This window comes from Aythya marila (genome assembly GCF_965140915.1).
Source record: "Aythya marila genome assembly, chromosome: 27".
NCBI classification, from domain to species: Eukaryota; Metazoa; Chordata; class Aves; order Anseriformes; family Anatidae; genus Aythya; species Aythya marila.
In genome coordinates, this window is record NC_139068.1 from 2,050,710 (window position 1) to 2,111,657 (window position 60,948).

Sequence of the window (60,948 nt, forward strand, 5' to 3'; positions counted from 1 at the left end):
CTTCAGTACTGAAGCCATCAAAACTGCACTCAGAGCTCACAATGAAGTCAAATATTTTTCCTTCATTATTTCCTGTATGAAAAAACATGTTGTTCAGGGTCTCTACCCAGGACAGTAAGAACTATTTTGCATTTAGGAGTTTTTCAGCGGAATGTATTTTTAAAAGATACATGTACTTATTCTCTATTAAAATTGTGCCAACCCACTGTGTAATTTACAGCAGCTACTTCAATAGCATTGTTACACTGCTATTTAAGACAAGAAAGGAGCACAATATCCCCTTAAGTTGCAAAGGGCTCTAGAAGGACTGAAAACCTCACATGGAAATTTAACTAGAGTATGGTCAGTTCACATGCAGTGACAAGACAGTACCTGTCACCGTAATGAAATTAAATAGCATGGAATAAATTCAACAAGCAATGGTCATGTGTTGCTGAGAAAGCAATGTTGAAAATACATTAAAATAGTATGTCTGAAATTAAAAACCTCACATAGCAATTTACCTTGAGAGAAAAGATGTTAACATCTTCTACATGGTCTTGTAAAACAGGTTGTGAATCCAGCAGCTCTCCAGGTACATCTTCAGAAACAACTGTAGCTCTGCTTCTGGTTTCATCATCTTCTGTTCCTTGTTCCCTGTATTTCAGCAGTGCATGAAGAAAATGGATTAGTAGTCCACTTTGTTACTATTTAGGAAGACATTCTTAACAGCATTTAAGTTAAAAATTCATCATGCTATTGGCAGTTACTTGTCCCCAACATAACCTCCCCCAATTTGTCACTGTAGCAATTATTATAGTATCTGACTGTAGAGGATTAAATTTATCACTGAGCTTTACACTCCTAATGCAACACAAAACCAACATTTATGCTAAAAGATTTGCATCTTTACTTAAATACAGACAACTCTGAATGACCGACCACATGAGCCACTCATAAGTATGTAATCTTGTCTTTCACTAGGCCAGGTGAAAAACTTGAAAACACTCAGATATTTTCATAGTCATAGCTTAGATGAGACAAAGAACTAACACCGAAGATGGCTGAAAACTTGAAGGAGGTTTTTAGAGGTATTGGCTTGAACAGTCATAAACAAGTTTTGATTCTGCTGTGTTTAGTTGTTCTTGTGTGTGTGTGTTTTTGTTTTTAAGTGATAGAGTTATTTCCCTGTTAACTGTAAAATCACTTCAATATAAGTTTAGAGAAAAAATAAAATAAATGTTTCTGTATCATTTTATTTTATTTACAACAGTAAAGCTTTCTCTGTGTACTTTGCAGTTTTAGAGGAGGGATGTTTGGCAAAGCTGAGCAACACACATGCTCAGATCACATTTGGCTATCCCAAGAGTTCATTCAGTGCAGCAAACTGACTTAAAGCACATCTGTATCACAATTTCCCTTTCAGAAATATTTCTTAAAGATCTTTTACTTGCTATACGCATGCTCTGTTGCATTCTTAACATCAAAACCTATCTTGCCTTCTGAAGGTTCCCCGGATATGTGCTACACATGCACCTGCTCCTGTGCAAGGGACATCACAGAGCTCACATTGAAGCTGTTTTTGAACCCTGCAGGGGCTCCTGTTTCCTTGGTTTCCTGTCTTCTGAACAGCTTCTTTCTTTCTGTGCTTTTGTCATTCTAAGCGCTCCCGGTAAGTCTGCAATCAAACAGGGCAACGCTTTCATTTTGCTTTCAAAGGCAGTACTGTTTTTTCCTACAGATACACTAAATGTCTTCTGAAAACAAATGGAAAATTTCCAGAAAGTCAAATTTAAAAAAAGAATAAAAAAAAAAAACTCACTTCAGAGTCCCATCCAAACCCACAATATATAAAATGCTCACAAGTGCTAACAGCTTGATGAATCGCCCTTTACTGACTCACACTGCAATAGGAACTCACATGCAACCTAATCATCTCAGGCTCCTTAAACAATCAGTCTGCTTGGATGTAAGACTTAAATACAACTAAACATATCTGTCTAGTTCAATTAAAATGATTAGCTTTTTGTTGACTGTGGAGCACATCTAACACAGCTGATTTAGATTCAGGTTACTATACTGTAGGCATGTGCACTTGGTTTGATGCGTGTCACCTCACCGAATACAGAGAGCTAAGGTCCCTTTTGGAAGGCACTGACTAAGAATCATAACTGCTGTGGACAAAAGTTCAAAGAAGTCAGGCAGTTACAGGCATATCACATGCTTGCTTCTGAAAATCTGTAGGAGTTTTAAGTGTGGTAACTTCTTGGTTGGTATGTATACTCTTTGTAAGACATTACAGTACTCCGCAAGAATTTGTTTCACTTCACTAAACAGAAGTAAAGTGAGAGACCACAGCTGTGCTCAGAAGTCCAGTGGTGACATCACCTTAAATAACCTTGGACATTGTGCTTCTGACTAATAAGCTAATGAATTAATAAAAACATGATCCTGGCCACCAGATTAGATCTTTAAAAAAATCCACAAAACTACTCAGCAAATTTTCTCACTTATTCAAAATTCAACTCATCCGAATTTAGAAAAAAAAAATAAAATAAAAAAAAAAACAGTTGGGCTTAACTGGATAAACCTTAACCTTGGAAAAACATCAACATTCTTCACATTAGCAAACAGTGAGATGGGACGGACACTTCATCCTGGTAAGGGTGGAGTAGGGAGGGAGGTGGTTTCCCAGCTTTTATTAAGGTTAAAATTTAGTGCTAACCACTGATCCACCATAAGATCCACACATTCTTTAATGGGAACAGCTAGCTCTGATTTCAGACATTAAATTAACATATTGGTAACTATCTGCAGGACAAAAAGCACCCTAGATCTATTCACAAGCTTTCATATAAATTAGTCAGGAAAAGATGTTTAGCATATCAATAAAACACACTTTCTTCCTAAAACAGTAAAAGGTTGTCTAAGAAACATCTTAAGAATACAAGTTGTTAGTTAGATACATTAGACAGGACTATTGGAAGTTGACTGTGCCGAGGTTCTGGGCTACCAGATACCTGTCTCAGTAAATAACCATACAAGTTGTTTGATTTCACAGATAAATGCTTAAACAAAAACAAACAGAAAAAAAAACAACCAACCAAGAAAACCACAATGATCCCATAGATTTCACCTTGAACTTCATGCTGTACCTACTTTCCTGGAGGCTTTTTCATGTTATCAACGTGATAATCTCATGTTCTGAATAACGTAAACTGAGGTTTGTGAAAACCAGGGGCAGTGCTTTGTATTCAGCTTCTGAATTCAGACTTTAATTCTAAGCCTTATCTTCCCATCTCAGAGAAGGAAAAGACCAAACAAAATCCAAATAGGTATGACAAATCTGGACGAATTTTTAAGAGGCTCAAACTAACCTCTCTAGCTCTTCTGAGGATAAATGATGGCACACATCATGATTCTGATTGATAAAGGGTAAAAGGTGAAAGCTTCTGGAATACATCCTACATCCTTCTTTACCTTCATAAGCTCAAGATAATGTCTTTAGTTAATCATCTGCCAAATCACCAAAACATCAGATACATCGATGAGATTGTATTGCAATGAGAGCCACATAGACTTGTACTTGTTTAGTTTCATCAGGTGGTCTCAGACCTGCTCTTCACTTACAGCAGGTGGGACTTTGCTCCCCCAGCCTCCATCTGCAGGTTCAGGGAAACAAGAGACTTAGGAAGCCTGACTGGCAGTGAAGACTGAGGCAAAGAAGTTTTTGAGTATCTCAGCCTTCTCCACGTCTGTCATTACCAACACACCCTTCTCATCCAGCAGAGGGGGTACATTCTCCTTGGCCTTTCTTTCTGAAGAACGTATCTAACGAATCCCTTCCTCTTACTCTGCATCCCTTGCCAAGCTCAGTTTCATCCACGTCGTGACTTTCCTTATCCCACCCCTGCACATCCAGACTGCATCCCTGTATTCTTCCCAAACTATGTGTCCCTGCTTCCACTGCCTGTGCCTGATCACTGAGTCCAACTCCTGGCTCACACAGGACCACCTAAAAATCAGACCACGTGTCTGAGAGAGTAGTCCAAATGCTTCCAGCAGGCTCGGTGCTGTGACCACTGTCCTGGGGAGCCTGCTCAGTGCCTGACCACCCTCTCAGTGCAGAACCTTTCCCTAACCCCCAGCCGGACCCTGCCCTGTCCCAGCTCCATGCTGTTCCTTCAGGTCCTGTTGCCATCCCCAGAGAGCAGAGCTCAGCGCCTGCCCCTCTGCTCCCCTCGTGAGGGAGCTGCAGGCTGCCAGGAGGCCTCCCCTCAGCCTCCTGTTCTTTGGGCTGAACAAACCAAGGGACCTCAGCTGCTCCTCATACGTCTTGCCCTGCAGACCCTTCACGCTCTTTGTAGCCCTCCTTTGGGCACTCTCTAGTAGTTTTATGTCCTTATATTGTGGCACCCAAACCTGCCACAAAAGTACTCAAGATGAGTCTGCACCAGTGCAGAGCAGAGCTTTTTCCTCCTAAACTGATTTTTATCATTATCATTTTGCAAATTCTCCAGGTTATGATTTTGTTCAATTTCATAGTTAAGTGAACAGAATAAGGAAAAGTTGTTTTGCTTTTTCTGCTTCCACTTTCCTAGTACTAAGCAGACCAGGAACAGCCACTGCCAAGTACAGTACTGTGGCCACAGCTCCTTTGGTGCTGAACCAGCTTACCACAGGCAAGCACATCCACTGAGGCACCATTTCAACACAGCAGGTGTTTCTTCCATGGCATAAAAATCAGGCTGCAGATTAGAGTAAAAAGGCTTGAGAACTGAACAAAGTTAACCAGCACCAGGAACAAACCTGGACAAGCTGAGAAAAGCTTCAGAAAAAGGGGAGCTGAGTACAGGATCTGGATAGAGAGGCTGCTCTACTGCATTTTGTATTTGAACATCATCCTCTTATTAAAATTTAAGGTAGCTGCTTCTATAGATGAGAGGGACCTACTTAGCAGTAAGTCTGCTGAAGTCCAGAAGTGAGAAGTGCTTCTTCAAGCAGCATGTAGTTAACCCACAAAATTTGCTGCCAGAGGAGGTCAGAAAGCTAAGTGTTGAATCAGATAATTCAGCCAATAGTAAGTTTGTGTTTCAACAAATACAACTAAATGCAATTACTTTCAACTGACAAGTATCGCCGTTGAAGCCAAGAATAAACCCTCCCCTCACACCATGACCACCAAATGATTAAGCTAAAGTCTGTGTGACTTCAAGCTTGTCCTAAAGCTTCCAATATCATTGCTGGAAGCAAGGCACCTAATGTGATGCCTCATTAAGGCTGAATAACTTATATTTTAAAATGCTTGATGTAAGAATCCCTGCTGTATTCTTTCCTAGGGGCTAAATTTTAAACATTACTTCCTGTACAGTCACTGTAATTTATTTTATTATTTCATATTTCATCAATATTAAGGGAAAACGTTTGTTGGAAAAGAAAGTTTCAGAACACACTCTCTTCACCTCCAATTACCTGCAACATCTGTTTTCAAGTTTACAGATTTCTAGCAATCTTGACTTAAAAAATCTGAAAAGCTGAGTGAAACTTCATTAAAAATTAGTTATTTTTATCCATTTGTTCTCTGAAGAGTTCAGTAGATTTGTAAAACATAGGAAAATTGAGTCAAAGATAAGCAACTAAAAAAACAGATGCTCTTCTCTCAGATAAATTTGACACACACCATACTTTGAGAAAAGTATGATGCATTTATCATCAAAATATTTACATTTTATCTGGAGAAGAAAGCTTTTATCAGCACTTAAATATCAGAAGAAAAAAAATAAGGATTAGCAAAATATAAGCCAGTTTTTAGCACTCCTTGCTTCCTCAACAAGATAATGTTACCCAACAATTTCAGATATGAATACACAGCTCAATATTTTAAGTTTCTAAATACATAAATATGTCCAGGAGGTTGAGGAATATGTTTTACAGGCTCACAAACTGTTTACCTATTCCACCCCCACAAAACAAAAAAGAAATCGATGATGGAGTCACCCATTGAAAAGGTGAAATACTGATTCTGTGATAGTTTCATTTTGATTTCTCACATGCAATGCTGTAAAAATATCACTTTATCTAGCATAGTTTCAAGGAATTCATGAAGAATGTTTATGATGATATGAACTGTAGATAACACTTTCTCAACAGATAAATAAATATTACTTATGCATTCAAGCTACTTCAACAGCTACAAGTAGTGGCCTCAGTTGTTTTTTGTTTGTTTGTTTTAACTCTTGTATTTGAAAACAAATTCTAAATCTACCTATACTACAAGAACTTTAAAAATAAAACATACATACAGAAGACACGACTGCTGGATTCCAGAAGCACTCACTTGGTGGGAGTATGAATCTCTGGCAGGATGTTGCAGCTGAACAGGCAGGTGCTGGCTGGTAGTACTGCTTGCTCTCACAGTTGCTTGCAGATGTTTGTTGTTTGTAACTGTAATTATAATGCATATGGAATTCCAACAGAGCAAAAAGATTAAGAAAACACTGTGGTAAAAAATAATTTATAAATAACTGATTTGACAGACGGCAGACAATTCACATATTTGGTATCTTAATAGTAGATAATGAGGTTATTTATAGAAAAAAACATTTAAGGGCATTTTGGTGGTATTGGCAGGGAATGATGTGGGAGCAGGAAGCAGGCTAATTGTGCTTTCTCTAGGAGAGCTCAGCTGGAGGTGCAGGGGAAACAGCAGGAATCACTGACAGTAACTCACTACAAGAAGGCAGTTTTAATTCTCTCCTTTGAGAGGTTTCATTCCAATTACAACACAGTGCTCAGTTTGAGTCACACCAAGATTAGGGTATGCTGCAAATTTCTAAAGCAAGATACAAGACCTCATTAAAAAAAATACAAAATCCCATGCTCTTGCTAGTATGACAAATACACATTCAAGCTGTATATTCATGCAATGGGGAAGAAAAGAGCAAGATTTAATTATTTTGACACTCTATAAACATCTAGAAAACTGATAAATAAGAAACATCTCTTACCATTCAAAAGAAGCAGATGACATGCTAAAGTCTAGAAGCATTTATCTGAAAGTCACCAGAAAGTCAAAGCTGATTCATTAATAGCAATATCCAGAAATACTTGTTAAGGACTGGGACACATTGTATAGGGGAAAAAATCATGTCCCTCAAGAAATAAGTCTTAGGTCAGTACAACGTGCAATAACTTCTTTAGTCATCCATTTACCCTGACAGATGCCTGGGGTATGCAGGCTTCCCACCAGTGGCAGGTCAAAACAAAGTCCCTGGTACTGTGACTGTCTGTTGGCCACCATCCAGAGGACATGCAAGCTATCAAGTCTGTCTGCTCTCACTGGTCAGAGAGAAACAGGCACCTTCAAAAGATAACTCGTCACAGCTATTGCTTTCTGTTGCCTACAGAGGGAGTCCAGACCAGCTTACACAGAAGGCAGAGACAACTTCTGGAAAATGAATCCCATACAGAAAAGAAAATCACGCAACAGTGATAAAGCAACTGCATTAAATCTATCAGAAAGGTACTATCTGGCAATAAGACCATTCAGGATTATATAGTGCATTATCCTGTCTCCAGTGGTGCCCACAAGCAAATGCCAAGGGAGAGGTAGTACAGAATACTCCCTTGCAACTCTTTCTGCTTCAATTATCAGCTTTGTGAACATCCCAAGCCTGCCATAACTTGTCCTTTGGTTACTCTCAAAACACCTTTCAGATATTTGCCCAGTCTCCTTTTTTTCCCCCCCTTTATCTTTTTGCAGACACAACATCCTTGAGCAAGAACTTTCCCTGACCTAACATGCACTGCAAGAACCATCACCTCCTTTTGTTTGCTTTGAAGCTAACTCCTAACAGCTTCAATTGTAAACCTGAGCTTGCATAGCACTGGAAGAGACAGTGAACAGCCAGTTCCTATCCAGCTGCTTCTTGCCACTTCAGATCCAGTAAACATCTAGTATCCGCTTTAAACCATCTCTCCCAGGCTGAGGAGTCCCAGCCCACTCAGTCATTCTTGCTATGGAAGCTATGCCATGTTTTAGATCACCTCTGTCACTAGCCTCAGGCCCTTTCCAAGTCCTACCATATCCTTTCCAAGACAATAGGAACAGAGAATTGCATACAATCAGTATCCAAGCAAAGGGCAAAGCCACTGCCATTATTTGAAACAGGAGCATAAAGTTGTCTTCTGTTTGCTATTTTTGTTCTTACTCTTTAATATTTAATAAACTCCTGCTGAACACTATAAAACTCCAAATTTTTGCTCCTGAGTAGCCGTCACAGTCTATTACATTGTGGAAACTCAAGAACAATTTACAAAAGTAAAAACTGGGGGAAAACTAGCTATTCAGACACGTACTGGGGCTTCCTATAATTCCTCATTGTTCTGCCCTACCTAACTTAAATCCTTCCCAACTTTTTGGGGTGCCTGAGACCTGGCACTGCCAGCTGGGCGAAGGAAGGGATTGTCCTGCACCGCTCTGCCTGCTGCGGCCTCGCCTCAAGCGCCACACACAGGTTTGGGTGCCACAGTATAAGGACATAAAGCTATCAGAGAGCTTCTGAAGGAGGACTATGAAAATGGTGAAGGGTCTGGAGGGCACGATGTGTGAGGAATGGCTAAGTTCCTGTGGTTTGTTCAGCCCAGAGCAGGGCAGGCTGAGGGGAGGCCTCATGGCAGCCTGCAGCTCCCTCATGAGGGGAGCAGAGGGGCGGGCGCTGAGCTCTGCTCTGGGGACAGCGACAGGACCCGATAGGACAGCATGGAGCTGGGACAGGGCAGGGTCCGGCTGGGGGTTAGGGAAAGGGTCTGCACTGAGAGGGTGGTCAGGCACTGAGCAGGCTCCCCAGGACAGTGGTCACAGCACCGAGCCTGCTGGAGTTCAGGAAGCATTTGGACTATTCTCTCAGACACGTGGTCTGATTTTTAGGTGGTCCTGGGTGAAGCCAGTAGATGGTCTCAAGTATCCTTGTGGATTCCTTCCAACCCCGGATATTCAGTGCTTCTTTTTCAGTTCAGAAACTTAGTTTTCCTTTTATTCTACTTGTTATAACTCAGCTTTGCATTCCTCACAGCAAAAGCTGAACTAGATGATAAATAAGTATATCAAATGCTAACGATAGAATGGGTCAACATAGACCATGGTCTGTGTTGATGCTCAGCCTAGGAAGTTTGCTATACTCTCAAAGCTTCAGAAGTTGACCTTTCTTCTTCAAGATGCCCAGTCTACTACTCCATCAGAGCAACCAACCTGCATACCGTGCAGATAAGTCTTTTTCAGGAGGAAAATAGAACCACTGACATATCTACATAGATTAAAAGGTGTTGATGAATCTATTCTTCCTTGATGCCAAAGCACTATACCTATAAAAATAAATCACCAAAAAGCTCCTGTGAGCTCCATTGTCTGCTGAAGTGTGTTCAGTATATAGATTAAAAAAATAAATCAAAGCAACTCCCTGGTTAAGCAAACTCTCAACCAGCCTACTAGTTCAAAGCCACCAGTCTGAACAAAAGATGTTTTTTTTCTCAGAAAGCATTAGAGATATATGTCTATAATAAATCACATGAGATGTAAAGACAATGACTCACTTCATTATCTTTAAAGCATGAGAACGGAATACTCTAGTGAGACAAAAGTCCCTACAAAATGCTGATATCAGCTGCACTTTGCTCTCTCGTAGTAGTCTCAGCAAGGTAGGAACAATAAAGAGATTCTGACAAACTACTGCAGAAACAGTAATGCAGAGATTATATGATTTTAGACTGAATTTCTACATTATACATGCTCACTTTATAGTTATAAAAAAAGCTCCCTTTAAGAAGCAGGTCTGCAAATTCAGCCTATGTCTCAAAATTAAATGTGGTACAGAGTCAAGGAACAAATACTCCAGCAAAACAAATTCTGAGTGCCAAAAAGACAAAAGTAACCTATTGGGATGTAGTAATAATTTCTGCTGACAAATCATAGCGGTTAAAGTTAAATACATTCTAAAACTGACACTTTACTATGAGTAAGAAAAAAAGTTGTAAGATCTTAATATGTTGATACTGTGCCAAACAGAAAATTCTTATTTTAATTCACCTGGAGCACTCACTGCCTACAGGCCACCTCAAAAATAAGAGGCCACATCCCTTTTTTCCTGATGCAGCCTGAATCTTCATTGCGAACAGGTATGTTTTATCTGCTCTATCTGGCCGTCTAATAGCCACTGATGAATCACAGAATCACAGAATTTTCTAGGTTGGAAGAGACCTCAAGGTCATCGAGTCCAACCTCCAACCTAACGCTAACAGCCCTCCACTAAACCATATCCCTAAGCTCTACATCTAAGCGTCTTTTGAAGACTTCCAGGGATGGTGACTCCACCACTTCCCTGGGCAGCCTGTTCCAATGCCTCACAACCCTTTCAGTGAAGAAGTTCTTCCTAACATCTAACCTAAAACTCCCCTGGCTCAACTTAAGCCCATTCCCCCTCGTCCCGTCACCAGGCACGTGGGAGAACAGGCCAACCCCCACCTCGCTACAGCCTCCCTTGAGGTACCTAAAAAGAGCGATAAGGTCACCCCTGAGCCTCCTCTTCTCCAGGCTGAACAAGCCCAGCTCCCTCAGCCGCTCCTCGTAGGACTTGTTCTCCAGGCCCCTCACCAGCTTTGTCGCCCTTCTCTGCACCCGCTCAAGCACCTCGATGTCCTTCTTGTAGCGAGGGGCCCAAAACTGAACACAGTACTCGAGGTGCGGCCTCACCAGAGCTGAGTACAGGGGGACGATCACCTCCCTAGCCCTGCTGGTTACGCTGTTCCTGATACAAGCCAGGATGCCGTTGGCCTTCTTGGCCACCTGAGCACACTGCTGGCTCATATTCAGCCGACTATCCACCATCACTCCCAGGTCCTTCTCTGCCTGGCAGCTTTCCAACCATTCCTCTCCCAGCCTGTAGCTCTGCTTGGGGTTATTGCGCCCCAGGTGCAGGACCCGGCACTTGGCCTTGTTAAACTTCATGCAGCTGACCTCAGCCCATCGGTGCAGCCTATCCAGATCCTCCTGCAGAGCTTTCCTACCCTCAAGCAGATTGACACACGCACCTAACTTGGTGTCATCTGCGAACTTACTGAGGGTGCACTCGATGCCCTCGTCCAGATCATCGATGAAGATATTAAAGAGGACTACAACCAACTCCTCCTAAAAGGATCAAAAATCCTGGCTTGAATCCAGGAAATAAATGTAGGTGATGGAAGCTCAGAAACACATCCATAATCTGGTATGCACACACACCGTACAGTCACTGACTGAAATCCAGTGCTGTTGGCAAGACTTGAGAATTACTTGCATGAGCATAGACCCAAAGCTCAGCTTTATTAGTCCTGATGCACTGCCTAGTACTTCCAGTTACCTGAGGAGGAATATTCAGAGGTAAAATTAAAGTTCCATTAAACTGCTGCATGGCAGAGGATGCTCAAGAACTGGGTTTTCTTTTCATTACCCTGTTACCTGAAATCAATATTTAAGTGCTGAAATGAAGTGCACGGGCATGAAGAAAACTGAAGGTAGTGATGACCAAGACTCTTCAATTAGAGACTAGACACACGGAGAATAAAGAATCTTAAACATTACTGTCTCCACTGTGCATTTTCGATAAACAAATACTGTGAATACAGGTTGCCAACTAAAAACTCCCAGATACTAAATCATGGCCCCTTCCTGAAAGCTTGGTGTTTTGACAGTCTGGGGAATGATTTTCTATTAAGCACATCCTCAGCCATAGTCCTGCCCTGACTGTGCCTGATAGAGTCCAGGGGCAAAGGCTGCAAGCGGCCTGTCAGCCTGTGCTATGAGTATGAGAGATGCCAATGCAGGACTTTGCTGCGCACCATAGCTCACTCCACTGGTTGCATGTGATTAAAGTGTGGCTGGCTGAGCACTGTAAAACAACAACAAAACCCCCAAAGTTTTATTTAGCAGACCCAGCTTCCATGCACAGAATCTACTGATACCACATTTTAATACCGCCCTGCAGGTCAGTCTGCTTATGAAGACTGAGTAATGCTGCACTTCAGGTCTGTGTTATAAAATTAAGGCCATGACTGATTAGAAGCCAAGCGAAGATATAGTCATGTGAAAAATGTGAATATGCCAATCAGTAAACAAACAGCTGTTGACTTCATAGTAACTAAGGATTAATGTCACTCAAAACTGCCAAAGGGCTTCTGCCCGGCATGACAAGCCCAACATTATTTTATTAGTTAACAAATCAATGTGGAATTTCTGTAGGTATTTCAATCACAATAAAAGCTGCTCCTTTCCTTTGTCTGTGTGGTCAAAGCAGCAGTAGCTCAGGCCCCATGAGTTACCATAGCTGATGCTGTTCTCTCATGAAAAAAAAGAAAAAGCCGGACCTACATCATGGCCTTTATTTCAGTTTATTATCAGATTGAGCTCTTGAAACAAGCTACAGCACTGAAGTGGAGGCACCTTCTAGACTACAGGTGAACACTTAAAAGTTTAAAAAAATTTAGTAATGCATAGGTGAACATGTCATAACTTTTATCAAACATAAATTATTTAGTCACAGACTTTGCTATACATTGTTTTCGGTCATACCTGAGTGCTTGTACATGATGGCAGATATGCCTGAACCGAAACCGCATATGAATTTTCCTCAGTTCAGTTTTGACTCCAGTACTTTTCATCATCTTTAAGATGTTCCTGGGAAAATTCTTTGAAAGATAGGGCTTGGGTTGTTACTATGCCTACAATACATGTCATACTCGAAAACGAATAAACAACTGTCAGACACACAACTGGATAACCACACATCTGTCCGTCAGTTAACTGATCAAAGTGCCAGCAATCTCCACAGACAGATCTTGCACGTCACTCTATAACGTATTAAGTGAAAGGATTATCTAAAGCACTTATCTCCTTTTGCATTTTCAAGATATGTTCACGGATAAAAGCCGATCAAGACTACAGGTTGCTTTGCCAAGTATTTGTCGCAGACTGGTGCGCTTAGTTCAACAATTACCTTGTTCTTCTTAGCTAGGATTCTGATCTAATTTGTTGCTTAAGCTTCCTCCAAACTTGGTCCCTGTAGCAACTCATGTTACTACCACACCAAATCCAACCAGGCTTTGATGTTTTGAACTTTCACTTACAAGAACAGGTACAAGCAAGCCTTCCTCCATAAAACCCTGTCTCTTTACAGTCTCTCCGAGAATTTGAAATATATCCTTGAAGTACAAAGACACTCAAAGTCTGATAACACAGTAATTCTGTAGCGCTTTATTGCTTCCATGGTGGTGATAAGAGACAGTGCCATAAATGTTCAAGCCAACCAATTACTTCAGAAAACCTGGGAGATGCCTTAGCCATTATGGTGTTCATATCACCACATTTTCCATATTAAGACCATCAGGAATACATGCTCTGGAAATTATAAACTTCTGTCAGTGAAGGGAAACATTCATGTCAAACATTAAAAGCACAGCATGCTATGTTATTATTGTTGGTGCTAGTCCAAATAGTTTTAGTTTGGCAGCACTATCAACGGGCTTTCCATTGCTGATGTATGCAAACCAAACCTATGGTTTCAGTAAGGCAGTTATATCACTGTACACATCTGAACAGGTCAGTACATCTATCCCTATGCGTTTGTTTTTGTGGCAACAAATACTTAATCTCAGGGATAAGAAGCTATTCTCAAATAACCATTCTTAAAGTACCTATCGAGCTCTTCATAACTCCCTACTACAAGTTCACACACAGCCACTTGAGCAGTATGCTTTGCTAAACGCTTCAAAATACACAGAAAATTGGTGACTTTGGGGAAATAAAAACAACGTAAACAGAATGTTTACTGTGCATTTATTATTTCTTATAATCATCATGAAGTTTAAAGGACTGGAAGATAAGAAACGTAGTTAATATTGTCTTAATGACAAATGTAAAGTCTTCACACCAGCTGAGACTACAGAATGTGGTTGGTAAGCTCAGCCTAACTTTCTGGGCTAAGCAAGGCTACAGGATGCAATGAGGTCAGGCATGGGCCACGGCTAGTAAGCAACATGCAGTGGTGATATATTCTATTACTAAAACACTTCATCCTTTACTCCTGTACACCAGAAATTGAGCACATGAAAGCATGCTACTGTGAAAGCAAGTTACTGTGATTTAAGGGATCTGAAGTGCCAATATTTAAACACATAAACAGATTTGTCAAAAAGTATTCCATGTACTTCCCAGACACAAGCTTCTCTGTTTAGTCTGATATATGCAGTATGATTAACAATAAAAACTGTTATGCTTTTAGATTTGAATTGCAATAGAAAATTAACAGATCACTACACAAACAGAAGTATGCTACAGATAAGCAGTGCATCAGCTTAAGTAATTTCAATATTCACAACCAGTATGAAACTATACACAACCACAAGCTTCATAAATAATGAGCAAAGAATAAAGACGATTACTGGCAACCAGAAAGCTTCCATTTAGCTTCCCTCCACTTTATTTCACTGTAGAAGGATCTTATTGTCTACTAAACTTTACAGGACAAGAGTTCAAAAGCTAGGCTAATAAATAGCGTGACTACTGTTCAACAAATGGGGGGGGGCTTACAAAGGCTAATTTTCATATATGCATGAATAAAGTGGCAGAGAAAAATCAGCTTCATTAAGAGTTTGTAACAGCATTTATTTTAAGTTATATTGTAACTTAAAATGAGACATCACAATTAACCACAAGGAAGGTAACTGCTATGGGAGTGAAACACTGGATACAACTCCATCCTTCTGCAAGCAACCAGCAGAAGGAGCTTCTGAAGAGGATGAAGCACTATGAACAACTGATATTACTAGGCCAGATCCCTGGGGAGGAAATTACCCTCAAGAGCAAAGCTGAAAGCACAGAGCTCATCAGAGCCCCAGCATACCAGAAATAGTGAGCACAGAGAAATGCCACAAACAAAACCCAAAAGGTATTCCTGGGAAGGATGCTGACAGCAGAGCAGCACAGAAGCCCTCAAGCGTGCCTGATGAGATCACCGTGTTGGACGACAAACCAAAAGGAGAGTAAAGCAGGGCATTAGGTAACCCACACCTTGGGGCAACGCCAGGGCATTTGCTGGAAGGGGGAGCAAGGAGAGAGCACAAGGCTGGTGGCTGAGACCTGAGGAAAGAAAGCAACAGGAAAGAGCAAAGGCGGCAGTGTGAACAGCAGGCAGAAATCAGAAAGCAACGCGAGACCCTACAGGAAGGGAAGGAACACGAAAAATGAAGACACCAGGAGAAGCGCAGCAGGACACCTTTCACCTCGACACCACTTCACGAGGGAAGGGCAGAACCCCAGGGCAGCTGGAGCGCTCCTACGGGGGGACAAAGCCCTGCGGGGGGACAAAGCCCTGCAAAGCCCCGAGGCCAGAGCAGGAGCAGCAGCAGGAGGAGGAGCAGAAACCCAGCCCCCTGCGGGCCGCCCAGCCCCGGGCCGCGCCGCCGCCATTTTACCCACCCCGAGGGCCGGGCCGGGGGCGCCGCGGCCGGGCGGGGCCGGCCCCGGAGGCGGAGAGGGGCGGGCGGCAGCAGCGGGGCGGCGGGGCCGGGGCCGTGCCCGCAGCCCGTTACCTGGCGGCCGCCGCCGAGCCCCGCCAGGCCCCGCGGCGCTGCCGGCCGCCATTTTAGGCGAGGAGCCGGGGCTGCGGCGCTGGTGGCTGCTCGGAGCGAGCCCCGAGTGGGGCGGGGGCCACAGGCGGCGGATCCAGCCTGTGGCTGTGGCCATAGCGTACTGGAAGCAAACCCTCTTGCAGTCAGGGAGAAGATAAGCCAGTTTTGTGAAAATCGTGGTGATTTTTTTTTTTTTTCCACAGCACTGAAAACAACATTAAAAAGGGGAGTTAAAGAGCTGCCTAAAAAGAGTCTGTAGAGGCTGACTGAGAAGGCTGTCAGAGCCTTTCACTGGTAACGGCTGGTCTGGAGCTACCTTCCAGGTCACAGAATCACAGAATGGTTTTGGGCCTCTTGTCCCCCAGTCTGTACAAATCCCAGGATATAGAATCCGTCACTTGCTCTTAAATTTTATACTGTTGCTGATTGGCCAGCCCTCTGGTTTATCAAGATCTTTCTGCAAGGCCTTTCTACCGTTGCAGTCAACAGTGCCGCCTAATTTCATATCACAGAACCATGGAGTGGTTTGGGTTGGAAGGGACCTCGAAGCCCATGCTGTCCCACCCCTGCCGTGGGCATGACCCCCCCAGCAGCCCAGGCTGCCCCCAGCCCCATCCAGCCTGGCCTTGGGCGCTGCCAGGGATGGGGCACCCACAGCTCCTCGGGGCAGCCTCAGCAAGGGCCTCACTGCCCTCGGGGAAGAATTTCTTCCTAACAGCTCATCTGAACCTACCCTCTTTTAGTTTAAGTCCATTACCCCTTCTCCTGTCACCACATCCCCTGACAAAAGAGTCCTCCCCAGCTTTCCTGCAGCCCCTTTAGGTACTGGCAGGCTGCTGTAAGTTCTCCCTGAAGCCTTCTCTTCTCCAGGCTGAACACCCCCAGGTCTCCCAGCCTGTCATAGCAGAGCTGCTCCAGCTCCTGAGCATCCCTGTGGCCTCCTCTGGACTCGCTCTAATACATCCACAGCCTTGGGCTGGGGCTCCAGAGCTGGACACAGTGCTCCAGATGGGCTCTCATGAGCACAAGGTCACAATGTCATGAAGTCCTTACAATGCTGGCAGCTGAAAGAGTGTGCCAGGACAGCTGCTGCTTCTCAGACATCTTCCGTGTATGGCTGCTGATCACTGGTTTTAAATTAGGAGAGCATACTTGAGTTCAGTTGGCCTGCTGCTCCCACCTGTTAAGCATTCTTACCTTCCATAATACATTCACATTGTCAGATGGCTCTGCAACTATCTTTCTCCTTCCATAAACTGAAGTTTCTAGCAGGTTATAATATGGCCAGTTATAATAATCATTTGTCCTTTTGGCAGCCAATTCAATAACTCACTTTGCACTGATCATTTTCCTGCCATATTTAAGAAACGTATTGACAAATGGCTTCCAGTATTACCATTTGCATTGAACTTTTTTCAAGTTTCATACATCAACAAGCAGCATGACTCAACATACCTGTGAAGAGCCTGCTGTCACTTATGTTGTATCATCATAAGATGATTTCACCAGGACACCTAGCTTCACATTTCTAAAATTCTAAATTAACATGAAGCCTTCTGCTTCTGACTGATGTGTTTTCACATGAGTTGAAACACTGCAATGGAAATTAATATATTTCAGTAAAATGAGATAATTCCTTTAAAACTGGCTTACAGTTTAGTGGGATAACACCTTCTAATTGTCATCACAGTTTTAATAACAAAATGTTTATATTGATAAATCAAATGATGAGATTGAAATGTGCTGTTGTGAAATAGAGGCATCAAAGCTCTGTGCAGCAACGTCTTGTGTCCATGGCCCTATTTTTTAGAGATCTGAGATCCATCTTAGGCCCAAGAATGAGTTTGCTTAATTAAAACCTGTGTGATAGAAGAAAAAATATATAATTTGCAGTAACTGAAAGCTGCCGTTGATGTGAATGACAAAATTGAGATATTGTGGCTGGCATACATAGCAGCATGAGCAAATAACAGATGTACAAACATCTTTAATGTTTTATGGGGCCTTGAAGGATATTTCCAGACCTGTCAGGCTTGGAGTTTACATGTGAGGATTCCCCATCCGGCACTGAAAGCTACAAAAAAGAAAAAAAAAAAAAAAGAAAATGGCAACGTCTCTAACATCATTTAGTCACTAACCTCCTTGATGGACTCTTGATGCTGAGTGTTACCTTCTGTTTGATACCGTGCTGTTCAGGTCATACTGTATGGAAGATGAGGAGCCTATATATAGAGGCCAATATAACAAGACCACTTGAAAGTGAAATCCAATCTGAAATGGATTTCTGGGCAGATAAAACAGATACCATCAGTACAACACTGTTGGGAATTTACTATAAGGGGCCTTGCAGAGGCCAAGTGAAGGTAGGTGGAGGAAAGATATTTGCCTTTTTATTATGTAAATTTCCATGTGTCCCAGTGTAATTATTACTTTTCTACTCAGGCTTTGCTGCTATATTGCAAGTTTCTGTCCTCCAGGTGGATATTATTGCTCTTACACTGGAAAAGGCTCATTAACATGTTTTTTAGTTATACTACTCAACTAAATAAAGCTCAAATTATGAGTTGTCTATGAATGGCAAATAACATCACCTATTTTAATGTAGCAATGTTCTGATGTTACTTTTTGAATTTTTTTTTGGCCAAAGCCAAGTATCTTGACATGTATACAGGATTTACTAAGTCTTGCAAGCTTACAAGTATGTCACACACAAAATATACTGCTTTGTACTATGGATCTTATTGCACAATGCTGTGTTACTGACAAAAGACATTTGTTTCCCGCAGAATGGTCAAATTTTACACTTACAGACTCCAGCACAGTAGAAAAGGGTAGATAGAAAGGGATGCCCTTTCCTATCAAAAATACGCTGGCAGTGGATGGATGGAAAATATGTGACAAGTGGGGCCCCTACGGCCACTGCAGGACTTAAGAGCATGGGAAAGAGCTGACCATCATAGCTCCTGCTGCAGATCATCACTAGCATTTCACTTGCACAGGAACAGCTCACATCCGAGCTGCTCACAAACGCTCCTTTGTGCTCCTGCTCAGCGAGGCTCTCCCATGTGTCTGCGCTACAGCTGGCTCCCCACGTCCGTGCGGCGGAAGCCTTCAGCTGACCACAAGCACCACAGCGCCTGGGGCTGTCCTGCTGGAGCTTCTACTCAAGCCCTTGCGCTTCCCCGTGGACATGAGCAGTGCGGATGGCCTCGTCCCCAGACCACAGCGGGGACAAGCCCCCCTCGCTGCTCCTAGGCCCATTTCAGCTCCTAGGCCCATTTTCTGCCCCTGGCTCCCTGCTCTGCCTCCGAAGGCCCCAGCCCAGCAGGCCGCGGCCCAGCTCCGCTCCCGGCCCTTTCCGGAGCCATCCCCGCGGGGCCCCGCCGCCTTCCCGCGGCCCCACCGCCCGGCCGCTCCCCTCAGGCTCCAATCGGAGCGGGCCGAGCCCCCTGCCCACCGCCCAAGGAGGCTTCCTGGAACCCCCCCAACCCCGGAACCGGTTCGAAGGGGAGCCCCCGGGTGCCCACCGGCCCGCACCCCCCGCCACAGCCGGCCGGGCCCCAGGCCCCGCTCCCCGCCGCAGGCCGCGGCCGCCTCACGCGTAGCGCCCCCCCCCCCCGCCATAGCCCGCCGCGAGCGGCCGCCCCCGGCCGAGCTCTTGACGGACGTCCCAACGAGCCAATGAGAGGCGGGGCACGTGCGCCAGGCAGCCAACGGGGCTCGGCGGGCGGGACTTGGCGGCTCGCAGGGGGGCGTGGCCGGCGGCGCTGCGAGCGGCTCTCGTTGTGCGCGCTGCGGAGCCGTTACCCCGCCGCTGCACGGCCCTGCCGAGCCCCGCAGGTGAGGCCGGGCTCGGCCGCGGGGCAGCGGCCGCGGGGTTCCCGGGGGGGGGTTCGGCGGAGAGAACGGAGCGGGCCGGGCCCGGTCGGGAGAGGGCGCGGGGCGGCGGGGAGGAGAAGGCCGCGGCGGCGAGGCCTGGGCCTGCAGGGGGAGAGCTGAGGCCTGCGGGAGGCAGGGAGGGGCCCGGCCGCGGGGGGGCGCGGGGCTGCGGCCGGCGGGGGAGGAGCGGGAGGGCCGCGGGGCCGCCGCGGGGGGAGCCGGCCCCGGGGCTGCGGCTGGGCTGGGCTGAGCCCCCCCCCCCACACACAACCTCCCCTCAGGGGGTTCCGTCTCCCACCTCGGCCGCGAGCGGCGCGGCCCCGCCGAGCGGGGGGGGTTCCCGGGGGGCGGCTCTCGGCGCCGTGCCGCTGGGGGAGGCCGCGGGGAGCTCTCGGGGCCGGAAGAAGTCGGGGCCGGAGCAGCGGCCCGCTATTGTTAGCGCCGGGGGAGGCTGCCCCGCGCTGCGGCGCTGGGAAGAGGCAGGAGCGCGGCGGGGGAGGAACGGGCGGAGGGGAGGCCCCGGGGAAAGGGGGAAGGGGCGGCCCCGGGGGAGCGGTTCGTGGGGCAGGGGGTGCTGGGGGACGCGGTACGAAGCGCTGGGGAGCGGGGGGGCACTGCCGGGAGCCAGGCAGGGGCCTTGGGCCGAGGCGTGCTGAGGAAGGAAGCGGAGCTGGTGGCACAGAGCGCGGCTGCTTGGCTCTTGTAGCCCGCGCGATGGGGCAGCTGTGGAACAACAAAGGTGGGAAGAAGTGGGGAAGGTGGAGATTCGTCGCGATTACAAATTGTGGTTGGTTTTCTTGGCATAACCGGTTACTTCTCAGGGTCTCTGCGTTTCTGTTCCTTTTTCCTGGTATGCCATGAAAGTGGATATTGACTGCTCGTATTGCTCTGCTCTTACCTTTTCGAGTTCAAGGACTGTTCCCGTGTACTCATGTTTTTAAGCACTTGCCTTTCCAGGTCTTTGTGAACAGTTCACAGGCTCATGTATCTCTCTGTAAAACTGGGGCCCTGCATCTGTTCCAAAGACTTTATCAAGCTCATGTGATCGATGTGCTTCCTTAGATTCCCAGTATCTCCGGGGGTACATCTGTTTTGCGTGATAAAGTCTAGGTTCCTGAGCTTGAGTCTGCAGCATGATCCATTGCTCTGTGACCGGCCTAGTTTCTGTTCTGAAGCAGTATAACTGTATTTATTTGTACAATGATGTGGATGAGTCTGTGGTTTGATGATCCGTAGTGTTCGATGCTCCTGACGTACAGAACTCTGACCTGCCCCAGCAGCAGGCTCAGCACTTGGTTCGGTTGGAATAAGAGCAGGAAGTCTTAAGCTGATACTGGGGTTAAATATATTGCTTAGTGAGTTTACGGCCTTAACTTATTCAGCCCTGGCGTGAGTGGTTCTGCAGCACCAGATAAAGGTGGTTATATGTGGCTTTGCTATGTGAGCTGTCTTAGGCAGTGCCAGGTTTGTGGGAGCAGTGCTAGTACTGAGCAGGCTAAAGGGAAGTGCAAATGTTGTGTGGGGCATCTTTCTGAGCTTTAATCACTTCTGTTGACTGCAGCCAGTGTTCGGTGCTGACATTAGCTTACCATGAAATGGGATCGGAGCCCTTAATTCAAGTACTTTTTCTCTTTGCTGGTTCGTGCATGTTCTGACACTTTTTCCCCCTGGAAAAACTCCTTGTCTTGACCCATCGGGGCATATCATTATGTTTTCCGAATCCATTTTTTTTATAAGCTGTTACGCTTGCCTGTTTTCTTTCCTGAAGCACTGGTCTCTGCCACGCTTCTTATTTGTTACGAGCACTCTGTGAACAGTAAAATGTTAAATTGTAAAACAACAACGACAAAAAAAAAAAAAAAAAAAACTAACAGTAAAACATTATTAGATGTTGCACAGAGTATGTGTCTTGTGGATCAGCCACCTGTAAGGATGGCAGATTCAGTTGCAGAAAACTCAAGCCTGCTGTATTTACAGACTTGAGAAAGAGATGCTCAGAGGAGCTGCTCTTTTTGTGCTTCTAAGTACTTTCTCTAAAGCACGGAAGGCAGCTGTGGGAGATTCCCATCGATGTAAACGTTTAGGAAGAGTGATGTAGTCCCAGCATAGGAGAGGTGTTAAATTCTGCCTTCTGCTTAGAATGGGTAAGGGCACTTCTACTTTTTGATGTGCGGCTCTGTGATCTAGGCACCTGCAAGCTTCAAACTGCTGGCCTAAATGATCCATGTGATTATACAACATTGTTTTATGTAGGTGATGTGTGCAAAAATAGACTGTAAGCTTCTTTTGGTTGTTTTTTTGGGGCGTAGGGTGGAAATAAACTATGCTTAGAAGGCAGACATTCTTTGTGTATGTGATTTTTGCTTTTTTTGTTTGTTTTTCCGTGTTAGTAGCAGTGGCATAGTAAGTATAAATTACAATGTTCCTCTCGCCCACTGCTTCCATTGCTGCCTTGTAGGAGTGCAGCAGCGAGTTCTGGTGTCTCATCAAGCCTTCAGAGATGGATTTCCAGCTGCTTGTGTTGTGCTGGTGAGCCAGCAGGGTGCCATCTCCTCCTCTTGGTACTTCATTTGCCATCCTATCCCATCAAAGTGAAAGTACCAGCTGCTAATCCAAGGATGGATCAGTGTGGGGGACAGCTGTTCTCAAAATGTGTCTGGAATCTGTAGTTTTTATGTCCTCCCCTCACCTACTGCAAATGTCCTGTGCATAGGGAAGGAGTTGTTCATGAATGTTTTCTCTCCAGCACAGTTCTTGTCTCTAGATGGTTTTTGGACAGTCAAACAACCTGGCAGCATCTGTAACAAGGAAGATGGCAGCATATTTTTATTTTTTCCTATGTTTGTAGTAAACAGGTAAGATCATCTCAGCAAGAAAAAGTTGTCCAGCTGAGTCTTCCCTGCTGAAGAACTCCGTTATGTTGACTGTCAGCATCTCTGTCCCAGTGACACAACAGCCGCGGAAGGTGTTGACGTGAAGCCCTGAGCAGAGCTCTGAGCCTGCTCTCTCTGGCAAGGCTTACTGTTAACCTTGAAAGACGGGGAACTCTCAGATCGAGCTGCAGTTGTTTCATATCTGAGCTGCACAATTTCCAACTGGCCCTTGTTTGTACATATCAAGCAGAGATGATGTCGGGAGGCCCCAGTCCTCCCTTTCATGTTAAAGCAGCAGAGAGTGGTAATTATGGCCAGTCCTTATCTGATTTCTGACAGCATCCTAACTATGATTAATTTTACTCCTGTGAATTGAGTTAGTTCATCAGATTGGTGGCAAAATGAGGTCACTCCTCAGAAGAATGCAGCTTATTTTTTGTCCTCAAATGCGTACGTCTCTGGATGTCACTCAAAGCACTGCCAAAAACATTTAACAGTCAGTGTATGGACATGAATAAAAAAACTTAAAAGTTTTTTTTTAGGCAAATCTGATTGTCAAAGAATATGCAGAACTATTTTTTTAATATTTAAATTACGATAGTTGGAATTTGTTACCTAGTAATACACTTGTAATAATATAAGTGTATGTCCAAACTTGCAAAAAAGAGCTTAAAATCTGTTGTACTAGAAACCATTGATAGAGCAAATGGAAATGAAATCTGTTGAAATGCAGTAATAGATTTTGGTAATAGCCACTTCAGCTTGTGTAGAGAGAATATTTTGTCAGAACTGAGAAAAATGTTGGAATTTTAAAAACAGTCAAGCTAAGAGGGGGGAGGAAGTGTCTTCATTCCAAGATCGTGAAGGGGGTGAGAAATCAGTAAAAGAGATCTATTAACAGTGAGGAGTCTGCAGGACTGGCAAGCCGACGCAGTTCAATTGCCAGATTAACAAAAAGAGCTTACATGTTAGTGTGAAAGGAACAAAAGGAAGATACCCCGACAAGTTCAATTTATGTGGCTTAACACTCAGAGTTTCGGTGTAAAAGAACCTTCCTGGATAGGTTAAAAGGCAAACTTTCTTTTTAAAAAAAAAAAAAAAGTGAGCTGTGCTAGCATATCTCAGTAGGCTGTGTGGGTTTTCTTCTGGGGAGAAGAGAAATGAAGTACAAATGCCGAGTAATTCAAACTGAAAACAAAATTTAAATTTGTCCTGTTTGCCAGTTTGAAGCATTAGCCATGAGGGAGAGGAATTCAGAGACAGCTACGCAGTGGGGAGCACCGTGGACAAGAAAGAGAAATAGGGTAACAGCACGGTTTGTGGGAAGGACGGACACCTCGCTTTCTGCTTTTGAGTTCTCATGTGCTCTCAAACGCTGTGCCTTGAGGTTCAGGAAAATGGCAGTTCCAAGGAAGTGCAGGACTCGTGCTCAGGAAATGCGGTAGCTGCCAGTCGGCCGGAGCACTGCAGGCAAGATGTGACGTCCACGTTCCTCCTTCCTGGCCGTGGGCTTGTTTGGGTAACGACATTGGGCATCTCTCAAATGTGGGTGCTCTACTCCATATCTAAATGAATTTATTTGTAAGAAAATTCATCACCTGTCTTTGCAAGTATATTAAAATAATCTGATAAAAGACTTAAGAGAGATTTTGGAGCGTGACCTGTATTGTACACGCACGTACTGGGGTAATCTTTTGTGTTTAGTTACCAGGTTAAATTGAAGCTTTTTCCCCACGTTTTCTTCTTGAATTGAAGAGAGAAGCTTGGGCCTTGGCTTTTGGTGTTGAGTCAAGGCTGAAGTCCTCAGCTGTTTGGAGTAATAGTGTGTGAACACCAGGCAGGTGGAACGGCGCTGGCCTGGCGCTGTGCTGCTGCTGACGCGCTCAGGTGTCCATGTGGGGTGCAGTGTGGAGAGCTCTTGGGGATAGGAGAGGAATTTGTGTAGAGAGTAGAAAAGGGTTTCTTGGAGATTGCGGGTAAAGAATCTTTGGTATTCATAAAACCAAAGGATCTAGATCAAGAAATGGGGAGAGGTATTCTGGCTGTGGAGCATAGAAAACTTTTTTTTTTTTTTTTTCTGGAGGCATGTAGGCCTGGTGGAGTTTTTCTATTGGATTTGTTTGGCACTTTCACTGACATAGTAGTGTCCTTTTTGTTCTATTTCGGGTGCGATCTCCAAGGAAGACAGTTCAGTGGCTTCAAAATTGAGTGGTAGAGCAGTGTCTAGCCAGATAGCTGAGTTTATCTGCATCTGAGTCACCCATGGCTTACAGGGGGAAGGTAAGGCAACAAATACCATCCATGAGCTGAAGAAGCATGGGGAAGTCTCTTTGTATAGCCCTAAAGTTCTCCTTGAAGCACCCATTCAAGATCCTTGAAGTCAATCAGTATATTTAAGAATAAACCCTTGAGACTGAAGTCTGAGCTCTCAAGACAGCCGACCATCAGACCTCTGCCAGCACCGTTCGTCTCGGTGCAGGCACCAGTGTTAACCCCAGCAAGGGGCTTGACTTCTCTGCTGCACTGTACCTGCTGGGCTGAGGTGTTGGGTCAGGGACCTGTGTCAGCACCCTTGGATCTGAGTGTCTTTCAGATGTGTTTTGGGAACTGCTGTGCCTAATGGGATCCATTCCCAGTTACCTAGGGAAGGTGCCATGAACCCTGTGCCCCGGTACTGTACTGCGTTTGCCTGGCTCCCTTTGGCAGATCCTGGTGTAGCCTTCGTGCTTCTGATATCAGAGACGAGTTTGTTCAAAGAGCTCTGACCTTGGGTTCAGCACCGCTGCTGTTAGCTCTCACCTGTGCACCTGCAGTGCTGCACAGCCTTCGCTTTCTGGAGAGCTACGTTGTGGGAGTGAGAATTGCTCGGTTGCTGGAGTGATAAGGCTTGCTGCCTGGATTTAATGAAAGTGCCAGCTGCTGGCGTGAAGGAGCACAGAACTCATTGCTCAGGGGAGAATTTTAGGTCTTCCGATGTTCTGCAGTACCTAATAACATTCACGTTATCATCTGTAATCTGTTGAGGTGTCTGCATTCAGGTTTGTGAGCCCAGTGATCGTTGAACGCCTTTGCCAGACCCATAGACAAGGGGAAGGTACAGCGAGCCTCTCAACTGTGCATCTTCAGGATCAGGCATCTTGAGAATATTCCTACGTAGGCCTTCCTTGTAGGACTGCCTTCTTAGCAAACATCTTGCAGTGAAAGACTTAATAGCTCTGAATCACAGGATTTGCGATGCAGACACCGAGTTCCATTTGGAAAAAGCTGCTCTTGGTCTGTTGCCAGAGCTATTTGTGTCACTTTTCTTTTAAACCTTCTGGGATCTTCTGCACCTTTGAGAAGGTGATCGTCAGGGTCATTGCAATGTTTCCAGGAAAAAAAAAAAAAAAAGAATATGCTGGAGAGCTTTTCAGTCTGGTCATGAGAAGGCAGACCTGGCTGTGGATGAATGAGCAGTCTTTGAAGCAGATAATAAAGTGCTGGGCTATGTGAATTTGAGCACATCCAAAATTAAAGGAAGATTAAGACATGGTGCATATGGCTCCTGTTGCAACCTTGACCTCCTAAATTTGAGGGAAAACAAGCATTTATAAGGCTGCGTTATTTTACACAGATTTTAATTAAATAAATAAATTTAGGAACTCCATTACGGTGGAACTTAGTCTTACAGTTTCCTTTTGGGGGGGGGCATGGAACTGAAGGTGTTTTTAGGGAAGGCTGCTGGGTGCCTTGGCAGTCTCACCACAGGTAGCCTTCCCAGGGGGAACTGGTAAGCCTGAAGATCCTTCCTGAGGTAAGCCTTCTTTCCTTCCCCGTCCCACAGCTGAGAGCGTAAGCGCGTTCACGCTTCTGGCTTGTGTCAACAAGGACTGACAACCATCAGGTAATGGTTACAGGCTGAGGTTGGGCTCTGGGCCTGGTTCTAATCTTACATCTCTGTTGACATTACTTGATTGTTCTTGCTTTGAATAAGGAACGTTGGGAGGTTGCCTGTGTTTCTTTTCTCAATGTGAGAAGAAACAAAGAAAAATTTCTTCTTCAGTGGGAGCGGAATTAAAAACTTGATTTCTGACGTAGCATTTCTCACTTCCTCCACACCGACCATTTTATATGGCTTTTTGGGAATTCTTTTCAGTATGCAAAGGTAAATAATTCTTCAGGGGCTGTTTGTATTCACACTGACATGAGATCTGTTCACCGCCAGTGCAGGGAGCAATTTCCAGCTGGCTTCCAGGATGGCCAGGAGGTATTTGGTGAGAGGTTAGGAAGAAAGGAGCATCTCATCAGCCCTCTGCTCCTTTTCCTCTCTACTATGCCGCTATCACTTCTGCATATTTTGTTCTTGGTATCCCACAAAAACATTTGCCAGGCCTTTATGCAAGGGCTTCCCGGAAGTTTTTTTTCCTGATGTCTGAGGAGCAGCAGATGGAAGGCTTCCTTCCCAGGCCTTACTGCTTCTGAATCGACAATGCTCTGGGTACGCCGTGTTTATCACAGGGCACGTAGCTGCTAAGGATTGCAGGCAGTGAGGTTAGAGGCAGTGGTAAAATGATTTAAAGTTGATAGCCAGTTGCCAAACTCCTGTGAGTTATGCTCAATGCCAGAGCCTGGTAGCTTGCTACTGTGGTGTGCTGGGGAGTTCCCTCTGCTCGGTATCTGACTGGGGTGCCTCCTGCTGTAGGCAGCAGGTACCTGGGAGGAAAAGGAAGGTAGATTTAAGTTGCTATGTATTTTAATGATTTCCAAATGCAGCAACTTCGTAAACTTGTCGGGAGGAGAATCTTGGCAGCAGGAAGGATTTGTTGTATCTCGGGCAGATTTGGTGGGGTGTGAAGGAAACGCTGAACGTTCATACTCAAAGCTAGAAAAATCTCATCTCTGCTTCTTTACTTATTAAATACTCTTACCTGTAGTGTTTCGCTTTCATATTCAACCTGTTGGTGTGTTGTGTGCCTAGGGCTTGAATTTCGGGCAGGACGAAGGCAAACAAAGTTGCCTCCCATTACAACAATTTTGAAAGCACTGAAGTCATGTGGTTTTATAGCTCCTGTGTTGGGCGAAGAAGGGTCAGGTGTTTGAGTGTCATTTAGCAGAATAGGAAACTGGTTTTGGGGCTTGTGCTCAGGCAGTTCTGGCAGAGCAGGAAGGGAACCTGTATGTAATGATATAATTTCACAGTACAGCTGAGACAACCGGACGGCTAGAAATCATCGGAAGGGGGGAGGCTCTTCCCCTGCCTTTAGCTTTACAGCTCTCCTCCTGCTCTCCTATCCTCTGGCATTAGCTCTGCTGCTTGTCTTGTGAGGAAAGCAGATTAAAATTGCTGACACAGCAGAAATGCTTCCCTCCTGGTGCAGTTTTCCACAGCTTTAGTGATAGGGCTGGGTCGTGCTGTGGGCAGAGGGGCTGCCCTTGCTCACACAGCCCTGGGGGCAGAAGGCTGATCAGCGGGGTGGGCGGCGAGTTTCCGAGCTGCCGGCTGTCAGGTTGTTTCAAACTGTACTGCGAAAAAGCAGGGACTCAATTTCAGCGTATACTGTGCTAAATCTCAAATTAACATAACTTTAATAGCGGTTTATTCTAAAAACGGTGCACTCTGTTTTTTCCCCCATTAAATAGCCTGACTTTGATAAAAAGAAAGCATGAAATAAATGCCAGACATGACTTAACAGCTATTGGAGAAGGGACTGGGAATCCCTACCTAAAGGCAGTATTCCCAATCTGAATTTGGGATTTTTTGCCTCTTTCTGATTCTCCATGATTCTCCATCGATCTGACATCAGCAGTGTGGGTGCTGGACGTGGTTGAACTTCAGCAGGCCACGATGCGTGAAACAAAACAGCGCGTCGTGGCTGCTCAGGCCCTTAGCGAGCAGGGGCTGGAGCTTCACTGCAATCTGCGAGCCACTAATAAATCCATGGCTGTGTGGCAGCGTTAAGTCACCTTACCTGAGAAGCGTGTGCGTTCATATGAGCGCTTCTAGCCCAGCTTAATACCTAACTAAGTTGGCAAACACGGCCGGCACTGACACGTGGTGCTGCGAGGCTTGCTGACTCACTGCACCAGGACGGGCCAGGAGCTTTTGCATCCGCTGAGCCGGTGCTTCATGTCGTAAAATGTCCCTTTCAGGTGGGGTTGGCTGTTCCTTGGGTAATGTGAGTGCTATGGAGGGGATACTTGCCTCAGACGACCTTGTCAGCTGGGTTCTCAAGGAAGCAGTTGCTTTTGTACAGCATCTTGTGTGGTTCTTTTGGCCAACTGAGCACATTGCGGCTCTGTTAAGTCAATACAAAGCTCATCTTTGAGCCTGTGGTGATGAATTTCTCTGCAGTAGCGCTGTGAGTTCTGGTGAGCGGCAGATTTTGTGTTGAACTTGGAAGATTTGCGCTAATTCTTCAGGAGGGAGCTACAGTCGTGAGGCTGCTGCCGAGTTCCTGGTGCTTAGATTTGTCATCGGGCTGGCTGCTCACTGTTTCTTTTGGACATTAACGAACTGCTATGCTTAACGCTTGGATCTCTTGGTGTAGCATTCATTTACTTACATTCTGGAAACACTGTGGTATAAATCTGAATTTTCAGAGGTGGAAAACGGAGTATAGCGAGCAGAGGCTATTAGCCAAGCAAGTGCTGCTAATTTGGCGTTGGTATTTTGCTAATGGTGCTCCTGTAGCGAGCACTTGGACTAAATGCCTTTATTGTAAAATCCATATCGCCCTTATTAGCGGAGTCTGGACTGGAAGCATGTTCATACTTCAGCATTATGGCAACTGTGTGGTGTATCTTGATGTCTGTGTGCTGCTGGTGGGTCTGGATGTTTGGATTCTGTGGCAGAACGCACAAATGGGGCTGCCCTGAAAGAGGAGCGCTGAGCCGAGCATCAGGAAGCCCTGAATTCACCACGGGTTTCGAGCAGTTTTAGAATTCCATGTGCTGTCTGTTCTTAAGAGCTGTTAACCAAAACTACATTGTTTTGAAGCAAGAATTGTGCAGCGCTCTCAGGCAGAGGGGATGAAAAAATGGCTGAGAACCCGAGTCTAGAACCGTCGGGTGACCAAGCTTCCTGGTGCCAGTGGCTTCCAGCATGAACGTGCCTGTCCGGGCTTCCCGAATCTGCCAGGCATCACCTTTTTTCTGCTCCAGGAATACGGCTTAAGTATCCTGATTTTGAATTTTTCAAAGCAGCTGCAAAAGCACTTTTAAATGTCTAGTATTTTGGCAGGCCATGAAGAACGAGCAGCTGGGCTCTGTTGGGAGTTGGAGCTGTAGATGTTCTGTGGATCCGAAACTTCAGCCTCCAGCCCCTGCTGATGGCTGAGTAAGGCAGGGGCTGTCTTCATGGGATGGGATGTCAGGGTGTTTTTTCAAGGCTTTCTTTAAAAAGGTGCAAAAATAGAAACTATGAAATACACAGCATGCACTGGAGTTAATGTTCCGGTACAGATGAGTCTGTTTCATGTGTGCAATTAAGTGCTCACCAAAAGACAGCCATTTAATAATAAGTGTCTTAAAATGTGTGTAAAGGAGAAAACATCTAGAAGACAAACGGCCGGTGGCTGAAATGCTGAACTGCATCTAGTGGGTCTGGCTGCTGTTCGTTTCTGTGTAAGAGTTTTGGGCAGAAAGCTGGAATTAAGGTTAGCGGTTTTAATTCTGTCAAGTCAAGTGCTCTGAAATGGGGAACCTGATTATTAACTGTTGTGAGTGCTTTGCTGTTTGCAGGAATGTGTACAAAATCTGTCACAGTGCTTTCTGTCTACATTAAAAAAAAAAAAAAAGACTTGAGCTCTTTAATGGTACGTGGTTTTCTAAAATGCCATGCTTGCTAACTTGAAAGAATGAATTGTTCTGGGGTTTTCAACAGAAAATGTTTTGTTTTACAAGTGAAAAAAATATGTACAGTTGAAACAGTTGCTTGTTGTCAGTTTTCTAAAACATTCAAGCTTACTTCAGGTGGAGAAAGTTTGGCTTATTCAAACAAAGTTCTGGAACTTATTTGTGATTTTTCTCTTTGCAGATATATTATAAAATGTCTAATGGTTATGAAGATCACATGGCTGAAGATTGCAGGGATGATATTGGTAGAACAAATTTAATTGTGAACTACCTCCCTCAGAACATGACGCAAGATGAGTTGCGGAGTCTATTTAGCAGTATTGGCGAAGTCGAATCTGCAAAACTTATTCGGGACAAAGTTGCAGGTATAATATAAAAAAAATGTGTTTTTTTAACTTTGTGGTAAAGTGCTCAACCAAATGCCTGAAAGCAATTTAATGTAGAGTATCTAATTTTTGCAAGTGTGTGTAACTACTGATGTGAAGACATACACCTAGAGTGATGTTATGCATAACACTCACTATCTAGTCTTATTTAGGATACTTCAGGCTAAATCCATAGGTTTTTGTAAAAGGTTAAAGGTTACAATAAAATTCCTACGTTTCAGCATCAGTATGCATATCTGCAGGCTGAACTTGGTCCCTAACTTACTCACTTTTCCTACAGTCTGAGCTTTTTTGGCACTAATTTACTTCCTTGCATATCAGAAAAAAATATGCAAGTAAATTGATTCTATTTTAATCAGTAAAAAGATGTGTGGTATGCGCCTGAAATTGTTGTAGGCCTTATCATTCTTCAGGAGTTTAACTCTTAAGTTCTTTAAATAGGATTGTTAGTAGTAGCTTTAGAAAAAAACGAGGAATGAAATATTTAGTTTGTGAAATATGTTTACTTAGAAACAGACAAGTGCTGGCAGAGCAGCTGGTTTCATAAGCTGGATCTGTTTACTTGCAGGAGTTTTTTATCTGCTCTGTCAGGATGTTTTAATCCTTGTCCTGTTAAAATCTTTGTTTACAAATTCTGGTTATTCTCGCTCAGAATTCACGGAATCTTTAATTTAGTGGGAGATAACAATCATTATTGCTGTAAATAAAAGTATTTGTGCTGCTCACTAGTTGTGCATGCTTGTTTGTTCTTGGCACGCAGATGACTGCCTTATGGAATTTTCTGCTGCATGTGCTCAATCTTGTATTTCAGATTCTAGCAGTACTGATTTAAATCGTTATTTAACTCATGTCAAACAAGCCTGAAACTACTTCACCGTAAAAACTGCAAGAAAGCTGATAAAATGCGTGAAAATTCGTTGTGTTATTCTAACTGACATTATTTTATATGTTTCATAGTAGAAATGAGAACTGAATAACGAAAACCTTAGAATGTACTTTCAGCACGGCTTCTCCAATGTCTGTCTTCTCACCTGAAAGAAATCTCGAGACCTAGCTTAATGTGATAGTGCCCTACCAAGATCTGTACTTATGGACTGTATGAGTAAATTTGTCATGAAATAGTTCCACAAAATAGTGTTTTATTTGAATACTGAGCTATCCAAGTACTTAGCCTAGGTGTTGTCATACAGTTTGCAATGCTTAGACGTAGAGGTTTGCTTTGGAGGCTACTTTTGCAAGGAAATAAGACCATTTGTTTTACTGATAGCAAGTCATTCACTAAATGACATAGGTAATCCACACCACACTGCAGGCTTTTAAATAAATGCAAAATCTTCTGTATGGGTTGTGAGGATATTTTAAATGGGAAGCAAAGCGTGTTAACTGAAGTCTCAGAGTTTATTTAAGACTGTTCCCTTACTCTGGTAAAGTCTTGTTAACTTTAACTTGGAACTTGACAGAGATGGGTAATTTAAAGACCAAAATAGGTGCTCCTGTGCTTCAGGTTTTTCTTAACAACCCTCAAAGAATCAGAAGTAAGTCTTAGTTTGCATGCAGTCCTTGAGTGCTTGCATACAAAACCTTCACTCTTTAAAGTGATTGAAAGTGTTTAAGTCTGCATGGCTTATGTTAGTTAGGCCACTTCTTTTGTTGCCTCCCTAATTTTTCATTCACGTGCAACGCTGTTAGCCACAATTCCAAGTCATCTTCATGCTTGTTGATTGTTTTAGAATACCAGTGAATAAGAATCAGCTTCTTCAGGAACCTTCTAAAGATACCACTTCACTTTTTTTTTTTTTTCCCCTTCATGTTTGCCTTACAATTTGTATATATCTGTGTTGTAAAACTCTACCAATCAGCCCCTGAAAAGAGCAGTCTTGCAGCAGAGTTCTGCTTTCCTCATGCCAGCAATTGCATTTGTATGGACCCCACTGAGACTCATGGTAGACAAGCAGGAAATCAGAACTGCAGCAAAATCTGTTTAGCTCCATGGCTCTGTTTTCTCTGAGGGCAGATAAATTGTAATATTGGCACATAAGAGGCAGTGGAGCTGTGTGGGCAGGACAGGAGGGAGGTAACCTCTCTTTTCATGGCAAAGTTTTAAATCGGTTTAGTTGCTTTATTGACTGTATTTGTAGAATTAAAATCAATGTTAGATAACACTTCTCTTTTCATGCATGAGGTTGTCTTTATAAAATTAAGAGTAACTCTTTGAAATTGCTACAATTTTTATCCTTTACTTTGCTGTTGATAAACACCAAAGGAATTGAAAGTAGCAGTAAATTTACTAAAATAGTAAATGTAGTAAATTTACTACAGTAAATTGTAGTGTCAATTTACATCCCTTACTATGAATTTCCTGCACTGTGTACACGTGGCTTACAGGAGTTGGCAAAAGTATGACTATATGCTTGCTTTGTTGTTCAAGCCATAACTTCTTATTTTATTTCTGCAGTGGCAGTAAAGAGATGTTTGTGCACAGTAGATGAATATTAGACAGGGTGCAAGGCTCCCATTGCAGTTTCAGCTCCTCCTGATCATGCTGGTGAGATAAGGTGCTGGTGTCTACGTCCTCCAGTTTGTGTGCTGAATTCCTCAGCATTTCCAGACGTGGCTTTGCTTAAGTTACGAAGAGCCAGTCAGTAATCAGCATCTCTACTCTCAGGTGCAACAAGCAAATCTTGGACTGTAGCTCTCTTGCTCACTGTACTTGTATTAATTGTGATCGTCCAGGATTTTCATACAAAGATGTCTGTAGAACTCATGTTGGATATTGTTCTTTGTCAGGTTTCAAGACTAGCACCAGCTGGGAGCCCCAGGGAAACATTAGAAGGTCACTTCTCAATATGGTATTGCACAGTGTCAAGTCTGAGATTTTACTTTTCATCTTTGTTGTGTCTCCTGGCCTTTTTTATTTATTGCTGAGGCTTGTGAGTAGCCATTGGCTCCGTTCAGCTGAAGACCACCCTGTGTGTGGTTCTGGCTCATGAGGCCGCGAGCAAGGAAAAAAGTGCTGGGGTTTGTCTGATCTTTCTGCACTGACGATACTGGAGCCCTCTAGCACTGACTTCAGACATCCTGGTCCCAAACTTGTGCTCGTACTGATCTCCTGCCCAGCAATGTGCAGATCCCTGTGGGATCTGTTTAGTGCTTGTAGCACTTGTGACCCTCCTCTGAGTATCTGGTAACAATTTTGCTGTGTACACCTCTGTCTGGTTAGGAGAGGGAGGCATCCAGGTTCTTGAGGCTTCTCATTCCATCCCTCACATCTCTTAAACTGCTTGAGGAGGAAATAAGATTCCTACTGGAGGAAATACACGACGTAATCCTTAAGAGTGTGCCAGAAACTCCATACCAATCAGCTACCAAAATGTGGCCACCTCTGTGCAGACACTGGAAGGAAACAGTGGGCTTCCTCGTGGCAATCCGTTTGCTTCTGCAAGTTTGAGGTCTGATGGAGCTCACTGATGTTGACCTCGATCAGCAGCAATAAAGGATGAAGGTAGCACTCCATCACTGCTGAAAAATGTGGAGTAGATGGGACATTTTGTGATGACTTGTCACGATTGCGTACAGAAATCAAGTCCCTCTCAAAGAATACTGTCATCTTAGCTCACTTGGACTGCAAGTGTACGTGACCTGTTGCTTACAGGATCAAAACAATCACTTGATAGCTGGAATTATAGGAACTGATGTGCATGCATCTTTTCACTGCCTTTTCCCTTGCATAAGATCTTATCTGGAAGACCCTTTCATAGAAAATACGCAACCTAAACCAGAAATAAATGGTGCCCCTAAGCTTTTAAAGCATAAAGGGGAGGAGGGCTTAATTCAGCAGCCTTCAGATGCTGAAAGGCGGTAAGTAGCTCCAGCTCACGTGGTGGGGAGATTGCTCATTTTGCTAGTGCAGTGGCTTCCAGTCTACTAACAGAACTCTTAATTATTCTTGTCTTGTGGAAAGTGTTCAAGTATTCTCTTTGGCTGAAATTGTTCTCTTTTGCATGGAAAACAACTACGGTATTGTGTAGTTTTTGCTGTTAACTGTGGAATTGAAATGCATCATTATCCTGGATTTTTTTTCTAGCTTTTTAATCACATTTACTGGTATGCAATTTCTTTAAGTGCACATTCCAGAACACCTAGCAACAGCGGTTAACTTAATGAGAAGTGCAAACAGTTTGCAGATAAATAGGCCAAATACTTAAGAAGTTAACACCCTTCTAGTTTTGTCGGCTTCACTTGGTTTCCTTTATCATCAGGTTGGCCATGTAAACTACCTCGGAGGTAATAACTGAGTTCTAGCAAGGGTATGGGGATATCCCTAATACAAACACTGCCTGACTTCAAGTGTGTTCAGAGCACAGCAGAAGCAGCAGTGGGCGCAGCAGTTTCTGGGCTCTGCTTCTGAATGTTCGGGGAACTTTGTGGGTTGTCAAAGGACTGGTGGGAACCCTTTGAGGAACTTGAATGTGTGAAGCTGCCAGGGAAGGACAGCTGGAGGAGACCTTGGCTTCCAGAAGCTCTGAGCTCTGTCAGCTGTCCTCGATCAGAGGTGTAGGGTTGGAGCTTTTGTTCCAGACGACCCCTGGTTGGGTCCAGCCTGGAGCACAGCTCCCAGAGCACTGCAGACAGATAAAGCAGCACAGATCGGGGTAGGGACTGTATTGGGACCAACCTGTGTGCTCGGCAGCAGGGTGATGTGCTGTGTGTTCTCCAGCAGTCGCTGGAGCAGCCATCCGTGCAGGTTACAGAGGCCTGGACTGGAAAAGAGCTACAGTGAGGGTACAGCTCAGCAGGTCTTGGGCTGCAGGGGGTGCCTGGGGCCTCTTATGTAGGCTGGCTGGGAGAGATGGTCTTAGAGCTGCTGGAGGACCGGTGTCACCGTGTAAAGGACCTGTGGGTGGATTGAAATCCAGTCTCTGAGGTTGGTGATCTTCAGCACAAGTCCAGGTGAAGGCCAGTCACTAGTGAAGTACCGAGATGTTTGGTGATGGGGGCAGTCCTGTTAAAAATTTGATAGAGCCCACCCACAGCGTGTCTGCAGGTTGTACAACGCTGGGAGGAGCAGCTGATACTGCATGCTGCCATTCGGAGGGACCTTGGTGATGTTTTCTGTAAGCATTACATCTGGGCTGGCATAATAGAGGGTGACTTCTGCTGCCTTCACGTTATTGGTATCCTTGCTCTCCGGAGAAATTGAGGGGTGTAAGTATATTCATGCTCAGTATCCCTCCTTACCTTATGTAGGCACGTAGGGTCACCAAGGCCAACACAAGTTAGCTGTGCTCCCCGTTGTATGAAATATTCCGCTTCTCAAGAGCAGACATCTTCAATTCGTTTGCTTTTCTTCTTTTCCCCCACCAAACCACAAAAAATAAGCCGTATTGCAAAATCTTTAATTGTACTCTAATGTTTCTTAATATGTTTTTATGTGGAGTTACTGTTCTGCATCACATTACAGCACTTGAATTCTCTTCCAGTGGAGAAGCAGAATAAGGATTTAGTTCATCTTAACCTACGATTGTATTGACTCTGAACACTTGGCGGGGTTTTGCACTATAATGTTTACAGGAACAAAATGTCATTAGAAAAGTTTATTCTTAAATGGAGAAGGGGGACTTTTTTCAGGCCATGGCTTATCGAGTAGTCAGGCTTTCATTCTAACCACTGACGAACAAAATCTGTCCTAAAGTTTTAAAGAAATCAGATTTTACGGTAAGTGGGCAAGGCATTTTTTTTCCCCTAAGACTTCCTCAGGAAATCAGGCCCAGAATTGTGCATGAACACCACAGGCTGGTATTTTCTGTGTTCACTTTACAAATCCTTTTCACTTCACAGCATCTTGGATGTGACTGCAGTTCATCTGGAAGAAGAGCCCTGGAGCAACTTAAATTAAATCTCAATAGAAAAATGTCATGGAAATGAGAGAAAGGAGAAAATATAAAAAGAATACATAGAAGAGATGGATGTGTGTGGAAGGGCTTCATTAAATTAAAGCAACATCTAATATTAAATCTTCTGTTTTCAGGATTTAAAGCTGGCACTATTACTGCAAATGGTCAAAATTTTAAATATTGTGGTGTTAGTGATATCCCTGGAAGCTGTCTCTTTGTTCATTTGATCCAGGTTAAGACCAGACTTACGTCAAGTTTGCGTTGTAGTTTTTGACTTCTTTGTTTGAAGCGTCTGTTTGTATTGCTTGGAGTAATCTTTGTTTCAAGGCAAATTCCATTTATTTTGCAAATGGAGGAGAGGCCACGTTGCTGTAATTCCAGACGTTATCCTGAGCTGTTTGAAGGTCAGGCTTTCGGAACCTGCTAAACACTGTTTTGCCCCTAGACTCCCATAAATGTGACTGTTTGTCTTAAGTTTTAAGTCTTAAGTAGAAGCAGGAATTGGCTCAGATAGAAGCTATAACAAAGCTGAGGTTGGTCACTGTGGAAGAAAAGTACTGAGCTGTTGTGTTGACACTGACCATAGGAGCTTATAAAGGGTAAAAATCTTGGAAATAGTTGTGTAGAACCTGAGCTTTTGCCTTTGTGCCCTAAGGGGTATGCTTAAAGGTAGCATCGATCCAACCACTTCAGTCTTACAACAGGGCAGAAGTTAGGCACTGCACCAGGCTGTCCAGCTGGCTGGAGCTTTGCCCTCGGCCTCACAACAACCTGATTCTGTGGGATTTCTGCAGTGCTCTGGGTGTCTGTATGACCAACGATAGTTTTGGACAGCATTTATGATTAAACTGGAGATGAAGCAGAAGAGTTAAAATTCAGAATGATTAATTGTAGCTTGAAGAAGTTACTCTGGTTAATAAAATACTTATTTCCTTTATCAAAATTCTGAGTACAAGACTAGAATATTTTGTTGGGCAATGTGAACGTGCCCTTCAGGAATAAGGTGCTATTCTAGTACCTGTGCTAAAGCTGCTCTACCTCTTAGTTCTGACATGAGCAGCATGTTTTCCAGTTTTCTGGGACTTAATGTGGTCACTGTGGTATAAATGGGCCAGAACGGGTGCATTTCAAGCAACTTAGGAGAATCACTGATGAAGCCAGTTGTAAGGACCTTGCTGAAGAAAGGAAGATGAGACCTGGGGGGACTGGATCAGGCTGTGGGCTTTGTGCTTCAGATGGATCTTGGAGAGGCTGAGATGCATCATCTGTATCTTTGCTGAAGGTCTGGGGTGTTCGCTGTGTTCTCACGAGTATGCTGTGAGCGTGGTGCTGTGAGGAGGCTTGGTCAGCATGGATTTGCAATGGAGAACGGTGCCCTTCTGTTGTTACATCTGAAAGCTGGTGATTGAATACTTTAAAATGGTTGCTTGCTTCCAAAAAACGGGTTTTGAGAGAAGTCCTTCAAGAAGCTGCTCCCCCCTCCTCCAGTCTTTGTAAGGATGCTTCGTGGTATGGAAAACAAAAACTCCAAAGCCAAGTCAGGCAGAGCCTGCAGGGCTGGCACGTTCCTTACTGAGGCTGGTATCTTGAATATTAAAATGAGGAAGGGGTTAAAAGCTGGTGCAGAGGTAACTAGGGCTGAAGGACATCAGGAGGAGTTGGAAAGTAGCATAATCCCCTGAGGCTAGGGGACAAAAAAAATGTCAAAAAAAAAAAAATGGAAACCTTTGGAAATTCACTCAATTGAAAACAGAACAGGAGTGGGTGCTTCCAGAAATGTGTGACAGAATAACTAGTCTGCTGCAAATTGGCAGGATTGGAGTTCCTAGCCGTGGAGTGGTCTTGGTAAGTCCAGGCCTTGGTTTCAGGACTGAAATAAACTCAGAATTTGGAAGTGATTCTGTGAATGGGAGATGGTCTTGTGAGGGAGAATAAAGGTGGGATTCCTTACCTTCTGTAGACCTTTCATAAATCCTTAGGTGTGTTACGTCCCTACTGAGGTGAAGTATGCATATGGACTATCGGCACAAAAAGGCCTTTGGTGGAACTGGAAAGGCCCCAAGGCCACGTTAACCCCAGGGTTCCTCGTTCTGTCCTTGGGACCATAGCTGGGTGGCCACCTACATCCAGCATCCTGCTTGGAGCAGAGTGAGCTGTAAGGTCAGGCCGGGTTACTCTAGGTCTGGCTTTGAAAACATCCAAGCTTGGAAATCCATCCCTGTGAGCATCACAGTGGTCCTTAGCTGAGCTCGCCTCAGGTCATTGATGTATTTCCTGTATTTGGGCGCAGGAATTACTGTGAGCGGTATTTCAGATGTTGTCTAGTGAGTGTTGAGTGAGGGGGGATGATCCTTTCCCTTTCCTTCATGCTTCCTTCTGCTTAGCACGATGCAGGGTGCCCTTAACCTTCTGTGTCCTAGTGCACTGCTGGCTCATGCTCGCCATGCTCTGTACCATGACTCCATCGAGCACAGTATGGAAAGCTTGCTGAAGATGAAGGGAACGGCAGCCAACGCTCTTCCCTTGTCCACAAATCCAGTCCTCCTGTCCAAAGGCAGTCAGGTTGGGCAGGCATGGTTTGTCCCTGGGATGTTCATGCTGACCCAACCATGCTTCTCAGAAACGTGTCCCTGCAGGACTCGCTCCATGGTTTTCCTGGAACCATAGTGAGGCCAACCAGCCTGTGGTGACCTGGGCTGTTCTTTGGGCTCTCTTGAAGGTGGACTTAGCTCTTGTCCATCTGCAGTTGCTGGGGACCTTGTCCAGTTCCCATGACCTTTCAAAGTTACTCTTCCCTCCGATTTTCTTTTTTTTCCTCTTTTTTTTTTTTTTTTTTTGGCTTTCCTTGCAAGTCTCAACTTAAGTTCAGTTTTGGCTTCCCTGAAACCAAATGGACTGTTTCTAAATTTCTTTCTTTGCAGGCTGTCCTTCTTCATCTCCTGCATGCTGCTTGTTTGCCTTGGAGCTCTGCCACAAATTCCCTTGTTAGCCAGGCTGCTCTGCTGACACGTCTACTTGTTTTCCTGAGTTCTAGGTTGGTCTATTCTGGTAGGTTTGAACCCAACAGTGTTCCCAGTCCTTAGCATCCAATACCATCTTCCAGACCCAGTGAGATTGATGAGATTTTGGTATGTCTTCAAACACTGGTTTCTGATTAAGCCATCTCTCGTGCTTGGGCTTTGACACCTTCTGTGGCAGCCGGGCTGCATTTCTGCTGGGTGTTTGCCAGCCACGTGGGAGAAATAGTGTTGGGTGATCAAAGGGGTGTGGATGGGTTGATGAGGGCAAGTCCTGCAGCCTGAGCTATTTGTGTCTCCCCTGTTTGCTTCAAGACATTATTTGCACCTCAGCATCATGTCCAAGCTGAGGAGTTGAAGAAATGTCTCTGTTGGGTTCCTCAAAGGAGTTCTTAGAAGGGCTGTGGAGCTACCAAATAATGCTCACCGGTAAGTGGGTGGCATCAAATTTGAGTAATGGGGGAAGACGTAGTGGTGAAAAAGATGCAGTAGTTTGTCTGTGCTCGTATATGGGAACATGTGGTGACCTAGCTCTGAAGTAATTGTCAGCATATCCACTGCCTATGGGCAGCTTTGCATTTCTGGTTTGTGTTGAAGCTGCCGAGGGGTCAGGGATTCCTCCAGCAAAAACCAGTAACCCTTATTAGCAGCATCCCTGGCTAGTGAACACTGAAGTTGGAAGACAATGTTTTGCCCTTAGGGATAAGCATTTCTAAAGCAAAAACACTGGTTTTAGTCACTGGCAGGTTATTTCAGGTCTTTTTGGCAGTCCTGTGCTTTGTTCGCTCTATAGATGACAGCTTTTGGAATGAGTTGGATCAGGATGAAGCTGTGTAGTGTGTGTTGTGCTGAGGCATGCTCCCACGGAGTCGGCAAATGGTGGCTGGTCAACTCGCACTGCTTGCTTGGGTTTGAATTCCTCTTTTAATTACGAGCTTTTTAATTCTTTAATTAACCAATTTAGTAAGCAGTTACCACAAACACTTGAGGAAATAAAGAAACTCGGTAATTACAGCAGTAATTCCTCCATGTAAAAATCTATGCGTGATTGGGAAGGAGGCTGGAAATGAGGATGAGCAAGGGAGCTTTGCTGTAATGTGAACTTCATGTGCCTTTGTTGCATGCTCTGATGTGGTTTCTCTTCCACTCAAACCATTTCATCAGTGGTGTTGCCGGAACTGCTGTTCAATTAAGCCCCTGATTTGCTAGGCTGGAGAGTAACACAAAAGCCATGGCTATTGTTACTCACCGGGGTCAGTTGGTATGGACGCTGCAGGAGTTTAAATAAAACTTCCTTGTGTGTGGTCAGGTCTGGAGGCTGATGCTTTAACCCTGCCTCAATCTGACATCCAGTTGCTGTTGAAATGACAGTAGCTTTTGACAGAAGGTTATTGAGAGACTGGAAGCTGGTCTGTATCCTTCCCATTAAATCAGTAGCTCGTTCCATTGGCACCTAAAATGTTGCTTTGCTTTTATTAAGATTTTTTTTCTAGGTATGCTGTAACAGGCTGCGTTTGAAATACTGTACGCATCTTTTAGACAGAAGTTCAAAACCACAGTTACTTCAAATTATCAGTGCTATGCTCTGGGTTGGTTCAGTCTTCCTTCCTCTATTTCAACACCTGACAGGATACTCTCATCTCTATTAATAGCAAGGATAAGAGACAGTAGTCCACCAAAACTTTAATTATCTTTATTTTGCTGTGGATCAGCTTATTAGCACCTTCCATTCTTGAGCTTTGTTCTTGGCGAGCTTTGTTCTTGGCTTTCCAATTGAAGTGTTGTGTTTTTTTTCCTATAATGAAAGGGTTGGAAATTCCCAAAGCCTGTTTTATTTTCTTGTTAGCACAGGTGTACATAAAAGTGTCAAAACTGACAGCAGTCTGTTATAACTTAACAGAATCTGTTATAACAACACCATTCAGAAACAGTGGCCTGACTCCAGGTTTAAGGCTTCAGGCGGTTCCTTGTCTCCGGGGCCTTTCCAGGTAGGAGGAGGTAAGGTGCTCGGGTGCAAAGCCTGCAAACTGTGGCAGTACCCTGTAAAGTACAGACGTGTACCTCTTAGCATCTGTCTTTTAAGTGAATCTTAACGGCAGAAGTCAGCCAAGTAAAAACAAGCACTGCCACGTGAGGTTGTAGCATTTAAGAGCGGCTTCAGAGCTCGTTGTGTTGTGCCGGTGTCCAGCGGGTACCTTTTGTGTGCAAAGGACATAAAACTGGGGGAAGAAGCAGATGGAAGATGTATCATACCTGATCCCTTTTATATTGAAAACCCTTCTAGTTTCTGCAGTGTTCAGAGAGAATCTGTTAGCTTTGTTTTGAAATGGCTTATTTTTAATTTTTAGGAATTGAATTTCTAGAACTGAATGCCCTTTTAGGTTGACCTAACAAAGCAGAGGAATGCACTGCTGCAGAGGGAAGCCCAGCTGCTATTTTCTGTCACCACATTTAGAGTTGCTAGCACATTGCTCTTTCACAGCAGGAGCTGGCACGTGTACCTAGTGCAGGGCAGTGCAATGTGCACAGCACCGCTTGTCCTGGGGGTGAGGATAACCTTGTGGTCACCCGCTCTGCAATCCTACCTTGCTCTACCTCTACGTTAGCAGGACTTCTTTCCTGAGGCTTGATGCAGGTGTGCTCATGTTTTTCTGTAGTTGATGTGTGTGTAAGTGTACTGAAGCAAGCTCGTGCAGTGCACTTTTAGCTGTTCACATCCTCTGAAGCTGCGGAGCCACTGCTGAGAGTTGTGCATTTCAGCCCACTGATGTCTGCATTCAGACAAGGCAGTGCTCGATGCGTTCGTGCATATTTCAGCTTACCACTCACAGCATGTTTTGCAGCAGCAAACAAAAAACCTGACTGTTCCCAAGACACCCCGTGCTCCTCAGTGACGTCTTGGGAGCATCTCTTCCATCCTCCTGCGTTGTTTACTGGGCTTTTTATTTATTTATGTAATCTCACAAGACTGCATGGGTTAGCAAGAATTTCTCAGTTCAGAAAACAAATTCAGAACTGAAATGCCTTGGTGCCAAAGGCGTAGTGGGGCCAGGTTTACGTCTCGGCTTCCTTGAGGAGGGCAGGATGGGGGGAATCCGGGGCTGCTGCTTTGAGGGGCAGCCGCTGTGCAGTGGGGAGGAAGACAAGCACCAGCTCTGTTCTTGTACTGGGCTCCAGTGAAACCGGAGTTGTCAGCCCATAGCAGGAGGGGAATGAGAAATGACCTAGGGACTGAAGGCGTGTGTCTGAGGCAGCAGGGAGAGGAAGCAAGGACATGGACAGAAACCCAAGTGACGCACAGAAAGAAAATGAGTGCCCTCTTTCATGAAAGGGCTTCTTATCATGGGAACAAAACTAGATTCTTTATCCTGAAGGAGTATGGCAGTTTGTTTAAAATGAGATTTCTTGATCACTTTGTTAATTTATTCATCCAGATAAGGGCCTACTTGTTTGCTTTTTTTTGGTCTCTTGAGTAGATTTACATTTTATGTATAAGGAAAAATGTTTTTTTTTTTTTGTATTACTATCCACTAAAAATAGATTGAGAAATGTTATGGAATAGCTTTCTTTTGCACAATAGGTTTCTAGGAGGCTGTTAATGTTCTGGTAAAGCAAATAACGTCGCCTTGCCTGAGACAAACACTTGACATAAATCATAATGTTGTGTAAATGCCAGTCCCTTGTTTTTTCTGGCATACCCTGAAGGAAGCTAGTTCGTGCTCTTAGGAGGTGGGAATGCATTGCACAATTACGAAGCAGACGGTGTTCCTGAGGAGCGATGTGTTGAGGTACGCAACGTGCCCCTCGAGATCTGGAATGTGCCTCTTGGTGTCGTGGGTGAGATCCAGCCTGGTTAGAGATCAAAAACAAGACCCGAATGGCAGGAGATGGCTGAGGCTGATAAGTTGGTAGCTGGAGTCAGTTTTGTGTAGGCTAGCTTTTCTAACACTTCAGGACTGTAAAATCACATTCCATTGATGTCATTTAAAGGTGGTAAGTATAGAGGAAGAGGGGAGGGTCAGTATCCTAGCCCTTGTAGGGGATGATGATAGGTAATAGGTGCTTTCTTATCTGGTGACTAGTGTAGTATCTGGTGAGACTGTAACCACTGGGGATATGAGAAACTTACTGCTGTAATCCTGCCATCTGCTAGATGCCTTCTCAGCCCCTGCTGTTTTATCTACGTTTGTTTGTTAACCCCATTCCATCCCTGCCCTCTTTTCCCAGGGCATTCAAACTCTGATAGAAGTAGCCACCTGTATAAAATGGGAAGTGGAAAAGAACAATTTTGGCTCAGGTGAAACCAAGACAGAAGGTTGAGGGGGTTATGGTCCCTGAGTGCGTATTTTGGGAACCAGACAGTTGAAAGTGTGAGCATGTGTAAGTGAAAGGATGGTACTTGCACAAGAACAAGTGGGTATAAGTGAGGTGGGGATAAACTCAGGCCAACTTTTAGAAAAGGAGAGCATTAGAGGAGGGATTTCCAGATCGTGCTTTCAATCAGAGTCCTCGGGACAAAAACCTAACTGCTCATGTGAAGCTCCCTTTTTAGGGAAGGGGAATATGGACAGCCTGTGATTGCAAGGGCTTGACCCAGATCCTGTGGTCCTCTTTCAGTTCTGCGTATCTATGAACACGTATATACGGGATAAAAACAAAACTAAGTAGCTTAATCTTCCGTGTCACTGATCTCAAACAGTGCATAAATGTACAGGCTGTCTGAGGCTCTGCACGAGAGAGCCTGCCTGCTCTGTTCTCTGGGGACTTACCCAGGAAAATGGGGAAGGACGTTCACTTCTGCTGGCCAGAGCACCGAGCCCCTGGGCTCTGTGACCCAGAGCACTAAGGACAGCTTAACAAATCCACGCTGCACGGGCTCCTGCCTTCACCCTGCCAGGAGAGGGTGGCTAGGTCTGCTATTTCCCTGATCTTTAAGGGCCTGTCTCCAAAATCTTTACTAGGACCTCACTAGCCAGGCTAACCACACTTTATCTAAATGATTGACCATCTCTGCGGTTTTACAGCCTAATCTCTCTTTTACCTACGTGCTTTTTTGCTATTTTCTTAATAATGTGCATTTTCTGTTCTATTAGCCACTGTCATCTGTAGCTCTTTGAAAGGTAAAGGTACAGAAGATGTTGTCAAAGATCTTTTATTCTATTTGTTTCCTATGTAGAATTAAATTGTACTTGGCTATCAAAGATTAATTTGCTCTTGCAATTGTACAGAAGTGCCTGGTATTACAAAAGCTTGGTCTGTGCTAGTGGCGATGTTTTAATGCCTTGTCAAAGAACAGGATGTCGTTCCTCTAGGAGGCGTGAACGTGAAGTGGATCTGGCTTCTTTTAAGAGCTTTAGCAGGCTGTAAAAATTAACTGGGACTGTTTATACAACAAGTGTATTAAGAAACAGGCTGCGACATTATTTGGGTTTCGATGAGTTAGTGGTATATTACATTTCACAACAAAGCAGGTGAACTCAGGACATGCCAGGCAGTTGTGCTGTTCCAGCTGCACTCCGTCTGCCCCATGTGCTGTTGGTAACAACGTGCAGAAGGTTATTTGGAGCCTCCTTCCGTCCTGTGCTGCTTATAGGCTGGTAGGTCTCAATACCCACAAGGTATTATAAGCTACCAGGATATTGATTGAAGTCTTCAGAGGGGGTTAATCTTCAGTTACTCTGAGATTTCGTGCTAGGATGTCACCACGACTCATCTTTGTAGATCTGGTGTTCTGAAATGTCTGGAAGGCGTAAGGAAACTGCCTTGGCAGCTGGGACTGTTGTGGAGCCGTGCCATGTAATCAAAAAGGGCTGTATTTCAGAAGAGAATGCTTTACTCTAATGTTTAGCCACATTTTCTACTGTTCTCAAGCCTATCAGTGGAGCTGTAAATAAGATAGCAGTAGTATAGTATTACAGTAAAATAGCACGTTCTCCTCTGCACACTTAAAAGTTTTCTCTCACGCATTCTGTAGGTCGGACTAGGAGGAGTCTGAAAAAGGAACATCTCTTGGATGGGAGGTGCCAAGACAGTCTGAAAGGATTTTAGTTATTTTTAGGCCTGCAGTGATAAGATAGCCTCTAACAGTTGGGAAACTGCAACCTGGAGTGACTTTATGTACTGTTATAACTGATAGGAGCATTTGTGGAGGTTGAATATACGGAAGCAGAACAAACAAATATCCAATTAAGTGTCCTTTGCCTTAAATGTTTTAAAGTTATGCTATTACTATTTATTTTTTTTTAGTAAGACTTAAGGTAAACTTAAAGTACATGAAGTATCTGCATTGAAGATAATTTTTTCACTTTTCAGCTTTATCCTGTGCTTGGGATGCTTACTGCTTATTAGCTATATGAATGTATGAAGAAATAAAAACCCTTCCTGTGGTCTCCAGGAGTTGAAATAGCTACACAGAAACGTGTAGTATGATGACTTCATACCCAGGGGTTCATCAATTCACATTTTTTGCTTTCTGTTCTTTGTATACAAGAGCTTGTATTTGTGAACTTGGCTTAAATTCATGTCTTTGTTATATCGACGTTAAGTTCATGAGACAAGAGTCAGTACAAGAGTTCAGATCTGATTTTTCTACTGCTGATGGACGGTCTGCAGCCATCTGAGATAAACTGTTCTTGAGGATGTTTGAAGGAGCCTTGAGTTGTTTCTCGAGGTTGGCGTGCATCATCTGAAAGTTCTGTGGCATATTAAGTATTTACTGGATGGATTATGTTCATTTTTTCTTGCTTTCACTTCCTTCAGTTTTGGTAGTGATAACCTTCTTGTGTAAGGATTAATTTAAAAACTGTTCTTCTGTGTAGGACACAGCTTAGGCTATGGCTTTGTGAACTACGTTACTGCAAAAGATGCTGAACGAGCAATAAACACGCTGAATGGCCTCAGACTTCAGTCAAAAACTATCAAGGTAGGATGTAGAGATTTTTCAGCTTTCTGTGAAAATGACACTATAATAAACTTACAATCTGTTTAGAGTGCTTGTTCGTTCTGGTGGTGAGTTCTGTGTGCTGTCCCGCTGCAAGACAGACTGACTGTGGGAGCAGAGTAGTGAAATGAGCTGTTAAGTCACTTGGGTTTTGTAACAGCTTGGTATTTAAAGATTGCTTTTGTTGTTGTTGTTTGTTTTTGGTTTTGTTTTTTGTTCCCACCATTATAGTACAAGTAGCCAAGATCAAAAGCCTAACAATGACTTGGAATGAATTCTTATGTCTCAAAGTCAATCTGTTTTAAATTGTTAATACACATGCACTCCTTCTTGGATATAATGGTACTTTATGCCCAGGAAACCATGCCTGCTTAAATCATTTTTGTAACTTTCTCTATTAGCAGAAATTAAGGTAGAAAGCTGCACTGCAGCTGATAAATTTTCTGACTCAAAAAATAGACTGACTGCACAAGTTCTTGGTGTGAGCTGTGGTAACTGATAGGTCCACTATTGAATTCCGAACTTTGGACAGGGATTCTTCAACATAACGGGTATGTTGGAAACACTGGTCTATTGCTGGCTTTTTATAGCAGTGCTGTTTTTTTGTTTATCTGTCGGATGAACCTAAGAGCAGTGGAGTTGTATAGCAGCATGACTTTTCTTTCCCTTCTGGTAATTTTCCTCTACCCATTTACCTCTTCTGAACTACAATAAAAAATGCCTGCGTTGTTTAGTGAGGAATAAATACAAGCGACTTATGACAAAATAAGCTACTCTTTCAATTTAAACCCTGAATGTATCCTTATTTAATTATTAACCTTTTTTAAGGTTTCCTATGCTCGTCCAAGTTCTGAAGTTATCAAGGATGCTAATTTATATATTAGTGGACTACCGAGGTCAATGACGCAAAAAGATGTAGAAGATATGTTTTCACGTTTTGGACGCATCATCAACTCACGTGTGCTTGTGGATCAAACCACAGGTGAGTTCTGTTGCACTAGCTAGACAAAACTGTACTGTATGGCATGTTTTGTCTCTCTTCAGGGACTAGCAGCTCTTAAACTAATTTAACTGTCACAAACTAACCATGGCATCCGGTATTAACCACTGAAATAATTTTAATGAGCTGTCCTTTTCTAATGTGGGGTTGGTTTGTTTGTTTTTTTCACACAGAATGACTTACATTGCTTCCTTTGCTAGGTTACAGTCTAAACCTCATAATGTATTCCATGCTTTTATTATCTGTTCTATCAAGCAAAAATGTTGATTTGCCAAATTTCCTCTTGCTCTGACACTTCGTGTGAGTATAGTGCAGTGTGTGCCTGGGCAATCTGCTTGTAATTTGCAGGTATTAAGTTTACTTTACAAAAGTGCAGCTGCTACTCACAGGTGAATTCCAGGCTATAGTCAAATATTTAAAAAGAAAAATACCAGTGTGTTTTGTCTTTCACATCAACTTGGAATTCACTCATACAGTTTCTTGATATTTTAAAAATGTTTGAGGTGTCTTATCCTCTGGCTACTGCTAACCAGAAGAATAAGCTTCATATATGAATTACTACCTTCTTGAATTTTCTGAATGCATTGTGCTTTTAAAAAAAAACAAACAAACTCTGAAGTAAAAAGAAGTTGCTTAGTTAAGCACTCACCTCAGGAGAAAACCAATGTGTTTTTTTGTTTTCTTTGTTTTTCTTTTTCACAAAGGATTTCCTTTATAATGTTAATTCTGACTTGGTGCTACAATGTGTTTTGACAGTTTTAATTTCTGATGTAATTATTTGAAACAGCTATGCTGTGGAGTATGACTTATCCTGCAACCTCAGGTCTTCTGAGTTGTTTTTTTCCAGCAGCTCATTTGTCATGTATGAATTTTGAATTATGAATTATGCATGTGCTATATTAGTGCAATGATAAATGTGGAATTACTAGAATTAGATTAACGTTTATACACAGTAGTATGTACTTTCATGTACATTAGTTGAGCAGCAGCTTTCAAGCTGTGTGAGGAGCAGCAGCTTTGATACTCTGAAGAATCCACTGTAATTTAGAGTAGGTCATCAGCAACTTTTGGTGAGATTCGTCTGACTAAATGTCAAAGTCTACAACATAAATATCTCCATTGGAACTGGTTTCCTGTGTAGGCACCTACTTCATAGTGTTTTGATTTGATAAGGTGGATTGCACTGTAAATGTGGTTGCATGTAAAAGTCTGAGGTGACTAGAGGGGGTCTGGGTACCAACACTGCAGGCACTTCAAGACTGGATGAGGGAATCTGATCCTTCCTATTCTAGAGAAGAACTCATTTTGGCATCCATATGGCTCTGTCTCTCTGAGCTAGTTACCTGGATTAGAACTATAGGTAGAAGCAAGAAAAAGGCTTTAGGAGCTTACTAAACTTACTCATAAAAGTCTCCAAAAGAGTCACCGTTCTGTGGTTGCCAGTGGAGTGGAGATAGCTAGCGTCTCTGACAGGGCTATAAAATGAGATGACAGAAGTCATACAATCAGAATATTTCCAGGAATAAATACAGCTTTTATCGAGTGTGCTGGGGCATGATGCTGTCTAATTCCCTCAGCTCACAGGATATACATCTTGCTTGCAGAACCTTAATTATGTATTGTTTGAAGAACGTATTCTGTTTACACTGTGAAGCTCAGTTATGCATGCAGAGCCTAGGTTTCCTTTCCCTTCAAGAACGAAGCCATGCCTTGGCTTTAAAAATTTGCATTTCATATCTGGAACTGGGCCCAACTGGGACAAAGTTTCCTTTGTGCTTTCAGACATTCCTTCAGCAGAGATTGTCCTCCAGCTTTTGAGACTTAATACTGTATTTTAAATGAAAACTGATAAATCAAGTGAGAAGTGCTAAGATGAACAGCATGGAAGTGGAGAAGCAACCATATGCCAGGTTTTGGGGTAGCCCTTGCTGACTGGGGGTGCTGCTGCCATCCTGTACCTCTGCAGCACAGGGCACAGAAAGACTTGTACTGCAGCTCATCATCTGACCAGCTCTGATTTGAACTGGTCTGGTCCAGTCTCCTGTTTTAAAAGTAATCACCAAGAACTCCAGGTAGACTGCTTTCCAGGTGACGTTAGGAATACCACTTGCACAGGTGGTGCTAGCCACAGGGTGGCTTCTGCAAATGCATCTTCCACCATTGTTCTGCAGATGTTCTCTTCAGAAAGTGCAGTGACTTAGGAAGCAGGCTTTTTCTGTGTGACTGCATACCTGACATCGTTGAGTAAATGAGACGAGTTGTTGTTTCTGGAAGTTCTCCCAGTGCCCCAAAAGAAAACATGCCCCTAGAAGGGTCTGTAGGAAGGGCATTGTAGAGGATGGGTTCCCTTCAGCATGCTTGCCATATGACCAGGGTTTTGTCCTGCTGTATTTCCTTCTCTAAAATTGCAGGAAGTAATGTCCAATTGTCTTGGAAACAACTTTGTAATTTATGAAAAGTTGAAATAACTTCTGAAGCTTTCTTTGAAGATAACCCTGTGTTAGCCTCTAGTAGAGGCAATATGAAAAATATTTGATACAGCCCTTTCTCAAGTACAGCTGGCAAAGTCCTGGAATTATTCTATCCGTAATATCATCTGCTTTGGAATGAAATTTAAACAGAATGTACCCTTTTCACTTCCCTGTGGTAAGCAGTATTTCCAGATTAGTCACAGATGAGAAGGGGAAGTAAGGGGGAAGATCTGATAAGGCGTAACTTCTACCTTGATCAAAAAGATAACAAAATCTAATGGCCAGTGGTGGGAAATAGAAACAAGATGCAAGTGTAATTGCTTCAATATAATTACGGAGGGAATAGGTAATTCTTACTCAGTACTTAATGAATTAAAAATAAGGTATGTACTAGCTAGAAGTAATGAGTATAATATAGACAAAATTGTGATCTTTTTGTTACAGTAGGTTAAACTACTTTATTAGTTATACCTTCATGCCATAGTCTGTGAACTGGAGTGCATGTTAGTCTTGGAAAGCTGAAAATGTTTTGAGAATTTTGTTTGCAAATGCTTTTTAGTGATACAGTAATCAAAGCTAAGGGGTTTTGTGATTCATTTTCTTTCAGTGGGATTCTTCTTGAGGGTGTATTAATTTAAAATGTTTTTTGGGGTTAATGGAAATGGCATTTGATGTTGGTTTTCTTGGAATATTACCGTATTGGATTTTTATTTTAGTACATTATAAGTGTTAGTCACTCTAGTAATTATAGTTGAAATGAATGTGTTCATTTGTCTTTTGTTTCTTAATTTTGTGCTTTATTCTCTAGCTGCTGAAGAACCGTTAGTAAACGCAGAGAACTTGAAAGCTGTGACCGTAGAAACTTTTAACCATTTTGTTTTTACATTCAAAATTATTTTGAGTTTATCCTGAACTTCACTTTTTTTTTTTTTATTGGTTTGGTTAAAAGGTTTGTCCAGAGGGGTCGCATTTATCCGGTTTGACAAAAGGTCAGAAGCAGAAGAGGCAATTACAAATTTCAATGGTCACAAACCCCCAGGTTCCTCCGAACCCATTACAGTGAAGTTTGCAGCCAATCCTAACCAGAACAAAAATGTGGCACTGTTATCGCAGCTGTGTCATTCACCAGCTAGACGGTTTGGAGGGCCAGTTCATCACCAGGCGCAAAGATTCAGGTAGGTTAGGAAGAATAATGCATTTAAGGCTGTACTGTTATTCCCGTGTCCATCTGGGAAACTGTACTCTTGCAGCTGTGCAGTAATCTCTTCGTTGCAGCATGTGTGATTGAATACATAGTGCACTACGTGTCCTGCAGTGTTATGTAAATAAATCGTTGAATTAAAAGATGTTTAAAGTAAAATCTTACTTGTAAAACTTGCATTAAAGCTAATTACATGAAGGTACATACACTAAGGTGTGCATTTCTACAATTCGGTGTGTAGTGAGATAATAAAGTAGCATGTTCCAGATGGGTGTTCACAGATGCCTGTCTCAACAGATCCCCATTCTGTAGTCCATCTATCTGAATGTAGATACGATTTGGCAACTTAATTAAAGCTCTGAACCATTGGTTCCAGCAGGGGGGTGTCATACTAAGTTAAGAAAACTTTCTGATTAAGATTCTGTGGGTTTTCTACCTCCATCTTGAGCTGTGTGGTGTTGTTTCCTTAAGGCCTTGTAAGTTCAGGAAGATTATTGGGTAATTGCAGCATACTGTCTGCTTCCAGAGCTGTGAAAGATATTGTGCGTTTTGCCTTAGAGATTTGCCTTAGTTGCTTTGAATTTGACTTGCCTTAGTTGCCTAAAGGAGGATGTTGATAGCCGGACTGTGCTCTGGAATATGCATTATATTTACTATCTTGCAAACAAGTAAATATTGGCTTCCTTTAATAATGTGTGTTCATGGAGATTTTCTGAGAGTAGTCTTGCCCTGTTGAGAATTCACACTTTTTTTTTTTTTTCTCCTCAGAGAGACCTGGTTAGCTCAGCAAAATCTGGACTAAAATGCTCAAGAAATCCTCTGCAGTACTTCTGTTCCAGTATTGCTGTGATCACAGCAGAGCTGTGCATTCTAAGAACAGCTAGGCATAATGTGGCTCCAGTGAGAATAAGTACTTCACAGGCAGCTGTTGTCTTACAGGAAAAATAAGAAAAAAAAAACAAAAAAACTATTACTGTAGGGGGTGATTGAACCCTGGAATAGGTTGCCTGGAGAGCCTGGAGTGCATCCTTGGAGATGCTCAAAACCCGTCCAGCACAACCTGCTGTGGGTGCCCCTTGCCTCGAGTTTACCAGGGAACCTCCAGAGGTCCGGGCCCTCTTCAAGCGTTCTGAGATTCTCTTCTACTGTAGCACAAGCAAGTTGAATGCAGGCAGCTCCTCAAATAAGAGTGTTTTACTGAAGCACTCACCTAGATCTCTGCACTCAAACCTGCCAAGCCACACCAATTAATGAAATTAAGCATTATTGGCAGTTAGGCGAACTGTTCCAAAATTTGCACATCTACCTGCTGTGTTGGCTAGAGGCTTCATGGTCCTAGGAAAATCTTGAGGTTTGTCTCACGTTTTCAATCCTTACTATAATTGGGATGTATTCATCATCATCCTTCCCCTTAAGTTTTACAGCAGAATTAAGGTGCATCAGGATAAGCAGCGCAGATGGTATCTTTATTTTGAATGTGAATGCTAATAACTTTAATTCTGTCGTGTAATGGACACTTAGTAAAAATGGCTATTGTTTGTTTATAGTTCAGGTGAAACTAAATTGTAATGACCGAGTTGTTCATCGGTCTTTGTGCCATTAAGAACAGTATTAATTTTATTAGTGTGCTTTTGCTAAGTTTTCACAGGCAAGGGTTTTCACAAGTGTTTTTTCCCAAGAGTAAAGAAAACATGGTGTTCCTGTTCCATCGCCTCTTTGGTAGCTCAGACTGTTCCCAGGGCTCATCCGTCAACATGTTCTGGTCACCTTCTGCTCCCAGCTGTAAGCTTGCTGGTGGAGATTTTTCAGTACCGCAGGTTGGCAGAGGTAATAGTAGAGCAATTCTGGGTTAAGGAATACATTATGTAGGAGTTCTGTAGGAATACATTATGGAGACGAGGTTAAGCTTCAGTAGTTGACTTCAAGACGAGAACTGTCCGTTTCTCTTAATGTCTTGTCACAGACTTGCAAGAACTGAAATGCTTCCTCCCCTCAGTCACACGTGCATGCGCAGACACATGCCCAACACAGCCACCATTCCACAGCCCTATTTTTTTCTTCTCACCTTTGGTGCTAACTGCAAGTCTTTTCTAGTGAGCCTTCCTTAAAGGACGCTGAACTTACTGAGTTGTAACTATTCGTACTGTGGTAAAACTTAGGAACTTTGCCTTGGGCCAGGGCTCGTTTGTTTTCTGGAGTGAACAAAGTACGGTGAAAGGATAAGCTGCTTCCAGAGAGCTCAGACTGTATAAATTGCACTCGTGTTCGCTGCCACATAGAGGCTGAATACTTTAAACTGGCATTTTGATTACACTCCATCTTGTTCCATCATACCTCTGTAAATCCAGGATTAAGCCTTTTGTATCTCTAATTTGTAATTATTAATTTCCTACAGATATCACTCAGACCCTCTGCTTAATGGTCTCTTAATCCTTTCTAGTTCCTGTGGTATTTATGGCTTATGGCTCACATCAGGAACTGGTCTTAGTGTCCTGTCCTGCTGACATGCTGAGTTGGCCTCCTAATTCTGGTACGTGGTCCAAAAACCTCTGTTTCCATCCAGAACAGATGATGCTGCAACATGGAACTGTGCTTGGAGGGCAGATGAAAACATCTGGGCCAAGGGTTTGAGTCTAAGCTTTCCTTAATTAAGCAGAGCAGAGGATCCCTAGGTGTTGAACACTGCTGAAGTTAACGACTGAATTTTGAAAATCTTGACCAAGGCCCCTAGTTGTCTGATGTTTTCACAGTTCACTGGGGTTTTATGCTAGAAGAAGGGAAAGAAAACAAACTGAACAACAAAAAAAATCTTGAAAATATTCCCAGTTTAGCTTTTTTTTTTTTTTTTTTTTTTTTTTTACTTTCAGACTTGTTCAGAGTTGGAGCCAGTTCTCTCTTCTGGAATAGGAATACTTCTGTTGATATCAAAGCCTGTGAATTAACTCCAGGATGCCTGAAGGGGAATTGCTATTCCTTGATAATCCTTTAATCAATAGGAAATATAATGAGTCTACATTGTTTAGCCCCATATTGTTAGACAATATAGAGGATTTTGTAGGTGTAAGGACCTTAAACCAGAGAGGTAGAACAGTTAGGAGTTCTGGTTCTGATGGCTAGGTAGCATTTACATCCAGTTCACAAACTCCTTGAAAACTATTAAGTTGGCATCAGTGCTTGGACGGCTCCCAAGCATCTATTTTGTTTCACTTCAGTGAAGTTATCTTCACATTTTCAATGGTAATCCAATTTGTAGCTTGGATGAATCTTACATGGACTGGGGACCGCACAGAAGAGGACTTTGTCCAGAGTAGTGTTTTATCAAAGCTCTAGAAGAATGTGATGCTGAAAGCCCTTATTTCAATTGGTGTTGCTCTTTGAAATTTGGCTGTTGGGTTAAATACATGGTTACTTCAGGCTTCAAGTTCGTATCAATTAATTTTCAACAAGACCTGTTTTGTACACAGTAGATCTTCCTATCTGTATTGGGATATAAAAAAAAAAGTTGAGGGAAAACAGTGGAAGTGACCGGTATTAGTTTGGTTTAACTCCTGTTATTTGTGGAATGATTCAACAGGAAAAAAAAATGCCAAGCTTATGTTAAAGGGCAACTTAGCAGTAATGAAATTTTTAATATTAGCCTAACTACCATTATATAAGCAGTGGGATTTCTCCCACCTGTGATGCTGTATATAGTTGTTCTCAGACTGCAGTGAGAAGAATTCAGCAAAAAGAATTTATAGGACTTCCGTAGAACTAAAAATAAATTTTTAGTTTAAGAACGTCACTTCTGAGATAATGTGCTCTAGCATGTTTAAAATGATTCCTAAAATGTATTAAATGAGTTAGTGTCTTTCATAAGAGTAGAGCAAAGGGGCATTCATATCAATGAGAAGCTTACAAAGTAAAAGCTTACAAATAAAAAATATTAACGCTGCGTTGATGCTTAATGTCTCAAGTTGGTAGAAGTTTGACTTAAAAGAACCGGCCATAGATAACGTCTTTTACAGATGCTCTGGGAAGGTTGGAAAAACAATATGAGGGAGATGATACAAAAATATAACAAAAATGAGGATACCAGCAAAAATTGAAAGGCTGAGGTTATCCAAATAACAATATTAATGAAGTGTCTTGCATCTGTGTGAGCTTAAGTATTATCTATTTAAGTCAGGCTTAGTCTTTTCAACATCCTTAATAAGATGACCCTTGGAAAGGTATACTTAAAATTGCTGTGTCAAAAAACCTTCTTCCTGTAGGGCAACGAGGTACTGTGTGTCCGCTGCTCTTTGCCAGGCTGGGTCCGGGCTGTTATCCCAGGCTGCTGCAAGATCTCCTGGCTCCTGTATTGTCAGGCTGTTAGTCCAGGGTAAGCAGAGACATAGCAGGTCAGCTGAATCACAGCAGGAGCTCTACTCCTTGTGTGAGCGTTGGCACCAGTGGCAGAGGTCTGTGACACTATGCGATTCTGCTGGCTGGATGCAAGTCTAGATTTAGACTTCTTTATAGGTCTAGTCCTGTAGCACGCTTACTGACACTTCTGCAAGTTCTTTTGATGGTTGCTTTTTAACCAACCAGAAACTCCTGTGAAAGGTGTTTTTATTTATTTATTTATTTATTTTTAAAGTATATTTGCAAAGTATAGTTTTGTTTTAGAGAGTCACGTTAGATCTGGTTAAGAGAGATTGTGTTGTGGTATTTCCTATGGTGGTGTTTGGTGCCTTTTTTTTTTTTTTTTCAAGTGCCTTTTCAAGTCTTTTAGGGGTGTCTCTACCTTGTTTTTTTAATAAACCTGAAACAATTTTGCAAGTCAAAAGCTGAAAGAGGAGAATGTTTGAAATTTAATGGAAAATTAGTGTCTTCAAAGAACAGAGGAACTTGCTAGTTTAAATCATTTTGCATGTAGTAGGTATTTTAGATTTATTGTCTGCCTGCTTTCTACCCCAAAACACTTCTGCTACAGTTGTCTTCAGTTCTTGATGACCTGTTGATCTGGGCTTGTGGGCAGAGCGCGAGGCTTCATAGTGGGCAGGTTCAGCCCTACACTGTCTGCTGGAACCAACACCACGCAGTTCTGAGCTTAGTGATTTTTCTGCTCCCTGTACATGTGAACAAGAACCCAAGATTGGTGATCTGTTGAGATGAACGTTTTGCAGATATGAATTAACATAAATAAATTGTTACTCAAACAGAAAGACGTTACAGAGCTGAAGGTGTCTGGGGAAAAAAAAAAACAAGTGTGTAAAGCATGCAAACACAGGAACATCTTCACATAAAAGCAAAACGAACACTCGGTAGATAAGATGTCACAATCATCAAATCACATGGGTTAGCACATTTCATTCACATTCTGATACTCTTAACTGCTTTTTCAGTTTTACTATAGTACAAGGATTCCCAAACTTGGATTTGCTCGGGGCTGGCCAACAGTGGCAGCAGCAGTGAGTATGTGCAGCATGAGCTCAGGTGTGTCCGCACTGTGCTCTAGAAACACCAGCACCAGGCAGGGAGCTGAGCTGCAGCCTGGCTGAGCCGTGGCAGCTCTCCTGGCCCCAGGCAGCCAGCAGAAGCTACAGTGCAAAGGAGGGGAAGGTGTCTGTACCAGCAGGCTCCCTCTGGGTACAGGAGGGTCTGCTCGCTCAGGTGTCCAAAGAAGTGAGCTCTCCTGGAGCACCGGGGAGCCTGGGCTGGGGGAGATGATGACCTAGTGGTTCTCTTGTATGGGTGCACCCACCTAAGCACCACACTGACCGTGAGCTGACTTCCCTGCCTCTACGTGTGTGCTGCTGCAGCTCTGCTCCCCTTCCTTCTCATTCACGTTGCCTTGAGCCCTCTCCTCTCTGTAAAAGGCAAGAGCAGCTCCTGTCTTTATGCAGGGCAAGAAGAAGTCAGTGGGGAAGTGCTTGGCACTGAAAGTGGTGTTCACTGCCCAGATATCCATTCCCTGTTTTCTCCAGGTCAGCAGAGAATCAGGATCTGCCACCGCCATGTTCTTGGCAGAGAGCAGCACGTGTACCGCATTTAAGTGGTTTGCATATCACGAGTGGTACACCACAGTTTGGGAACCCCTGGTATAGTATAATTATATTTCTACAATCATGTGACCTCACATTTTTAAATAATACACGAGCAAAAGGGATCCAGCTGAGGTTTTCTACTTTAAATTCCACATGATTTTTGTGACCCTTGAGTGCTTAGCTGTGCAACCATAATATTGCATTGAAATGTTCTAAAGCTTCGAATTTCTAGGATGGAGTCCAGGAATAGAAGATGAAAGGAGAATTAGATACGTGGGTTATAGGAGAAAAGAAAAGAACACAAAGCAAGACATAAAAAGGAAAATTATTTGCTTTTTGTTAATCAGAATTACTGCTGGGCTACTAAGCTGGGGGCTAGATTTAGGAAGAGCGGGTAGGTGATTTTAAAAAGTCCAATTCAGTAAAGTCAGATGAGTTTTCAGAGTACGAAGTTGGTGTCAACTGAATAAGAAGAAAACCAGAAATACTTGAATTTTAAAACTGTACACTTTAAAGTGGTTCACTCTTTTTATATTTGAAAGCTACCACAGTTAGATCATCTGCATAACTGGTGTTAAGGAATAATAAACCAAAATTTAAATTCTGTAGCTAGAAATGTGGGGCATCCCAGCTACCGAGAATTGACTGAGGAAGTGCTAATGTTTCCTTGGCTACCTAATAGCTGAGAGTGTGCATGCCTGTGGCTTCCTCGGTAACCTGCTGGTATTGGGAGTGTTTGCCTGCACCTGCTGCCTTATGGTGGAGAAGGGAGTAGGTTTTCTTCTGTTCCACAGAAAGAAATTGAAATTAATACACACACAAACTCTATTCCTAAGCGAAACCCAAAGAAAACCCTTAACTTAGGAGTTCCCAATGTGCTGTTGTAGAGGCAAGAAAAGGAGGCTTATTGGATGCAACCCCCTTGAGCAAAAGAAATGGGAGAGGGTGGCTTGAAGCAAGCTGGGGCCTCTGGGGAGGTGTTGCCTGTTACTTCACATTTGAGCAATTCTGCATTGATGCCACGGAACGCTCTTAACAGCCTAGCTGAGCTTCAGAGATCAATCTAGGTCCCCTGTGAAGGTGATTACATAAACTTGCCTTGCAACTGTTCTGTGGCCTGCCTATTTCTAATTATAGTTCCCTATTGATAAAGAAAAGTACTTGGAATACTTAACTTTTTTTTTTTCCTGGCAGCTGTCAATTTGGTTTATTGTTAATTTGAATGGGTAAACATTTTTCTGGCAGTTTTGATGTCCATGTAGAAAATATTCATTCTCAGTTGCTTCCCATTCAAGTTAATTTGCTTAATTGAATTGAACTTTTTACATGAAATATTGTGCTTTTTATTTGCTAGGTTCTCTCCTATGGGTGTAGATCACATGAGTGGGCTTTCTGGTGTAAATGTTCCAGGAAACGCATCTTCTGGCTGGTGTATCTTCATCTACAACCTTGGTCAAGATGCTGATGAGGGAATCCTCTGGCAGATGTTTGGCCCCTTTGGTGCGGTTACCAATGTGAAAGTTATTCGAGATTTCAACACCAACAAGTGCAAAGGTTTTGGTTTTGTGACCATGACAAACTATGAAGAAGCTGCAATGGCCATAGCAAGTCTTAATGGCTACCGCCTGGGGGACAAAATCTTACAGGTTTCCTTCAAAACCAACAAGTCCCACAAATAACTTGCTCGTGCTTTTTGTATGGAATAGATAATTGAGTGACAGAAGTTGAAACATTTTTGTTAGTGTAAAACTCATTTTGCGCCAATTTTCACAAGTGTTTGTCTTAGTCTAAATGAGAAGTGAAAAAGGTTTTATATTCTGGGATGCAACTGACATGTTCAAATGTTTGAAATCCCACAATGTTAGACCAATTTTAAGTTACTTTAAGTTATTTCATTTAAAACATGTTAAAAAAAAATCCCCTGAAATCTTAAGTAGATTGCATTTAACTAGACCCTCTGGATGGTGGTAAAATTGAAGCATGCTTTCACTTATGAGACTAACATTTGTTCCATTGAATGTTGTCTGCAAAAACTGGAATCTTTTTAAAGCTATCAGGCTGAATTAATTAATTTTTCTTGTTTTCATGTTGTTGTTTTTCCTACCCGTTCCCCTGACCTTCTTTATCCCAGACTCACTAGTATGGAAGAAAAGTTGAGAAATACTAATGTTTTAGTTGACAGTAAATTTGCTTTATCAATTAATATTCATTGCTACATATAGTTGAGGATTAGGCTTTATAAAGTCAAGGTCTTGTAAGTAGTAGCATGCCAGCATAACTTTTAACACCATTGATGAGGTAAGTTGCACACTGAGCAGTGGCCAAGTTGTCAAATTCAAAGGTTTTAGAAACATTACTTTTAAAGCCCACTTTCTAATAGGAATGGACCAAAGAGTTTCAAAGAAACTCCGGGAAGATTTCAGAGTCAAAATGAAACTCCAAAAAAGTGTGAATATATGTTGCTACTTTATCAAACTGAATCTCTTCTGTCCAAATATTTAATGCATGGTGCACTACTTACTGGTACATTATAATGCAGCAAGATACTCATTTTCAAAGATCATTATAGTCTGAATTCCTTTGGTAGTTCTGTTTTGTAAAGAAAAAACATTTATAAACATTTGAGCATTGTATTTCTCGCATCCCTTCTAATGAGTGCTAGATTTTTCTATTTTAATAGGATTTTGTTTTGACAACTAGCTTTACTTATTGAACACTCAGCAGAAAAGTACTTACGACTTGCAAGTTAGATATTAACAAAAAAACCCTTTGATTTGTAGATTTAAAGATTAATCCCCCAAGTTTTCTGCAGACTGCCTTGAAACTTTGAGTTGTTCTGTTTCTGTTAATTTTCTTTTGCTTTTTTGTGTTTTTTGTTTGTTTTTACTTTTGCATTTAAGAACATTAAATTTGATTTTGTTTTGCTCAAATTTTGTTTTGTTTTTTATTTTCTGTTATTTTTTTGCTAAGTATTGCACAAAGTGTCCAGCTTTCAAAGGGTGTTGATTTAAAGAACTGTAGTCCTTCTTTAAAGAGTCTTAAGTTACTCCTTTGACAGATGAGTAGAAGAAAAAGGTTTGTGAAACGAGAGCGCTACAATAAACCTGTCACATAGAAACTACGTGCCACAGGCTGATGTAACCCTACAGGTGTTCTTTAGTAGGAAGCCCAAGGAGGATTACTCTATCAGGTAAAGGCTGTGTAAGGATACTGTGCATGACTAGAGAATTAGCTTGGGCAGCTCTCAGGGCTGTGAGTTATGTTCAGTTGCCAAAAAATAGGGCAAATGTGAAAATTGGGTCAGTTCTATTGCAGTGTCTCTTTTTTGTGTGAACCTCTGCCAGTCCCAGAGCTTGTTTTTGCATTCCTGCGGCTGATCCGTGCTGTCTGCTTGTATCATTTCCATCCCTAGCTGACCTTGCCTTGCAATGGCAATTGCTTCTCTTCTTCCTGCAACAGGACCGGCGGGCTTGTGCAGCCCAAAGAAGTCTGCATCAGCATCTCTGCACACCCCAGCTGGAGAGCAACTGATTTAGCTGCCCAGCTCTGTTAATTACCTTTAGCACTGTCTAGGAACCACTGCTGCTTATGCTTCTGGAACTGTCTGTGGCACGCCTGAAGGAATATGGATAGGCTTTAGCATAGTGCTCAGCCTCCCACTGTTTTTGAGCTTGTATGCAATGAATTTAAGTGTTGTTCTACCATTAACATACTCTGCCTTGCCACTCCTGCCAGTCCTGTTAGCTCTCTCGTCTTCTGAGACACCTGGGCAGCCTGAGATTTGGGACAGTATGGTGGTGGTCTGTA

General features: G+C 43.2%; 1 protein-coding gene and 1 long non-coding RNA gene across 3 annotated transcripts; one reads left to right on the top strand and one right to left on the bottom strand.

The window, feature by feature from the left end:
• Positions 1-510: 510 nt before the first annotated feature.
• LOC309888021 lies at positions 511-29,700 on the bottom strand. Its single transcript, XR_014319123.1, has 3 exons — positions 20,414-29,700; positions 6,282-6,423; positions 511-636 (listed from the first exon to the last, which is right to left on the bottom strand). It is a non-coding gene; the product is annotated as an uncharacterized lncRNA (long non-coding RNA).
• On the top strand, positions 19,389-60,071 carry ELAVL1 (ELAV like RNA binding protein 1). Of its 2 annotated transcripts, none has more exons than XM_082780186.1 (6): positions 19,389-19,476; positions 30,403-30,586; positions 46,337-46,440; positions 47,287-47,440; positions 50,879-51,104; positions 58,496-60,071. In XM_082780186.1, the coding sequence occupies exons 2-6, from the start codon at positions 30,415-30,417 to the stop codon at positions 58,818-58,820; spliced, it is 981 nt and encodes a 326-aa protein (XP_082636312.1). In that variant the 5' UTR covers positions 19,389-19,476; positions 30,403-30,414; the 3' UTR covers positions 58,821-60,071. The 2 variants fall into 2 exon arrangements, with proteins under 2 accessions (XP_082636312.1, XP_082636313.1); XM_082780187.1 differs by lacking the exon at positions 19,389-19,476 and adding an exon at positions 19,923-19,994.
• The last annotated feature ends 877 nt before the right edge of the window (positions 60,072-60,948 follow it).

Coding starts and splice junctions, on each gene's coding strand:
- ELAVL1 (XM_082780186.1), top strand. CDS start 30,415: ATGTCTAATGGTTATGAAGATCACATGGCTGAAGATTGCAGGGATGAT. Junction 46,441..47,286: donor TTCAGTCAAAAACTATCAAG/GTAGGATGTAGA, acceptor ACCTTTTTTAAG/GTTTCCTATGCTCGTCCAAG. Junction 51,105..58,495: donor CACCAGGCGCAAAGATTCAG/GTAGGTTAGGAA, acceptor TTTATTTGCTAG/GTTCTCTCCTATGGGTGTAG.